Source organism: Marmota marmota, unplaced genomic scaffold (genome assembly GCF_001458135.2).
Source record: "Marmota marmota marmota unplaced genomic scaffold, marMar, whole genome shotgun sequence".
NCBI classification, from domain to species: Eukaryota; Metazoa; Chordata; class Mammalia; order Rodentia; family Sciuridae; genus Marmota; species Marmota marmota.
Genome location: NW_025999949.1, coordinates 28,341,777 through 28,413,865, shown reverse-complemented (window position 1 = coordinate 28,413,865; position 72,089 = coordinate 28,341,777).

Sequence of the window (72,089 nt, the reverse complement as noted above, 5' to 3'; positions counted from 1 at the left end):
GAAGTGTCATGTATTTCCTTCATTCTTTTGCCTGCATAGGAAATATCTGCAACTGCCAAAGCAATTTGGTTTTTCATTTACAGGAACTGCAGGTATCATTTCCAAATATTGTTCAGAATAAAACCTAATTGAAAATGTAATCAAACTGAAAAATTGCTTGACAAGCCAGGGTCACATTCATAAAAGGACATTTTTTTGTCCCTCAACCATCATGGGGTCTGTGCTGGCACGTAAGGGAACTCTTGCATGTTTGTCCCATTATTCACTGTCCCTGCTATGAGGGAGCTCCCTCAATCTGGCTGCACTATATTTGCTTAAAGGTCACCTGTCAGAGAAGCAGAAAGCAATCCCTTGCTGGGAAGGCACCCAAATCAGTCGGTTTTGTTTCACTGTAAAATTCCTGCTTTCCAAGTTTGAGCAGCCTGTCAGACAACAGAGGTTCCCCTGCTTTAGAAGAGGGGTCCTCCTGTGTCATTGGTTGTGCAAGGACTTTAATTACAATATTAATTTAATCCTTGCAGTTCTAGAGGCCAGAAGTGCTACATAAGCATTACCAGACTCTTCTCCCACATATCCTTGAAGTTGGGCTATGCAAAGGGGCCATGGCATTTCCTCCAGCAGAAATCTAGAAGTCTGGGATGCTAATACTGGGAAGGCTCATGGCAACCGAGTCATTTTCAGTGAAGTAACTTCATACTGTAGGCCTGACAGAGACAGGGAAAAAACATAGTTCTGTACCCTTCAGAATGGTCATGGGGTGAAAGGTCCCCCCCACCCTCACATACACCAAAATTCAAATATTGAAGGCCTAACCCCTTGTTACTCAGAATATGACTTCATTTAAAGATAGGGTCTTTAAAGTGGTAACTTAGTTAAATGAGGTCCTTGGGGTGAGCTATAGTCAATACGACTGTGTCCTCATAAGAAGAGGAAGTCAGAACACAGGCACAGAGACAGAAAACCACATGAAGATGTGGAGAGAGACTGCCTTCTGAAAGCCATGGAGAGAAGAAACCAAGTTTGCCAACACCTTGATCTTGGACTTTTAGCTTCCAGAATTGTGAGAAAATAAGTTAAGTTGCCCCATTGGTAGTACTTGGTAATGGCAGCTCTAGCAAACTAACACACAGAACTAGGCTATGCATCCTGTCTCTTATGTGTAACATTGAGCAAACCACCTGATTTTTGTGTCTCATTTCTCCACAGGAACAGCATGGTCACTAATACACCTTGTTCTGCTTCACAAGTTGTTAAACAGAATCAAGATTGTGAGAGAATCTTATATGCATTTCAGCCAGCCTAAGTAGCCAAGAAGCAAATGGTTTTATGATTTCTAAGTCAAAAGTGTTGAGGCTATTTTGTTTCTATGCCATGTTTAAATAGTTGATTGTGTCATCTGAGAGGGTTAAGATGAAATGGATTCTGATATCATGTGAGAATTCAGTGGGAAGTGTGTGATTGAGTTGAAATGGACATACTATGGATTTAGGATGTAGTGAGTAGCAAGTATTCTCTTTATTTGTTGGCTGATGTTGAAGATCTTTTCCTCTATGGTAGCTTCCATCATTAAATAAGTTGACATTTCCTTTTTAATTATTGTAGATAGTATTATCTCAAACATATTTAGGCACTTATTTTTCAATTTTTACTATTATTATTTGTATTTGTTTTCTATGCTGCAGTAACAAATTAAATTAACATGATCTTGGTAGCTTAAAGCAATATTAACTTAATTACTTGCAGTTCTAGAGACCAGAAGTGCAATATCAGCATCACTAGCTACAGGTCAAGGTGTCTTCAGGGCTGGCTCCTGCTGGATGGTGTGGGGAAGGACCAGTTTCCTTCCCTTTCCTAGCTTCAGAAGGCTGCCCACATTCCTCATGTCAAATCACTCCAGGCTGTTCCCTCTGCTGTCACATCTCCTAGCACGTCCTTTGATCTTCTGACTTATAGGACCTTGTGGTTATGTTTAGCTACCTAGACCATCCAGGGTGACATCCCCTTCTCAAACTCTAACTCTAACATACCTTCAAAGTCCCCTTCTCCATATAAAGAAACACTTTCGAGTCTTGAGTGTTAAGGTGTGATATTGTGTGTGTGTGTATGTATGTGTGTGTGTGTGTAGAGGGGGTGTGGAGCCTCACTCAGTATGGAGCCATGTGGGATAATGTAAAGAACTGGAGCTTTACCTCATTTCTGGCTCCACAGTCTTGGGAAGATCACTTAACCTCTCTGTTTCTTCAAATCTCAGATGAGTGTAGCACTCCCTGCCTCACAGGGTTGCTGTGACAATTTGGTTTTGTATCTGGGGACACAGGAACACAGCAGGTACACTGTAGGCTCTTAGTAAATGGGAGATATTTAGTTTCATCTTTGCTCTGGTTTTGTTGTTCCAAATTTATAGACTCTTATTTTTTTCCCTTTCTTTGACAGAGTCACCTCAGACTCAGTTCTCTCTTGCTGGTTAGCTAGTCCCTCCCAAGGATCTAGGTCCCAAGCACACATTACCGGTGTGCAGGCTGAGACATGTCCTTAGCCTCAAGGACACCTGGCCTGCTTATCTCTTCCTCACATTTTGGAGGTCGAAACAGCCCATGGCCAACACACAGAGCCGTCTTTCCTCCCTGCTACCCAGAGCAGGGGCTGGTGGGGTTGCTTCATGACTCTTCCTCATAATTGAAAATTTGATACCTGTGCTTGGAATCTACTTCCTAGGGCCAATTCTGCCTGAAGTCACAGTGTCTAATCAGCCGGAGGCCCCTGCATCCTCTGCCGTGGTACAAGGTCTTCCCCAGTTTGGCCGTGTGTGATGCCATCATACCCTAGCCTGAGTTGCCCTTTGCCTTGGTTCTTTCCTACTCTGCTGAACTACACAGTCTCTGTCCTCTTCTGGTGCTATGGTTTGCCAAACTCTTGCCAGCCTGACTCCTAGAAATTGAGGTCTGTTCTAAAACTCAATTCAGGAGGCCGGAGAGACCACCTGCCTTGATAAATGACAGTGTTCCCTGATACCAGCTACTTGCTTGAGATTCTCAAGTGTTGGATTCTCTTGTGTTTATGTTTATGGTCTTTCTGTTGGATAGCATGCATGCACCCACCTACCCACTGTTTATTGTGTTCCTATCATAGTCCCAGTTGACACAGAGATAATCAAGGAGATCATAACTGCAGTGGAGGGAAGAAACAAGTAAGCAAGGGTTACACAATACAGAGTAAAGCTTATTCCATCAACATATAAAAGAAGTTCAATGGAACCCCAGGGGAGGGGGTACTGAATTTTGAGGTTAGAAGTTAGAGAAGTCTGCACAGAGGAGGTGACACAGAGAAAGCCTTAGCTCTGACTTATTGGAGGCTGAGATGGAGTTTGCTAAGTGGACAAGGACAGTTATTGCTGCTGACAACTTATCAAGCCAGCAACCTGCCTCCCAATTCTGACTGGTTCAGTTTTCAACTATCCCAAATAATAGCTGCTGTAAACTGACTCGTGTCCTCCCTAACTTCATATGTGGGAGCCATAAACCCCAGTGCGACTGTAGTTGAAGATAGTGCCCATCGGGGGATAATTAAAGCTAAATGAAGTTGGAAGTGTGGCTCCTAATCCTAATTTAAGCTGGTGCCCTAAATAGAAGAAAAAGACACCAGTAGTCTCTCCACCATGTGAGAACACAGCGAGAAACTGGCCCTCTGCAAGCCAGAAAGAGAGCTCTTGCCAGTAAACAAATTGGGCAGCACCTTCATCTTGAGTTTCTTATTTATTTCCAAATTGTGAGGAAATAAATTTTTGTGAAGCCTCCTGGTCTGTGCTATTTTGTCATTGCAACCCTAGCTGACTGAAACTGTAGCTGAAGGAAATTTGTGCTTTTGTCTTCCCAGCAGGTGCGATGGAGGTGACAGAGAGCTATTTACTGAATGAAAACAGACCAGTGCTTTATCTATATGGTCTCACTTGATCATCAGGACACTGTAATGGAGTATTATCCTTATTTTATAGATGTACCAGCTGAGGCTTGGATGGGATCAGTGACTTGTTTCAGGTCCTCCACTAGGGCTGTCATTTGAAAGCAGCTCTGTCCTGTGTAAAGTGTATCTGCATATTAGATAGGGTTTGTTTCTAAAAGGCATAAACCTTCCCATTCAGACAGACTCAGCTCCTACTCTGGGTCCATCCTCAGGACTGTGTGCTGGTAGGGTCCTGGATTTCAAGATCAGTCTCTGTCAACTGCTCAGCTTTTACTGAGCATCCCCAGTCAGCCACAGAGCATCTGTGGAGGTTCTCTCCTCTCATCATCTGTACTTACGAGTGCACCCCATCAATCTCAAGAAAAGAAAACACACTGACCCAAACAACTCACCTACCTGAGCCTGCTGTTTAGTAACTGAATGGGTCTACCTGATGGTGATGAAAGTCCCCTCTCTTTTGGGTACATTGTTACATCCCAGGAAGAATAAAATAACAGACACATTAATTTTTGAACTGTTATAAATGAAACCTGATCAAAGTCGTAAAAGTATCTTTAGAGGAGAAGTATGCCTGATTTCGTTCTCAGCACACGTGTATTGAGCACCTGCTGTGTGCCATGATAGGGTCTAGGGATTCAGGGAAGAAGAAGGGACCGTCTCTGGTGGAGAAAGAGCTGCTGTCTAGATAAATTCATGTGCTTCTGGGTGTAGCTCTGTGAGAACTGTGTGGCTATGGGCAAGGCCCTGGATCTGTTGAGCCTCAGTGCGCTGATCTTTTGTTTGTGCAAAACAGCATCTGGGAACACACCCAAGCACTGTGCCTAGCACTTGGGAAGTGCCCATGCACCTGTATGTCCTGGGGTCTTTACACCCATCATTTCTGAGGGAAGTGGAACACAAGCAGCCTTTGGTACCCATGGGTTCCTCTTCCATGAATTCATCCAACTGCAGATCAAAATGTATTATACTGAACATCTGCAGACTTTCTTGTTGTTATTATTTCCTGGGCAATATAGTAGAACAGCTATTTACAGAGCATATACATTTTGCAGATGTGTATAAGTAATCTGGAGATGACTTAATGATTAGTAAGGGTTGTATAGGTTATATAAAAAGGCCCCATTGCTTATAAAAGGAACTTGAGCATTGCAGATTTGGGTATTCACGGGGTATCCTAGAACCCATTCTTCAGGGATACGAAGAAACAACTACACTCAGTTTTATTTTTCTCAATGGTTTTAATTAAATTTCAGAAAAGTCTCTAACTTAGTTTGGCTCATCAAGCCCATTTCTGTCTGGTTAACTTGGGTGACCTGGTCATTTAGGTCAGGTGACCCCAGAGGAAATTCCCAAAGGTAGAAGTGATCTCAAATGGGCACAAATAGTGGTTGTCACCAGAGTCCCCAGCCCACTTTGTGACCACTTGTTTAGTCACACTCTGTCCACCAGGTCATTCTAGTACCAGCTTTGAGTCACTGTACATTCCTGTCCTCCTGCACATTCCATTCAGACCAGCCTCTTCTGTTTCAGTGCAGTGCTCTTGCAGGAAACCCTGCCACATCCCAACTCTCAGGAAACCTCTCCTCAGTTGCTCTTACCTCCTGGGCATGACCAAATTCAACATAGCTTTCTTTAAGAATGGGGATGCAGATGCATTCCGTTAATTAAGAAGATCCAGGTAAATGATGTAAGATCTGGGGGAGTAAATGTTACTAATTTAGCACGAAAAGACAGAAGGATAAACTGTGCTCCTTTTACAACCCTAGGGATGCTAATTAGCAATCTACAGCTAATTCCCTCATTTCTGTTTTCTTTCGTGGAGAAAAACAAACTGATTTGAACAGGAGGCTGGAAAAGGTAGGTGCGCTCCTGCGGGAGCTGCTGGCTGGTGAGTGGGATGGGCGTTGAGGAGATGGAAGAGAAAGGGTGGGGCTGGGCAGAAGACAATCAGAGCTGAAGGAATATTACCTACTTGGAAGAGGAAGCAGGTCTGCCCCGTGATTTTTTTAGAGAGGCAAATTGCAAGTCTATGAGGAAGCCATGTCTGGTTGTCTGAGCTCTCTAATTGGGCATAAAAAATGACATTGTAAATATTGAACTCTTAATTTTTAAGAGGTCTCCAAGCAGAATTTGGGTGTAAACCTGTCAGAAAGGCTATGCAGGAGAACTTTACAGAATGTGAGAAATAAAGTGTTTTAAAGTCCCTTGATATTAAAAAGTCCTGAGATTCAACATTCAAACTACAATGTTCAGAAATGGAAGGGAATTATTCCTGGGAATGAACTTGGAGGATCATAGGACAGTTCATCCTCATGTGACAGAAGAGAGAGTTGCACCATGGCTACCAAAAATAAGGTAAATCTTCATTTCATGATATAAGCTCAGCAGCTTTCAGAATTTTCCTGCTATTTTTTTCCAAAATTTGTACCATTAAAAATCATTTCCATTTAAGACTCAGGTCAATAATGCAACTGGAAATTCCCAAAGCAATAGACCTTGGGAAGATAATTCTGTCTAACTTGACTTCAACTTCCTTATCTGCATATAGGAAGATGAATGGTGTCCTCTGAGATCTGCTCCAACTCTCATGCAGTTTCATGATTCCATAGACACCAAGAACTTTTCAGATCAATCAGACTTGGTGTGGGTGCTGCCTGAGGTCTGTGTGGGTAACAGAGGGGTCTTGATAGGTGGTAGTGTTGCAGCAATGGGTTTCCAAGGTGTCCTTGTTGAAGCAAGGAATACAAATGGGAGACTACAACAAATTCTTGCACTTCTGCAAGGGATAAGCATGCTTGATTGCCTTCTTAGTATTTAGTTAAATATCTCATTTTTAGTGGGCACGTAATAAGTGATTGCTGGACTGAACCCTATTGAATTTTCCTGTTAAGTTTGGTCAAACCAAATAATTCAAACCAAATAATTAACCAGAGCATGGTGTGCACCTTTGTGCTTTCCGGATTTCTATGTTTCTTTCTCCATAATTCTGGTTTGGGCTCTTGGCTTGTTCTAGGCAACCTGAAGTCCAGGGGAGATAGTAAGAGGACTTGACAGGCAAGTTCAGAGATGTTAAAGACAGGAAACAGCATCTAATTGAGGCCACGTGGACTCAGGAACTGGAAAGCAAGACAGAGAGCTCTGCCTCTTTTCAGTGTCATGTGATTTGACATTCTTCTGTGGTGTTGTTCTATTCTGCTTCTCTGCATCTTTCTCTGCTAACTCATTAGTATGAAATGGCCAAGCACCTACTTTCAAGTATACATGACCTATTAATTGAAGCACTCCTCACCTTCTGATGCAATCTTAAGGGGTCCTGGTTACAGTCTTCAAAAGGACATCAATTGATCTCACTCAAGGCATTGGTTTAAGCCAGTGTCTATGATCCAGTCACTTTTGCTCACAGGGCCAGATTTGCATACCACATTTTTCCTGTCCCAGGGCTGTGACATTGACATCACAATCTAGAAGGGTGATTTGAGTGACTCAGGGTTCCTTGTAGATAACTTGACCATGTTATTCCCTCTGCCTGGGATCTCTCTCCCCCTCATCAATGAACTCCTATTCACCTTCCAAAGCCCATTGCAAATAATATTCCCTTTCAAATTTTAGCTCATATGGGCAGAATTATTTTCTTTCCTGTTTGCTCCCATATGTTCTTCATACTTTAGTGAAATATCCACCCATTTATTCTTTCATGCATCCCATATGTATGTATAAAACACTTCCCATATTCCAGGCTAGATAAGAGGGGGCATCTTGACCTGAAGGATCTCAGATCTTGGAAGAAAATGAACAAATCAATACAAGCAGAACACTCAGAGCAGAGCCTTGCAAAGAGGATACTCTCAGTAAATGTTATTTTTTTTTGTAGTAATTCATACATTATGGCATAGCAATCAAGGCCATAGTTTCTGAGGATAGATTGCCTGTCTTTACCACTTCTGTAATCTTGGGCAAGTGATTTTTTTCTTCAGTATCTTAATATCCCCATTGGTAAATGGTTATAAAGAACAAGTGAGTTTAATATCCAAGACATGGAAACAATCCAAATGTTCATCAATGGATGAATGGTTAAAGAAAAAATGTGGTTTATACATACAATGGAATATTATACAGCCATTACAAAAAAGGAAATCCTGTGACATGCTAAAACATGAGCCTGGAGACATTATATTAAGTGAAATAGATCAGTTACTGAAGGACAAATACTGTATTTTTTCACTCATGTGAAATATCAAACATAGTCAATAGCATAGAAGTACAAAGTAGAAAGGTGGTTGTCAAGGGCTGCGATGGAGAGGAGAAATTAGTGTTTAACAAGTACAGAGTTTCAGTTTTGGAAGATGAAAATTCTAGAGATCTGTTGTATAACAATGAATACATACGTGTATATATGTATGTATGTATGAAACACTTTTGAACTGCACACTTAAAATGGCCAAGATGGCAAAATCATACTATTGTTTTTACCATCCTAAAAAATGTTGAAAGGAAAACAAATATTGCTTTTTTAAAAAAAAAATTTTATACTTTTATTTAATTTTATGTGGTGCTGGGGATTGAACCCAATGCCTCACGCATGCTAGGCAAGTGCTCTACCACTGAGCCACAACCCCAGCTCAACAAACATTGCTTTTAATAGCTATATGTGACTGGAACTATTTGGCAACAAAATTTCCAAAAGCTTATTTGATAGAGTTTATGCAAGTAGTTTAGAATAGTACCTGGCATGTGCTAAGCATAACAATTAGTTATTACTATACTAATAATTAAATATCATGCGATAAGGGGTATTATAAGGGCAAGTTCAGAGAAGGCTTAGTGGAAAATTCACAGTGCATTAGTGAGGTAATTACAGGAGGCTTTGTGACTGTGAGTAATTTAAACAATCAAAAAAATACATCAACTTTGCTTTGAGAGTGGCATTCTCTCTCTCTCTCTCTCTCTCTCTCTCTATATATATATATATATATATATATATATACACACACACACACACAAACATATGTACACAAATATATATGCATATATATATTTATTATGTATATATGTTCTTTAATTCTTGCAGTCAACATTCAAGGGAGGTCTTGCTTTCTATAAGACTATAAATTCCTTTTAGTTGGGGGTCTATATATTTCTTTTTCAGCATTGAATGTTTAATGCATTGCACAAGAATCAATATTTATTGAACCAGTAAATTTTACAAATGCACCAACTTAGGCCCAGAAAGGCCGATGGGCTATTTTCCCAGTGAATGGCAGAGTCAGAAACAAACACAGCCCTATCCAACCACAGACTGTAATTTCCACCCACCCTGTGGCTTCCAGGAGGCCCTTTCAGACTTCTACAGCAACTGGGCGAAGGGATGATTCTCCCACTGCAGAAACAACGTGCATCCCAGAGATCATTCCTAAACTGGACAGTCTTGGGTTCCGACCTGGCTGCCCCGCTCAGTGAAGCTGTGAACCCTGGCCCGTTGCCTCGCATCTCTGGACTCCTGTGTGCTGCAGAACAGCGAGAGAATGTTTCAGAGAAAAGCAGCAGCATGAGTGCAGGGTTTGGTCAGTGGTGAGAGTCCTGGTTTCTTGGACAGGTGGTTTCTGTTGTGGGAAAGGGCAAAGAGAACAGGAGTCAGAAAGGGCAAGCAGCTGCCCCCAACCTCCTGGCCCAGCATAGGTGCATTCAGACTGCATCAAGATTTTTTTTTTTCCTTCTTTTCTCTCTTTTCTCCTGCCCTCACATCCCCAACAGTTGTGAAATCAAGTACTTTTTATGAGTTAGGCTACTGAGGACAGGGATGTCTGAATAGTACATTACAGTTGTGTAGTATATTTTAGAATCTCCTGTTTTTACATTTTTTTAATTCTTATTTTTTGTGTTTGTTTTCTGTACTCTCTATTGTCTCCCCACCTACTTGCCTCCCCCAAATCACTTTCTCTCTTTTCTCCTGCTACTAGTCAACTTTGTTAGATTCCTCTTTCAAGCTTCCTAAAACCGAATAACTCAATATCCTCCCCTCCTAATCCTTGACATCTCATCCTACACCTCACCCCTGGTTCTCTCTTTGTTCACAATCAGAAACTGTAGACCCTTTTGCAAACCTACTGTTTATATTGTAGATAATAATTGAATTCATCATTTCTGTATATTGTGACAAAACCATAAACATCTTAATAGCAGCTATTCGGTTTAAGGTTGTATAATGTTTGTGTTAGGATCTGTTAATATTGTTCTCCCCCTAAAAGTAGAGGTATAGGAACCATTCAGGGACACTATAAGCCTATAGGATAAAACTGTAATGCCTGAGATTCACAGTGCTAGAAGGGAAGACACACTAACAACACACACACACAAAAAAAAGAGAAAAAAGTGCCCCAAACAAACCAAGACACTACATTATTAGGATCCATAGCCAGCACAGCATAAGAAATGACAGAGAAGGAGTTCAGGATGTACATAATTAAAATGTTCTGTGAATAAAGGATGATATGAGAGAGCAAATACTGAAAGAAAATGATCATTTTGATAAAGAGCTGCATAAGCAAATACATGAAGCCACAGTCTACTTCATTAAGGAGATGGAAGTTCTGAAAAAAATAAACAAAACTCCATGAAATTAAAGAAATAATAAACCAAATTAAAAACTCAATAGAAAGCATCACCAACAGATTAGATCACTTGGAAGACAGAACCTCAGACAATGAAGATTAAATATATAATCTTGAAAAGAATGTTGATCAGGCAGTGAAGATGGTAAGAAACCATGAGCAGAACATTTAAGAATTATGGAATAACATAAAATTTAAGAATTATTGGAATACAGGAAGGCATAGAGTTCAAAAACCAAAGGAATGAACAATCTATTCAATGAAATAATATCAGAAAATTTTCCAAACATGAAGAATTAATTGGAAAATCAAATACAACAGGCTTACAGTACACCAAATGTACAAAATCACAATAGACACACACCAAGGCACATTATAATGAAAATGCCTAGCATACAAAATAAGAAGAGAATTTTAAAAGCTGTGAGAGAAAGGAATCAGGTTACATATAGGGGAAAGCAATTAGGATCTCTGCATATTTCTCAACCCAGACCCTGAAAGCTAGAAGATCCTGGCACAACATATACCAAGTTCTTGAAGAAAATGGATACCAACCAAGAATCTTATATCCCACAAAATTAAGCTTTAGATTTTATAATGAAATAAAAACCTTCCATGATAAACAAAAGTTAAAAGAATTTATGACCAGAAAGCCTGCATTATAGAACATCCTCAGCAAAATATTCCATGAGAAGGAAATGAAACAGAACAATGAAAATAAGCAAAGAGAGGTATTGCACTAAAGAAAAAAACAATCAAAGGAGAAACCAAGTCAAGTTAAATACAAAAATTAAAAAAAATGGCTGGGAATACAAATCATGTCTCAGTAATAACCCTTAATGTTAATGGCCTAAACTAACCAATCAAAAGACATAGAATGTATTAAATAAAAATAAAATCTTTTTCTTTAATAAGAATATGCTGCCTTCAAGGGACTCACTCATCTCATAGGAAAAGACATCCACAGACTGAAGGTGAAAGGCTGGGAAAAACATATCACTCACATGGAATGCAGAAACAAGCAGGGGTTTCCATCCTCATATCAAACAAAGTAGACTCAAAGCCAAAGTTAATCCAAAGGGATAAAGAAGGATATTACATACTGCTTAAGGGAACGATAGACCAACAAGACTTAACAATTATAAACATATATGCCCCAAACAATGGAGCATCTATGATCATCAAACAAACTTTTCTCAAGAGTCAACTAGACCACAACACAATATTCTGGGTGTCTTTAATACACCTCTTTCATCACTGCATCAATCTTCCAAACAAAAGCTAAATAAAGACACTATAGAACTCAATAATACAATCAATAACTTAGACTTAACTGACATATATAGAATATTTCTTCCATCAATGAGTGAATAAACTTTCTTCTCAGCAGCACATGGATCCTTCTGTAAAATATTATGCCACAAAGCAACTCTTAGAAAATACAAAAATGTAGAGATACTACCCTGCATTCTATCATATCATAATGGAATGAAATTAAAAATCAATGATAAAAAATAAAAACTACTTCTACACCTAGAGACTAAATAATATGCTATTGAATGAACAATGGTTTGCAGAAGACATCAAAGAGGAGATCAAAAAATTCTTAGAGGTAAATTAGAATACTGATTCAACATATCAATATCTATGGTACTTGCTATGAAGGCAAGTACCAAGAGGAAAATTCATTGCATAGAGTTCAATCTTGAAAAAAAGAAAAAGTTGACAAATAAATGACCTAACATTCCATCTCAAAGCCCTAGAAAAAGAAGAACAAATCAACACCAAAAGCAGAAGACAGGAAATAATTAAAATCAGAACTGAAATAAATGAAATTGAAATAAAAGAAACAATTGACAAAATTGACAAAATAAAAAGTTGTTTCTTTGATAAAATAAATAAAATTGATAAACCCTTAGCCATGTTAATGAAGAGAAGGAGAGAGAAAACTCAAATTACTAACATCCAGGATGAAAAAGGAAACATCATGATGGACAATATAGAAAAACAGAAGATAATTAGACATTATTTTGAAAACTTGACTCCAATAAAATAGAAAATAGATATCAAAGGCATTGAAAAGTATCCAGAGTCATATGATTCGCCCAAACTGAATCAGGATGATATACACAAGTCAAACAGATCAATTTCAAGCAGTGAAATAAAAGATGCCATCAGAAGCCTACCAAAAAAGAAAGCTCAGGACCAGATAGGGACACAGCTGAGTTCCACAAGACCTTCAAAGAAGAACAAATACCAATACTCCTCAAATTATTCCATGTAGTAGAATAAGAGGAAACACTTTAAAACTCATTCTATGAGGCCAATATCCCCCTGATTCTAAAACATCAAAGAAAGAAAACTTCAGACCAATATCTCTAATGGCATAGATGCAAAATTTCTCAATAAAATTCTGGCAAATTGAATAAAAAACATATTAAAAAGATAGTGCACCACAATCAAGTGGGGTTCATCCCAGGGATGCAAGGTTGGTTCAACATATAGAAATCAATAAATGTAATTCATCACATCAATAGACTTAAAGATAAGAATAATAGGATCATCTCAATAGATGCAAAAAAAGCATTGGACAAAATACAACACCGCTTCATGTTCAAAACACCAGAAAAACCAGGGAGAACAGGAACATATATTTTACAATGTAAAAGCTATCTATGCCAAGCCCCAGGCCAACATCATTTTTTTTTTTTTTTTGTTACCAGGGATTGATCTCAGGGGCACTTGACAACTGAGCCACAACCATAGCCCCATTTTTTTTTAAATTTAAAGATAGGGTCTCACTGAGTTGCTGAGCACCTCACTTTTGCTGAGTCTGGCTTTGAACTTGTGATACTCCTGCCTCAACCTCCCAAACTGCTGGGATTACAGGGGTATGTCACCACGCCCAGCTTCCAACATCATTCTAAATGGAGAAAAATTGAAAGCATTCCCTCTAAAAACTGGAACAAGACTGGGATGCCCTCTTTTACCTCTTCTATTTAACATAGTTCTTGAAACTCTAGCCAGAGCATTTAGACAGATGAACGAAAATAAAGGGATACTGATAGGAAAAGAAGAACTCAAACTACCACTATTTGCCGATGACATGATTCTATGGTAGCTAGAGGATCCAAAATAATTCCATTAGAAAATTTCTAGAACTAATAAAATGAATTCAGGAAGATATCAGGATATAAAATCAACACCCATAAATGCAAGGCATTTCTGTAGATCAGTGTAGGAAAACTACCCCATTTACAATAAAAATAAAATACTTGGGAAACAACTTAATGAAAGAGGTGAAAGACCTCTACAATAAAAACTACAGAACACTAGCAAAAGAAATTAAAGGAGATATTAGAAGATGGAAAGATCTCCCTTGTTCTTGGATAGGCAGAATTAATATTATCAAAATGAGCACACTACCAAAAGCATTATATAGATTTAATGCAATTCCAATCAAAATCCCAATGGCATTTCTCATAGAAATAGAAAAGGCAGTCATGAAATTTATCTGGAAAATAATAGATCCAGAATAGCCAAAGCATTCCCTAGCAAGAATAGTGAGGCAGGAGCATCACTATACCAGATCTTAAACTATGCTACAGAGCAATAGTAACAAAACGCCTGGTATTGGCATGAAAATAGACTTGTAGACCAATGGTGTACTCAATAGAGGACACAGAGACAAACCCACTTAAATACAGTTATCAAATACTAGACAAAGGTGCCAAAAACATACATAGCAGAAAAGATAGCCTCGTCAACAAATGGTGTGGGGAGAACTGGTAATCCATATGCAGCAAATGAAATTAAGCCTCTATGACTCACTATGCGCAAAACTCAACTCAAAATGGATTAAGGACCTAGGAATTATACCAGAGACCCTGTGCCTAATAGAAGATAAAGTAGGCCTAAATCTTCATCATGTCAACTTATGCCCCAACCTCCTTCATAAGACTCCTATAGCACAAGAAATAAAACCAAGTGTTAATAAATTCAATAGATTTAAACTGAAAAGGTCCTTCTCAGCAAAAGAAACAATAATGTGAAGAGAGAACCTACGTATTGGGAGCAAATTTTTGCCACACACACATCAGATAGAGCACTAATCTGTAGGATACAAGTTTTAAAAAAACTTAACACCAAAAAAAGCCAAAATCCCAATCAATAAATGGGCTAAGAAACTGAACAAACACTTCTCAGAAGATGATATACAATCAGTCAACAAGTACATGAAAAAATGTTCAAATCTCTAGGAATTAGAGAAATGAAAATCAATACTACTCTAATATTTTATCTCACTTCAGTCAGAATGGCAGCTATTAAGAATACAGACAACGATAAGTGTTGTCAAGGATGTGGGAAAAAAGACACACTTTATTGCTATTGGGACTACCAATTGGTGCAATCAATCTGAAAAGCAGTAAGGAGATTCCTTGAAAAACTTGGAATGCAACCACCAAATGACCCATCTATCCCACTCCTCAGTTTATAACCAAAGGACTTAAAAACAGTGTACTACAGTGATGCAGCCATATTCATGTTTATAGCAGCACAATTCACAATAGCTAGTTTGTGAAACATAGATGTTCTTCAATAGATGATTGGATAAAGAAACTGTAGTATATATACATAATGGAATATTACTCAGCATTAAAAGAGAATAAAATCATGGCATTTGCAGGTAAATGGATGGAGTTAGAGAATATCATCCTAAGTGAAGTCAGCCAATCCCCAAAAAACAAATGCTGAATGTTTTCTCTGATATAAGGAGGCTGACTCATTGGCAGTACAAGGGGAGCATGGGAGGAATGGAGGAACTTTAGATAGGGCAAAAGAGAGGGAGGGGCATGGGGGCAGGAAAGATAATAGAATGAGATGGACATCATCATCCTAACTACATGTGTGAAGACAAGAATGATGTGACTACTTTGTGTACAACCAGTCATGAAAAATTGTGCTCTATATGTGTACTATGAATTGGAATGCATTCTGCTGTCATGTATAACAAATTAGATGAAATAAATAAATTCTAAAAAGATAGGGGACCTTAGAATTCAGAGGAGGATGTCTTGAAGTCCCTGCATGTTCCTTTCCTTCATTTCTCTGCATGAGGGCTCTTCTCTTTGCCACATAAAGGACAAAAGAACAGTGTATCTCAGGAAGACACCTAGGAGTTTTGCTTCCACCACGCTGCAGGTGTGAGAGCTCATCACACTGTGTTACTTCCAGGTTTTGTCCTCTTGCTGGCACTGACACATGCATCACTGCTGGTCCCAGGTGCGCCATGGCACTCAAGCTGATGGGCAGATTGATGGAAGCCAAGAGAACAATCCTGCTTTGTCTTCATGTTTTTGACAAAGCTGCAAAATTGCTAGCAAATCGGGAGCAGGGCTGCTTGTGGATGTTCCTAAGGAGGGGCCTGCACCTTTTCAGACCCACAGAAAGCCCAGTGCTCCCTTCCAACATGGGAACCTACAGACCTGCTTGTCCTGCCCCTGTTGGCATGAATATCCTTACTGAGCACTTCTACCAACTGAGCACTATCATAGGCATTTCATCTCATCCTGACAGCGGTGCTACAAATTTGACACTAATATTCCCATTTTATACAAAAAAATAAGCAGCACCTCCAAGAGGTTAGGGTGCTGGTCAGTGGGCAGCTGGAATCATGAACCAGGTCTGTTTATCTGCAAAGCACAGCTGTTCACCACAACGGGCTATCTCTTCAAAAGACTAATCGATCACTGCTGGGCACAGAACTGTGTGTCATCTTCACATAACAGTGTGCTGTCACTGGCGTGAACTAATTCAGGCTTGGAGAGTTGCATGTATTCACATCCCAGATGCGTGGACTCCTTCGGTCCTTTAGCATACATTTAATAAAACCCGCCGTGCTCTATCTGTGGGCTTCCTGGTTGCAACCTGGATGACACACACATTCTCCATTCATGGAGCTTGCATCCTGCTGAGGGAGTGCAGAAAGTGTCACATAGTGACCAGCTATGCTGAAGACATGACCTGAAGGAGAAGTACCGAGTGTCTTGAGGTTACTCTGAAGGTGTCCAGGAAAGACTCCTGGAGACAGGGACTTGGCATGGTCAGGAAGAGAGAAAGCAGACATTCCTACCCTACCCAAATTCACATATTGAAGCCCTAACCCCTGATAAGATGGTATCCACAGATGAGGTCTTGGGGAGGGTGGGGTCCACATGATGGGAACAGTTGTACTTATAAAGAGAGGAGGAAAGACCTGAAGTCTACCATATGGAGAGACAGTAAAAAGGGAGCCCATAGAATACAGAGAGTCCCTTGATAGCCTCCGAACTTACCTGCAGTTTGACTGTGGGCATTATAGCCTTGAAACCAAGAAGGAAAGGTCTGTCTGTGTAAGCCACCTGTCTGTGGTATTTAGCTATGTCAAGACAGCAGGACAGGAACCTGGTCCCTGGGGTAGGTACAGGCTCTGTTCCTCCCACATGCCACATTCTGCCCGGGAGGAATGTAGGAGTTATTAGCAGTTCAGTTGTCCACAGTCCCTCAAACATTCTGCCTGGCCAGGGCAGATCTTCTAAGAGTTGGTTAAGAACAAGTCCAGGGAAAGTTATTTGTTTTCACTGAGGAGAAAGCAATAGACATGTAGCCATTAACGGAAATGGTTTTGGACATTAAGTCAATTTCTGTGGGAAATGGAATCAGGATGAACTGGCACCTTTGGATGTATCTGACGCTCAAATCTCTTTCATGTTCTCAATGCCATTTTTCCAGGAACTGTTTCTCAGTGTGTAACCTTCTATTGCCAGAAAAATGAAACCCTTTTGGCCTTGGGGAGAGGCAGAGATCAAGAAGGATGGGGAGAGCAGGAGCAGAAGTACTTTCCCAGTGTGAAAGGTTTTTATAGATGCACACCACACTAGAACTGGAAGGGACTTGATATTTAGCTAATTCCAACTTCCTCATCTGATAAGTGAGGAAACAGAGGTCCAAAAGACGGAAGTGACCAGCTCAAGGGCAAGCCCTCGCTGGTGGCAGGGCTGGGAAGATAACCCTAATCTGTCCACTCTAGGTATTTCAAGTACAAAATGGCTTACTGAAGGGAACTAATGCATATGAAATTACGGGAGGAGCAAAGGTTGGGAAAAGCTACTGAAATAATTTCTGCAGAACTGCAGAAAACTGCTACTAATGGTTATATTTGCTTGCCATATGAAAGCAAGAGATTTTGGAGATTTCTGTTGAATCTCTCATCTGCTGAAGTCCATGTGGGTCTCTGCTTGAGGCAGAGAAGTCACAGCCTTTGTCTCCAACTCTTCCAAGCCTCTCTTGGCAAAATCTAAAGCATAACTCTGGAGCTAATCATTCTGGGAAATATAGTTCCCAGGCTTGTAGACCCTGTGAAGTAGGGAAAACTTGGAAAGGCCACCCCTGGACCTATGGACTCTTACTTGATCTGAAAGCCCTTGGTCCCCTGGGAAGGTGCCACTCCAGGTGCTGGCTCTAGAACCACTTGCTCTGCCATAAATAGGACAGAGAGACCACGAAGACACTTGCTAATTTGAAGTTATTGTGTACATACTAGCTTGAGACCTCTGCTACCTCACATGGTGAAGAAAGTACAAGGGAAAAAATAAATGAGACCTGTCCAGAATGGTGCTCATGGAAGTGACAGTCTCCACTTCAGTTCCACCTTCTGAAGCTCAGACAAATGCATTTGATCCAGATGGTATTCAAGTCTGAAAAGGAGTTTGGATAATGTAGTGCATACATTTCTAGATTCTGCCACCCAGGAAGACAACCCACAAGGAAACCGAGTGCCGATCCACCATATTCACCACTGGGAAACCGAGTGCCTCCTCTCCTGTTCACTTGGGAGGCTCTTCCCCAGAGAAGCACCTCTGCCCACTCCATGTGTTGCTTCCTCTTATCTGTGGGAGTGAGCATGTAACATCTCACTGTGAACATGGCGCAGCTTTTTCTGCATTCTTCTTTGGATTCTGCTCACTGCCCGTGAGGGTGCACTGTTCTCTTCTCCTGGCCACATAGTCAACTTCTTCTGAAGGCCCTGCATCTGAGCAGGTGGCCTGATGGGCCTAGATGGACAGACCTCTCCTCTTCAGGGGTCAAGTTTCAGCAAGCCAACTTGACGACACAGCTAAGCCATGGGCTCTAAGCAGCTTTGTCTCCAATGAAGTGCACATTTTGACCTACAAATGCCTAAATCTGTTCAATGCTATCAATCTCAAATTTAGGCAGTGGACAGTGGGTATTACATAGTAACTCATTAAATTCCCATTATAATCAGAGCATTAGCAGATAACAAACAAAAAGAATAGGATTGAGTACAGTCCAACTCAGAGGTAATTAAACTCTAGTCTGAAAAATGCAAAGAAAATGGTTCATCTAAATATTAAAAAGAAATTAATGTTCAAGGTATGTCATAATGTAGTTTAAAATTACTGTTTGGTGGGTATATAAGTTCATATATTTGGGAAAAAAAATTATGTGGGTTAGCCCAGTAATTCTATATCTATGTACTTCTAAGGGGAAAAAAAAATCTGTTAACCATTTCAATGCCACTTATTATTGTGAAAAATTAAGATTGCCTCAAACTTCCAAAATAGGGCATTATTAAATAATTATAGTACCTAGATTGTTATGCTTCCATTATGATATATATATATATATATATATATATATATATATATATATATATATATATATATATATNGTCTTTCAGTTATAAAAATATGTGTGTATATATATATATATATATATATATATATATAATTTGTCATATAGAAATAATTATGGCATATAATTGAGTAAAGAATATTATATAGTAGTACACAATTATCTTACTTTTATAAGAATAGAAATATATGTGTGTATATATATATATATGAATACATGTATGTATAGCCACATATATACATGGATATATAGATGTATGTATGTGAAAAAATGCAGTTGGGACACATGGTTTTCAAGTTCCTCACAATAATAGGAGGGTTGGGGCAAAAGAGATGGGAGAATGAAACGTACCCATCCTTTTCTTCTTCTTTCTGGCATTTTGCATTCTTTCTGGTTTCTGATAAAATTGCAGTATGTGAGAAGAGATTTTCTTATCTTGATGGCTCTTTTATAACTAGAAATTATGATTATTTTACCATTTATTATACAAACAACATTAGGGCCACATTAACAAAAAATGAAAATCTTGGCTGACAATTCTGCCACCCTAATAAGTCAGCTTCCTTTTATCCTTGTTCCCTGACTGTTCTAATCCATATGCAAGCAGTATCTGTTCCCATAACAATGTTCTTAACAATGTTCTTACACCACAGACACAATTTTGTCTTTTATTTTAGCCATTCTATAGTTAAAGCACTTTCCCTGTGGCTCTAGGGTTCCTTCATCTGACTGTGTCTGGATCGCTTGGGCTCCTCCCTTCAGCCTTTGGTAGCACTGGACAGTGTGGACACTTCCAGGCCAACCCTGACCACAGCTCTCCATGTCTGGGGCCTGATCTGATGCCCCATCAGGAGAGAGCTCCTGATTAAATGGTACTACAGTGAGGTTGTCTCAGGCTCATTGTCTGAAGCTTCTCAGAATCTGGCTTAGACAATGAGCCTGAGACAATGTCTTACATGGATGTGTTAATCATCTTTCCATCACTTTGACCAAAATTCCTGCAAAAGCAATTTAGAGGCTGTAAGATTTGCATTGGCTCACATTTTCAGAGGTCTCAGTCCATGGTTGGCCAGCTCCATTACTTTGGCCCCAAGGTGAGGCAGAAAGAACATTTTGGTGGAAGAGCTTAGAACAGAGAGAGACGGGGTGGGAAACTGAGGGGAAGAAACACCCTTCCAGAACACAGCCCCCATGGCTTGCTTCCTCCAGTTGGACTCCATCTCCTTCAGTTTCTACCACCTCCCAAAAATCTATTCAAATAATTAATCTCAAATGGATCAATCCATCAATAAGGTTAGAGCCCTCATAATTTCCTAAAAGCATCACCTCTGACATTGCTGCATTGGGAAGCTATCCTTCAACACATGAGACTCGAGGGACATTCCAGCTGCAAACCATAACAACTAATGAGCTCTAAGGAGTGGAAAGGAAACCATGAGCATCCAGCACTCCTGTTCCTAGCCATGTGCTTCGTCGTGAGGTGACATTGCCAGCAGCTTTCCTAACAGCCCTGGGCAGCTGAGTGCAGGGTTACCCAAGGGGATCTGGGTGCCAAACCATCTTGTGTGGCAGTGCCATCTCTCTCATTTACCTGCTGTGATATGATTAGAGGATGCTTCCATGCTGTGGCTGTAACAGCTTTTTTTTTAAACTGCAGAACAGGGATAACAAGAGTAGCTAGCTCTTATAGTTGTTGTGAAGATCAAATGAGATGCAACATGCAGGAAACTCAGACCTGTGCCTGAGCTCTAGGTGGAGCCTGATTCATGTTGATTACTCTATTGCTACTATTGACAAGTCCAGGGTGAGTGTTGTTAACCCTCAATTTACAGATGAAGAAGGTGCAAGTCAAAGAACTTGAGTGAGCTAAGTTTGCTCACTCAAGTAAGTAATATGGTATTTATTGTGTATTATTTTTTTTTTACATACGCCATTTATTGAGATGCCATAATAACATGCTGTGGGATGAGTGTCTTAAACAATAAACATTTTATTTTTTAACAGTCCTGAGTTCTGGAAGCCTAGGATCAGGTTTCAGGTGGATCTGATTTCTGATGAGGAGTCTCTTTCTGGCTCTTCTTGTTGTTTTCTCATGAGTCCTCACGTCCCATTTCCTGGTGAGGGTGGAGAGACAATGTTTGTCTCTTTCTTCTTCACCAGTCATGCAGATTAGGACCCACCTAATTGTATCCTCAAAACCTCATCTCCACATACAGTTCTACTGGAGATTAGGGCTTCAATCTCTGAACTTTGGAGGAATACAGTTCAGCTCACAGCACCAGTTTTACTTTTTCACACACCCTGTGATTTATTTATATATTTTAGGGATGAGAATAGAAACCCTGAGAAGTAACTTGATCAAAATCATACAGTCCAAGTGGCATAACCAGATTTAAAATCCAGAACTGACTTCCAAGCCCCATGTATTTATTATTACTCTGTATTTATGCCAAAATGCATTCCCCTTTGTCAATATGAATTTTACCTTTGTCATTTAATTTTTCTACAAATTTATTTTAAGAAATTAGCAATACACAAATGGCAGGCATCCTGTTAATTCTTACTTACCACATATTGATTGGTTGGTTGTTTTGTTTCAAATTAGATAGTCAATATTATCAGATTTATACTGGAGATGCTCACCATCTAGAGGAAGAGACAGATGGGCAAATAAACAAGATGGTCCAGTGTGAAAACTGCTTTGACAGTGGTCCAGTCTTCAAGGGAGTTCACAGTAGTGCATCTGCCCTGGATGGGGATGGGGCAATGAGAGGTTGATCCCTACATTTTACTTTGGACACAGAAATCAGATGAAGAATGGGAAGGGAAGAAGTTATTCCAAGTGAGAATAATAGCATGCAAAGGAACACTGCTAGGAGTCAGACACAGCTACAACATCAGGTACCTGTCAGGCAGGGTCGACACCTCCCATGCCCAAACTCATTTCCCTGACAGGTCTTACCTATGCTGCAGTCCTTTAACATTATGCAGTCACACAGGCAGCAATAACAACCATAAAAATAGACAATACTTTCAGAGTCCTTACTTATGTGTCTAAATATTTCATAAATTTTCTTCCTTAATTCTTATAACAATTTCATGGGTAGGTCCTCTTATCATTTCCATTTTAATCAGCTGACTTAACTGAGGCAAGAGTGCAATAGAATGCTTTCCACACTGACTTCTTCATCTGAAACTGCTAAATGCAGATGTGACTTTGTTAGTGTGTTTCATGGAAATCATCAATCCTGGGATACCTACATAAAAATTAGAATTACCAAATGCATTTCAATACTGTGAAATGATTGACACATGTACCAAGCCAGTGTTCACATGTGGGGAAGCAGCCGTCTCTTTATTTATAGGCTGTTTTTTTTCTTACAAGCATTTGAGGGAGCTGACTCTGTTTTGGGCCAGACTGGCAAATCCATCTGTGCTGTGAGCGCTGGGAGGAGCAAGGTCCTTTATCATGTAGCTGCTGCATCAAGTTCTTCCTCTTCCTCTGCTTTGCAGCATAATCTTTTGCAAAAAAAGGCCAAGATGAAGATTCAGATTTAAATGTAGATGAATCAACAGATGTGGATATTTTTAAATCAATTACTGAGGCATCCATGCAGAAGCAGGCACATGAGATATAGATGTTCCTGCACCAAATTTGATTTACTCCTGAAATCGTTCCTTCATCGCAGCTCAGGCTGCATTCTGATGTATTCCACACAAGCCAATGAGCAACCAGGGCATCCCTAGATGTTAGCAACTTTGCAGATAATTTACAAGGCATATCACTGCCATCGACTTTACTAAAAATTACCACAGAGCACTGACTTCCCAAGTAGGCCTGGAGGCAGGAAGGACTTCTCAGACTTTCCTTGGTGGTTAATCAAATAAATATCATCTGTCCCTATCTCCCTTTCCCACTTTTCAACAAGGGCAGTTTTTTATGGGAATAGACACACTGGGACCATGGTGACCAAAAAACCCCCAAAAAACAGCTTGCAGCTCTAGGAAGGGGTGATCTGCAGTTAGACAGCTTTTATCTCTGCGGCTCTCAGTGAAATGCTATGCAGGATTACCTACTGCTTTGTGGCAGGGTTCAAAATCCTGTGTGATAGAGATGGTTCAACAGTAGGACAGGCATTCCGTCTAACTCATTGATGCATGATCATTGGGCTCCTCAGTTGCACAAGGTACTGCAGACACAACTATGAATAAGAGACAATGTCACTACCCTTTCAGAATTTGGGGAGAAGCTATAATTCAACAAGGTATTATCTGTGTGGTGAGATTATGAAAAGCACAGCTTACTCTTCCTACCTTCCTGTGTTTAATCCAATGTTACTTGAAACGTGGTCCCTGGACCGGCAGCAGGGATCTCACCTAGGAAGTCAGTGAACTTTTTAGAAGGTACATCCCAGACCTCCTGCAAACCACTGATGCAGAAACTCTGGGGGTGGGGTTCAGCAAATGGTGGCCCTGATGCATACTCAGGTATGAGAACCACAGTTCAACCCAATCAAGTAGAAACCCAGAGTAGCTGGTTGAAGAAAAGCATTAGTATGGAAAAAAGAAAGTGTCCAGTAATCCCCATAGAATAGTGAACTGTGTTGAAAAGGTGAACTTGAGGCCAAAGTCCAGTCTCTATTTCTCCCTGACATCCAGACCTTCGAGCCTGAATGTGGGGAGATGAGCCTGCTAATTCAGGTGCCTCCCAGACAGCTGATGCAGCATCATTGAACTAACTTATAAACTCAGAAGTGCAGGGAACTTTAGGTCTTCACTGTCTATTAAAGAAGGAAGTGAGCAGACCAGCTCAGGCCTGGAGAATGAAAGCAAAGAGGATGTTTTTCTCACATCCATGACTCAAGCAGTGAAAGAGAGCCAGAGGGAGCCCACATTATATATTATATGGCAACTTGAAAAAAAATTTTTTATTAACTTGAAATAATTATTGTCAAATGTAAATTATATTTTAAATATAAGGTTTTTTTTACCTTCTTAATAATAGCCATTCTAACTGGGGTGAGACAATATTCCATTATGGTTTTAATTGCAATTCCCTGATGACTAATGATCTCGAGCACTTTTTCATATGTGTTGGCTATTCAACGGTGACTTCCAATGCATTAGCCTCATCCTCAATAGAATGCAATGGGCTCAGATTTTCACCAATTAGCTTAGCTGCTCCTTTTCCTGTATGGTAGAAGGAGAGCAGAAATCTCAATTCCTAAGGAAATAAGAGATGAAGTGAGAATTATGGAGCTCCCAAACCAGGGGAAATAAAAGAAGCCACAAAATGAAGGGTGGTGTTCTAGGGGAAAATACTGCCAGGAACATCCTTGAGCTACACAGGAGATATTTGTTGATATGACTCTATTAGTCCCCACCAAATTTACTCTTTTAGTTTTTTGAAAGCTTGTCTCTATTTCTCTGCCTTTATTGTTCGACTACCTTTCTTCCTTTCTCACATTTTCTTTCTCTTAAACCATTGTCTTTTTGTCAAGCTGCTGTCATTGACTGAGGTTTATGTAACTTTGAGAACCTGGAGGATCCCATGGGAGCTGGGGTAGGAACCCAGGGAAGAGGCTATGGCCCTGCAGGGGAGGAGCAGGGAGGATGGGACCAAGCCTGCTGTGCACACACCTGGCCGGAGCCTTGAAAATGAAGGAGCAGCTTGCCATTGAGGTTTGCTGACAAATCTAAGATGTAGCCTTGACTTTCCTCAGGGGGTTGTCCCTGGAAGATGAGGAAGGAACAAGGGGAAAGGACATGCACCTTGAGAGGACAGAGAAGCAGGCTCACCAGGGACAGGGGTCTGAAAGCTGCGTCAGCATGCAAGAAAGTCACAGAAAACTGGTTGCCACCCCTGGAGGCTTCCATGGGGAAGCCATGATGCTCTTAGAACTGGATGACAAGTCTTTCCTATCTTTTGTGTAAGGAATGCTTTTTCCTAGTCCTGGTTTCTCCTCCTACCCGGGCACCAATGTCTTCCACGTCCACAGCACAGGTCTACCTCGCCAGCCCCGTAGCTGCTCACTCTGACACCTGCTGTCCAAATTGAGCTTCGTTTCTAATCACGTTTCTCCTGCGCTTCTTCTCACGGGTGGATGTAACACGATGCAGTAAATAAATAAACGCTAGACAGGAGAAGAGAACAAAGACTCCTGCTGAGGTCCCTGCACACCATGCCGCACAGATTTATCTAAGCAATGGTTAGGGCTCTTTCAGGAGCACAAAACATAGTGCTCCTCTTCCCCTGCTTGAGTCCTTACCAATTGCTGAATGAGATAAATAGGAAAGAGGTAGCGAAACGAAACACAGTTTTATTAATGACAAAGATGCAGTTGGAGAATGTTGCCTAGTTTAGCAGCTAAAATGAGCATGCTGTGTTCAGAGGAGATACTTACTAAGATGAGGAATGAGGGCAAGGCCAGGGGTATTTAAGGACAAGTCTTCCACAGAGAAGAAGAGCTGGTTTCCACACAGCAACATTCTCGCCCCTCTGCGTTTTCATCTGCCCTTTCCTCTCAAATGAACAGTGTAAAAAGAGGGTGAGAATTCAAGTAAAAGGACAAATAGTTGCAAGAGCCCTAGTCAGGGAAGAATTCATCTGATGTGAGGGTTTGGAGAAAGGATGGACAGAAGAGAGGACTGGATAAGGTGCATCTTGAAAGAGGAGCTTCTGTTAAGCATGGAGAAGAAAGACAGCATCTTCAGCAGGAGTGCAGGTGCAAGAAGGAGGTTGTGAGGCCGTTGACCTAGTCTAGATGTCCAGTGTACTTGAACATGGGATGTGCTGGTAAACTGGAGGAGGGTCTCTTCTGATTAGGCAAGGCATAAAGGGAGATGTGTGTTTGGGAGGAAGGAAGAATGGAGACATCTCTTAGGCATTGTCTTGGCGGGGCACAAAATTGAGTCTTTGGAGAAAGTTCAGTCTCTGCATGGTTGTGCTGCTCTGGGCAGTTGCTGTAGCTGAGCTCTTGGCCTCTGCAGTTTGGGTAAGGAGTGCCTTATTCTTTTTCAAAGCACTGTGTCACTTCACGGGGTGGTGGTGAGAGTTTCTGTTGAAATCCTTCACTGGCACTTGTGTTTTCTAAAGAGATGGACAAAATGGTAGATCAGAAATGGGAATCCTTTGAACTTGTAAAAACACAGTTAAGTTTCATCTTTTAGGGTCAAAGGAGAGGGAGGCTTTCTTTTCTCCAGAAATTCTTTACAAAAGCCACTTTGCAAGGCCTGGAGTGCTGGGTACCCACAACAAGGCCACTTGTGACTTTGCCTGGGAAGAGAAAGTGCCACCATCAGCTCTCTATTGTTTTCAGAAATGAGTGCTTTCTCTGCCATTTCCTGTCAGGGGCTTTATTTCCCCAGAGGCTGCAGAAGGCAGAACTTTCTCCAGGAGAACTGGGGAGATGTACATCTGCTTGTCACTGAAGAGATGGCAACACTGGCTGGAGGGAAACACCCAAGGAGTAGCCAAGTGTGCCAGGTACGGTGCCAGACTACTAGGCACTTTTTAAAAATATGATGAGCCATACCAGGACCACTCTATCATACAGATGAGAAAACTGAGCAGCAGGGCTGTTTAATTTCTGACACCAAGGCTTGTGCTCTTCCCAGGAAGCACACCTGTTCCCCAAGAGAGTGTTGAACCAGAAATTAGGTCCAACATTAGTTTTTGCTTACTTTCTTCATAAACTGAATGTCTACATCCCTTCTGTCCAACTGAGCCAGTGGCTCACCATTTCCAGGTCCTTGGCAGAGCTGAGGAACATAAAGTATGACTTCAAAGAAATCAGTCTACCACACATCACTTTTGATCCACTCTTAGATAGTTACTAACTGTTCACTGTGTCCTTGGCCTTATACCATGTCACTATAGAGGGAACAGATACAATTGGGCCTGAATTCTGCTTTCAAGTTGCTTATGCAGCAAAAAAGGAAGGTAAAGTCATGTTGTAGATTCCTTTATTCCCAGGGAGAAATGATGAAATGAGAAAGGGACCTTGACAATGTTACGGGAGTCTTCAGGAGGGAGATATGGCTTCTAGCTGGCAGAACCTGGGCTGCAATAACATTTTAACAGATTCTTAGGTTACCTGTGTACTTTCCTTATTCAGGCAATTGAGCAAAATAACCAGCCACAAAGTGGATAAATAAGTTAGATATTCTTTCTCCCCTTGTCCCCTCCTTTCTGTAGCTGCCCCCCACGCCTGCTAACTAAATTGACCAGTTGTCTAACTTAACCAACTAGTTGATTCCATCAAAATAATCAGCCTTGTTTGGGTGCCAGTGCTTCAACATATTCTTCAGTGGCGAATGAGAAATTAACCTGGCTCAGCATCTTCTCTTAACTCTCCACACTGAGAGTTCTTACTTCAACAATTCATTAAAATCTGGCGTCTGTGCCAAGATCTCCCTTGCTTCCTTCCCCCTCTTCCCTTCATTAAAACAGAGCTATTATGCAATGCTATTCGTCTGCCCAGGGCTCATTCTAAAAATGTTCTGCAAATGCTGCTGCTGTTGCTGATTGGCACCAGGAGACAGCAGGAGATGGCAACAGCCGGCAGGGGCTCCTCTCCTGAGACCACTTTGGCAAAATGCTTTGTCCTGGATGGGCCATGGGTCATGCAGAGCCTCAGCCACACGGTAGAGCTGGGATCAAAGTGGGAAGGGACAAGAAAATGGGGAAGGAGGGTAAAGTGCCATGCATGAGTCAATAATCGTGGACTATTAGAGCTACTGAGAAGCGTGGCTCTGATCTAACATGCTCATGGCACTGGTAAACACGTGAGGTTCCAGCAGAGTGGCTTGACTTACTCAAGATCACCCAGCTAGTGGTGAGAATGCCATTTAGCACCAAGCTTTCTTTTGCATGTCCCTCTGTGTCCTGACTCCTCGGTGCAGAGGTGGGACACAAGCAGACACAGTGAGGCCCAGACAGTCTTTTCACAGGTGGAATCTCTCTCTGCCTGCCTTCTGTCTGATTGCATGCACAGGGTTCAGAGCCTGGAAGCAAATGCTGTGAGGATAGGGAAAGGGCTGAGGTTCTTGGCTTTGAGAAGATACCAAAGGAGACAGAATGAAGCAGCAGCTCAGAGTGGGAGGAGTTGCCACCTTGAACTTCCTCATGCTTAAAGTCAGCACTTTCCAAACTGAGCACTGATACAGCTCACCCAGCAGAACAGCCCCTCAAACTGAACTCTCCTCAGTACCATTGCTCCAAACACTATAAACTTCCCAATCCTCCCAACTCCCCAACCCCCATTCAGACCTACAGATTCCCAGAAATGCACACCTGACACACAAAATAACCTTGTGGAGCTGTCTAAGGTCTGGGTATGGTCAACTCTCTTTCCTTTGCCCCGGGTGTGAGGCCTGTTCAAACCAAGGACTCTTATCCCTCCTCACTATGTCCTCTGTGGGCTCCTGGGCAAGACTGGGACAGGAGGTGCCCCCTGCTTTTCAGGGGCTCCAGTAGACCAGTGGGGGCCCTCTGGAGCCCTCTGCTAGACTAGCTCTGCCCCCTATGGCTCAGTGAGGAGATCCATTCTGAGGACCCTCTTACTTTCTTGGATGCCCACTTGGGGAGTGAGCACAGTGCCAGGAAGGGATGCAAGTCTCTCTGAAATCTTATTACATTTTTTCCTCTGTGTGTGTGTGTGTGTGTGTGTTAACCCGATAATAATGAAAATCATTGCAACATTCATTTTAAAAAAACCACCATAGCTTCCACTGGACACAGGATTGCTGGGGCAAGTATATTAACAGAGAGGCCATTTAGGAGGACATTGCAACACTCTAAGCAAGATGGTGGCTTGGCTGGTTCTAAGGAACCACAATGCCAATGTGCACGAGGTGGATGGATAAGGAAAGAGAGAAAAATTTAGATTTCTTTTCTCTCTCTCTCTTTTTTTTTAACTTGAGTAACTGCATAAGTGCTGGTTCCATTGCCTGAGATGGGAAAACCTAAGGTTTTGGTAAGATCAGAAAATCTAAATTCTTTCCAGCTTTTATGTCCTTGACCCTCAGTAGAAGCCAATAGCAGGTGCAATGTAGACAGCATTTTGCGATGTTCTTGGGTGAGCAGCTGTAGCAGTGAGGTGAGGGCCCAGAGGCGAGGATCTGGGCATCTGGGCCAGCTTTGGAGCAGACTTGCTGAGCCAGTACAGGCAGAAATGAGACACTTGCTGAGACTTGGCTGCCTGGTCTAGAATCACGTCTCACATTGTGCCCTTTACCACCTGAAGGGTACACAGGGATTAATTATCTTCTGTTAAGAGGCACTTTTCAAGCCTTGGAAAGATTTGGGCTAAAGAGCCATCCATTTATGCAGTGATTCAGGGTTCACTATGTTTTCACACACATTGTACCTTTTGCTTCTCACTGCAGTTCAGAAGTAGGTTCAGTTGTTCCCATAGCATTGATAGAGCCACTCTTTACTTAAGTAATATGCCTAAGAGTAGTCATGGCTTATGAAAAAGTTAAAAAAGTAAGAGTAATAAGGCCAGCTGTAAGAGCTGTTATTTGTTATTTTGGGAGGGAGTTGAGTGTCAGCAGTGGAAACAGGGCTAGTACTTGCTTTCAAAGTTTTCAGAGAGGCAAGGATTAGCAAACACCTTAGTGGAAGGGAAAGATGCAGCTTGTCACAACAAGCTTGATAAACAGCTCATGTTCTGTTGCCCTCTGGTGTCTGGCTCTTCCATCTCTGTGGTGTTCCTCTTTGTCCACTTTGAGAATGCCTATTTCTCCTTTGAAACCCAGTTCAGATGTTACAGTTGACATGGTCTTACTTCAAATTTGTTTTCTTCCAGAAATTCCCATTCCCAGATGGACAGGCTTAAGATGTTAGATTCACACTACTGTACTCTCCACAGCCTCAGCTAATCAGAACTGAGGACACCTGGCCCAGGAAGAATCAATCTATTGTCTAGCTAGTGAAAAATCTTTCCCTCTAAGAATTAGAATCAAGGGGATCCAGAGACTATCATTAGTGGGTAATGGACATTAGATATGAATAGTCTTATAGAGGCAGAGACAAATTTGTTATGGAGATCAGGAAACAAGAATAAGAAAATAAAGTCATTTATTCAAGAATGTTTATTGAGATTCTGCAGGTTGGTTCAGTCAGCATCACCTAAGGCCCTTCCAGCATGCATTTTTTTTCTGGCGAGCCTAGGCAGCAAAGCACCAAGTTTTCAGACTCCCTAAATTCTGCCAGGCAGATGACACAGTCTGGAAGGGAAATGGGGGATATGAACTCTGGGAGGTGTCAGTCAGAGGTGGAGAGACCCATCTTGTGGTGAATGTGGTGGTGAGATGTTCGGTTCCCTCGGATGTGGGGACTGATCGACTTCCTGGTCTCTAGAGCCACAGAGGCTAAGTCGTTGCCAGCTCATATATGAGAGTATCCAACAAAAAACTCCATCATTTCTTCAGGCTAGGTTGTTCCTATTAGAACGGCATCAATGTCTTAATCTTAGGATTTCTATAAGCTATTTCATGCCCTAGCCTAAATTTCTTTCTGCTTTTACTAGATAAAATGAATTCTACTGTTTTCTAACATGCAACCTATCGTAAGAATTAATATTAAGCATGATTTTAAGCAACAGACCTTCACAGACAAGGGAATCTAGTATTTCTAGGAATCTGACCAGGTTGTACTTGAAGACAAAGTGAGGACAGTCAACATCAGATGTTGGAACCAAGGTACTTAATTGTGCTTAGTCAAAACAGGCAGTTAAATTACCCTCTGTGGTATAACCTTAAATAAGGGAAAGCTTTGCTAGACTTAGAGGCTTTTGCTTTTTCGATCTTGTGTTGCAAGATCTTGCTAGAAAGAATGTGATCTATGCAACATTAGCATTACCTGAGACTTTATTAGAAATGCAAAATTTCAGGGCCTACCTACCTTTCCCTAAATGAGGTCTGCATTTAACAAGACCCACAGTTGATTCCTCAGGAGGAGCTGTGGACTGACTAGTTTATGTTACTCTGTAGAACATGCAGAAAAAAAGTTGGCAAGATCAGGCAGGGATGAAGTTTAAACAATTTAGGCTGCTCTTTTTAAGGAAAGGATCTAAAATTCTAAAGACAAAATTAGGTATGCAAATATATGTATATTTAGAAGAAGCACATGCAAGCAAACAGGCCTAAAGCTTGAGTTTCATTAGCATCACAAAAAATTTGCCTCTGGCTTAGAGTTTTAAATTTTCCGCTGGTGGACTTTTGTGATGGCTCTAAGACACTCTTTTATTGCTTTTAGTCACAGGACTGGTGTAAGCAAAGATCAAATGCAGAGTCTGATCCTGTGGCTTGCTCTAGTAGGACTGATACTGAGAAAGAGTGGGACTTTGAAGATCCTAAAATGAAATCAGCCACAGAAATTGTCAAATGCTACAAACAGGACTTCCTTGCACCCTCCCCAGGTCCTCCTGGGCTAGTTGTGAAACATTTTTCACCAAAGCAGCCATCTTCCCATTAGGTTACAGATTTTGCAGGGCAGACTCTTGAGTTCCATTCATCTCTGTGTTCTGTATTTCAAAAAGATACAGAATGCATGACCTTGCCATGACAGAAACAGTGTGATTGCTCCTTTCCATCTTCCATTCTTAGTTATAATATGGGGAAAGGTTTCGTCATTGGTGTAATTTCTAGGCATTTTTTATAAAATGGGCAACTTACTGAGACTCTGGAATGGTCAAGGGATATCAGACTTTTCTTAAAGGGAAGTCACAAGTCTTTCATGTACCTGTACAGGTGAGCTCTTCCCTTCAGTTGCAGCATACTGGAGAGGAGGAAAGTGCAGTGAGGATGTGCTGAGGTCAGCTTTGGCCTTCTGGCTGGGTGATGCTCTGAGAAGACATAGCAGAAAATGACCTAGAGGTGGGAAGACAAGGAGCAGAGTTCTGGTTAGTGCTCCCCACTTGTCCCTCTGCACAGTGGCTTTTTCTTTTGGGATATGCGACTGGACTCAGAAGATGGCCTGAGCATTGCTATGGTGCACTGCAACTTTAAAGAGCATGAGATCCATAAATGAGTAAAACACTGTGGTGCTGATTTGACTGGTCTTTTTTCAGACGGCTCCCAGTCAAATAAATGAAAACCTGTTGTGTGATCAGTGTTCTGATCCCAGCAGCCACAGGGAACCCAGGAGGAGTCGATGGAGGAATCACACTGCCAGCCTTGCAAAAGGGGCCAGGGGAAGCTATCTGCAAGAATGAGGCTCAAAGACTAATGGGAGCCAGTTTGCTGCTGGTCGCAGCCCCATGACAAGTGGTCTTCCCAGACGGGGTTCAGTACTGCAAAGGCTTACAAGCAAATGAGGGCCAGACCCCTTTGGCCTGTGTGTGGCTTTGTACTCTTAGGGTACTTGGTGAGTAGTGGGAAGTGGCCTCCCACAGGGATGATTCAATATCTTGAGATTTCTCATTTCTTTCTTCCAATTGATTGAGCTGAGGTCCAGATAATTTTAGAAACTTTCTTGACGTCACACAGCTAGTAGGTATGGGGCAGGGTCAGCTGTCACCGTGTAGGGAAGTCCAAACTTGTCCTCTGAAGGTTCAATACTGGAGTCTGCTGAAATAAACGGACAATAATTTCACAGGAGAAAGGCACAGCACATTTATTTGGTAATAGTTTTAGCTGCAAAAGGCACTTTCAGATGGAAGACCCAAGACCCCGGCTGAATGAATAATTTTTGTGCTTAGGTTTGAGGAAGTGTGTCTAGCCATGCAGAGACATGGTAAGACCAGAAGGATCTCAGCTCCTAGGAATAGACTGAGTCGGGAGACCTGCGAGGCCTGTCTGCCCAGATCCTTCCTGGCTTCCAATTGTGGCCTTTCTTCCCCCAGGGTGTAGGAGAGGATCCCCTGGAATGAGGGTCTTAACTTCTCCATGGTCAGCTCCTAGCAGTGGGGAAGTTTAGAGTCATAGTTTTAGTTTTTATGGTGGCTTTGGGGAAAAGGGACTTCTCACAGAAGGAGACTTTTTAAGGACAGCTGATAAGGGCCACCAGCCAGAAAGGGGAGAGGGCAAGGAAACTCCCAGTAGAGGGAAACTGGAAAGGGGGCTCTGTTTTGCTACTGACAAGGCCATTCAATCCAGCTGGCACATTGGAATCCCTTGCGGAACTTTTCAACAGTACCAATGTCGGGGCCCCCCTTCAGAGGTTCCTACTGGTCACTGGAGTTTTAAAATGGTAACGCTCTGGGCTTGAGAACGCTGGACTAATGTGCAATCAGATAAAGGGTAGACCCAATCCTAGTGCCGAGAGGGGGGACAGTGCACATTCCAACATGCATGACAGGTATGTGGAGGACACGTGTGGCAGCCTCTGGCTGTCTTCTGTGGCCCATAGGAAGACCTTCCCAGAAGCCTTATCTCCTTTATCATGAGGCATGAAGGCCTGGCATCTGAAGCTGAGCGTATCAGGTTTTATACCTATACTATGTAAGTGAATTAAAGGTGGCCCTGGTGCATTGGCCCTTGTATTGTTTATTTCCTCACTGCAGATTAGGACTATGAGCTTAAAGTGCCAAATTCAAGTTCTTACACATCCAGTTGCTATAAATAATTCATCCTGAATAAGCATACATAATTTTATTCATTTAGAGGCTGCTTGTTTTTTCCTCCCACTCCCTGTGAAACGGGACCCAACAGCTCTATACAAATTGTGGCTATAAAAGACACTAACCCATTGCTGGCCTTCATAGCTCTCTGGCCCAGACCTCCCTACCTCACTATGGGACGACCTCAGCTGGAGAGTAGGTCATCTTTCCAGTGCCCTTCCTTGTTTGGTGTTCCTTACCGTCTTCTCCTTCTGCCTGGTGACCCTCGCCAGCAGTCTTTTATGTCTCCTGCAATGGGGACATCCCCTCTCATGAAGATCTGTCTAAGCCCAGCCTAATCAAGCTTCTTGTGCAACAGAGACATCTCAAGGTCCCATCTTCCCCTAGCGAGACCTCAAGCCTCAAACCCACCAGGTTCAAGGAGTAGAATTAGCTGAATAAGCAGTTAAGATAGTTAGACACCAAGGACCCTTGTCATCTACCTGTCCTCATAGCAGAGCTATCATTTCTGTTTGTTATAGGCCTGGTGACATGTCTATAGAGTTCTCTGAGAGATGGCTCAGGGCTTCTCTTTCAAAGAGCTAGAAGAGGTAGGGTGATGGAGAGTCCTAGAGGGGGCAGAGGCATATTATAGGAAGAATAATGGGCTCAAAGGGGCCTAGCTGCTCATCCTTGTTCTACCAATTTCTAGCTTTCAGATCTAAGCAAATTCAATTCACCTTTAAAGATACCAGTGTCCGTGAGGACTTGTTTGGTCACAAGTGTCAAAAAATTCATACTGGTTTAAACTGTAAAGGGAATTTATCAGTTCATAAAACATGTAAACCCAGAGATGAGTCTGGCTTAAGGTGAGGCTTGATTCAGTTGCCTTCACTCCTTGGCTCTGTGCGCTGTGGGGTCAGAGTCACTCCTTCACTCTAAGGTTCCTGTAGGGTCCAGACACTCATCCTCTTTCCTCCCAGTAGGGCAGCCTCACTCTCTCCATCCCAGAACAAGCCCCATTGTGTCTGATTGGCTCTCTCTGGGCCATGTGATTATCTCTAAATCCAGGACTGAGGCGGCACATCTGATGCTCCCATTGGCCAGGCCTAAGTCCTGGGCACCAAAGGCAGGGGTTGAAGGTTGAAGACAGGAATGATTCTTTACCTAGAAAATCAGGATGCCGTCACCAGAAGAAGGGAAACTGAGTATGTGGAAAACAATCATCACATCATTTATTAAAAATACCCTACTGTTTGCTATGTGTTTCTCTTCATATGTAAACAGAAGTAGTAATCCTGGTCTTGAATCAGGGCAGTATGACTTATTTTCATGTCTCTTGACAATCATAGCTTTATGCAAAGTTGAAAAATATCTAAATGTTTGATAATTTTGAAAAGAATGGAAAATAATTATTTGCTCCAAAATTTGTGTTCAACATTATATATAAGTAAAAATTATAGAATGCATAACATATAACTATAAACATATGATACATATGTGCTGTGACTGAAGTTTCATGTTCCCCCAAATCCCTGTGTTTCAACCCTCATCCCCAAAGCCATGGCATGAGGAGATGAGGCCTTGGAGAGTTCAAGAAGGTGACATCTTCGCACCAGAAATCATGCTGTTACAGGAAGAGACAGGAGCTTTCCAGGCAGGAGAGAGCTCTTTGCTTCTCCCTCCTGCTCCCCCACTATCTGTCCCATGAGGACATCTATCAGCAAGAGGGCATCTATCTGCAAACCAGGAGGAGCACCCTCTCCAGAAATCACACTAGCGCTGAGCTCTCTGTTTCACATATCAGTCTCTAGGACTAAGAAATAAATTTCTGTTGGTTAAGCCATCCAGCTTAAGACATTTTGTTACAGCGACTTATGCAAAAACTACACACACACACACACACACCTACATTTATAACAATGTAGCAGCATACAACTTATTTATTTATGAAGGCAGAAATTTGGAAATAATCATCTATCCAAGAACAGGAAAATGATTAAATAAATTTGATGTTTTTAAAAGGAATAGAATCTAGGGAATCAGATTAGGCTGTAAGTTAATGGAAGTTACAGGAATGCATTTTCATTGTGATTGTGATGATGTAAAAACTTGTAAAAATCCATCAGTAGTCACTTGGAATAAATATATTAACATACAGTTGCCTCAGGGCAGGGTGTGGCTGAGAGGGAGAGAATAAGATGGAATGCTATAAAATTTTCTTCTTTTTCTTCCTTTTTGTGGTCATGTGTAATTTCTAGTGGTTGCACTGGTTCCAATTTTACAATGGAAACAAGCTTTGATAAGCTTGGTGTAGACTAAACATCCCTGCTCTGACCTACACTTTTTATTTTTCTTATTTTTTGGTGAGGGACAAATGTAATGACACTGAAAACATATTTTGTTCACCGTAAAATGCCAGGAAAATACAACAGGTGAGCTTCCACTTGGTTTCCGCACAGTTTTGCTAGGAATATGGAAAAGCAAACTTGTCGTGACTGTGGTTCTATTTTTGCTGGCTCCTTGTTCAGGGCTTCTGTTACGCTTGTTTGATGTTTGTTTTTGTTGTGAGGAGAGGAAATAGCATTTGACATCTTTTAAAATTCTGCTCAAATAGGACGATGATGAAAGCACTTAAACACTTGCTGTCAAAACAATTCCTCCTTGGGGCTGCGGCTGCTGCTCGGTGGCAGGGCACTTGCCCAGCACACGTGAGGCCCTGGTTCCACCGCAGCCCCACACATTTCCATTATTCATCAACCACAGCTCAAACAAAACTATTTACACTTACTATGTACAGAGAATGTGAATGGGAAGTGGGTAAGACAGGGTCTGGGCCTTCTGGAACATTCAGCCAAGTGGGAAAGACTCAGCACCAGAAGAAGGGAGCCAACGCTTCCTGTCTGCAAGCTCTGCTGGCCACTGGGCTGTGCGCGGTGTTCACTCCTCACAAGAGCTCTCTTGGGTATTATTATTGCCATAATATAGATGAGCAGATGAATTTATTTGTTCAAGTTCACAAATCTAGAAAACAGAGATGGTGGGATTCAAAATATGTTTTCTACATATTTTGACAAGACTTTACTGCATATTGCCTTATATCCATGAGAAGTCCAGTGTGTTAAGTGACTTGGACTTTTGGTAGTAAATTCAAGTCACAGAGCATGGGGAAACAAGGCTTCAAATCCTCAGCATCCAACTGAACTCCACTAAGAGTTGCTTTGCAATCACCCCTCTGCTGATCTGCTTGCCTCCCTGGTTATGGTAGGAGTCTGTGCGTCTGAGGCCGCCTTCGCCTCTCCAGGGCGCTCATGACCTACATTTTCCACAAGCAGAGTCTTGGGCTCAGGAATGCAGAAAGAGGGTCCCCTCCTTTCCCCTTTCCCTTCTCCACCTTCTTCCCTGGCCACCTCTTTCTTGTCCCCTTGACCATCGGGGGTCTTGTTCTCATTTCCATTTGCCCTTCCTTGCTATACCATTTTATGGTAATTAGAAGGATTTTTGTGAAGACTCTGTCTTGCTGGAGAGAGGAGATTCAGATGATGCAATCCACTTTCTCTTTCTCCTCTTTCTCTTTTTGCTTTCTACCTGAGTTTTATGTTTGACCAAAGGCCTTCATGATCAGTTCTTTTCCTTGGTTCAGCATCTAACTTCTCGAAACTATCTGGCCAACCCCCAGTTTTCTATATCTGTCCTTTCTTACATATACATATATATAAGAACACATATCTATCTGTGTATGTTATAGATATTTATGAAGCAGGACATCCATAGACATATGGAAATACAGTTCTATTATTTGTAGGGAGAGAGAGAGTTAATAAACAGAAAACTGTATATGGCAGTCCCTAAGAGTGGATCTGGTTATGGTGCCATGCTTTAGGCATTTTAATAAGATCATTTGTAACAACCCCATCCCCAACATTGCTCTTCCGCACCCCTCTGACCACCCCCACCCGGAACGAAGATGGCTGCCAGAAAACCCCATTTCATTTGGAGCTAGCTCCGTGACCTGAAAATGAGACACCTTTTCTTTCAGCTCCAAATAAAACAATCCCAAGGAATTATTCTGATGAGCTTTTCTCAAGCTACATGCTCACCACTGGACCAAAACCTGTGATCAGAGAGCTGAGCGCGATGAGTGGCTCAGCCAAGTTCCTAAGCCCTTCCTCCCACCTTCCCAGTCCCCAGGGAGTTAGAGGGCTTAATTGCAATCACAAGGCAAGAAGGCTGGCGGAGGGGAAGGGTGTAGTAAGCCAAAGCAAGCAGGGCTGCTGAAAGTGGGACAAAATCAACTGATGTCCAATGCAACAGAACTGGGTTTGTGTGATCCTAGGACACAGCAAGCTGCATATTGTCTCACAGAGGGCCATGTGATGGGAGGCCCCAAGGGACCTCCTTTTAATGAAAAGTGAGATAAAAATGCTTTGCTCCTTCTAGTCTTTCACTTATACACCCTCTAAATATTTACAAAACAAAATAAAATCTCCTCAAATCACATCATTTTAAATGGAGAATTGTTCTAACTAGTGTGGTATTCTTCAAATTGTTGAACCCAGTGTCCTTAGATTTGGGGGAAACTTAAGTTTTCTGAGTTTCCTGAAGTTCAGGTTTCACCCACTTCCCTAGAAGCCACAGCAGTGGCCTTTCCAGGGGCTTGTATGCTCGAACTTTTAAGGAAAGACATTTGGTACGATGCCTGCGGCTTGCCTGTCCTTCTTACCATGAGAGTTGCTGAGGCTCCTGCGTTGCTGGAAGCACTCTTATTTTCGGGATTCCTTAAGAAAAAGAAAGGCCTCCTGAGATTGAAATTCTGCTGGCCTGGGAGGCTTCCAGGGGCTGCCTGGATGCAGGCCTGCGTTCTCTGTCTTTTTTATGAGTTGGATGATCTCTCTTTGAGCTCCTCCATGTCTTTCCATGTCTCTGCTTTGTTCTCTTCTTACTTGTGTAAACACAAGTCAGTTCTCTCAATAGCCTTTCTGACAAATCGCAGAGGGAGCTTGAATAATTGTCTTTGCATATACAATCAATCAACAAATATATGAAAAAAATTCTCATCATCTTTAGCAATCAGAGAAATGCAAATTAAAGCTACTCTAAGATATCATCTCACTCTAGTAAGAGTAGCAGCCATTATGAAGACAAACAACAACAAGTGCTGACAAGGATGTGGGGAACAAGGCACACTCATACGCTGCTGGTGGGATTGCAAATTGGTGCAGCCAATTTGGAAAGCAGTATGGAGATTCCTTGGAAAACTGGGAATGGAACCACCATTTGACCCAGCTATTTCTCTTCTCAGGCTATACCCAAAGGACCTAAAAACAGCATATTACAGGGACACAGCCACATCAATGTTTATAACGCACAATTCACAATAGCTAAACTGTGGAGCCAAGCTAGATGCCCTTCAGTGGATGACTAGATAAAAAAAAAAAAAAAAAAGTGGCATTTATACACAATGGAATATTACTCAGCAATAAAAAAGAGTAAGATCATGGCATTTGCAGGGAAATGGATGCCATTAGACAGATTATGCTAAGTGAAGTTAGCCAATCCCCCAAAAAACAAATGCTGAATATCTTCTCTGATATAAGGGGGGTGACTCAAACTGGGGTTGGGAGGGAGAGCAAGGGAGGAAGATTACCTCTAGATAGGGAATGGGGTGGGAGGGAAAGGGAGGGAGAAGGGGAATAGCATGGAAGGTGAAAGGAGACCCTCATCACTATACAAAATACATGTATGAAGATGTAAAAAAAAAGAATAACTCTTGAGATTTATGGCTGGGAAGCATATTTATTGATATGGGGAAGCTCATAGGAGGAGAAGTCAGGTGAGGTAAGGTCAAAGAAATCAAGAGGCTTCCAACCTGTTGAATTTGGATAGTATTAGAGATGTCAGCTTAGAATCTGGGTTATAGATCTGAAGTTCAGACTGAAGATATGCATCTGGGATGACATCCATAGTATTTAGTCCTGAGACTGCATGGGATTGCCTAAGGAATGAATGTAGAAAGGGAAGAAAAAAGGCCTGAGAACTGAACCCTGGGATACTCTAAAACTTGGGAGTTAGAACGATGATGGGGAAACCAGCAAAAGAGACTGAAGAGCAGTAGCCAAGAGGAGGGGATAATGGAAAACGATTGGACAGAACAGGGGGTAGTGGAGGGGCGTGGGAAGGACATTAACTGGTCATGAGTTTCCCAGTCTTCTATCTGTATACACGACCAAGGTGACTCCACATTGTGTATGGTCACAAGAGTGGGGACCTTATAGAGTAAGTCATACTTTATGTATGTATATTCTGCCCAAACACATTTTACTGTCATGTATAACTAGAAAAATAAATAAATAAGCAGTAGCCAATAATCAGGAGAAATTATTGAGAGAGTGGTATCCTGGAAGGCAAATAACAAGGTTCAAGAAGTAAAGCAATCATTGATGAGTGCAAGGCTGATCACAGGTCCAGAAAGATGAGTAAGGACAGAGCCCTGGGCTTGACCACAGGGAGGTCAGTTACCACTGGTAACTTGCCACAGACTGTGTGGAGAAATGTAAGGGAAATGACTTGAGTGTGTTCTAGAGATGTAGGAGAGAAAGTGAAATTGACAAAAATGAAACTCTTTCCAACATTCTAGCTGTCTAAGGAAACAGAAAAAGGGCTATCACCGGAGGCGGAATGATCTCAAGGACTTTTTTTTTTTTTTTTAAAGATGGGAGTTACTATCTCACATTAGTTTTCTAAGAAATGGTATGACTAAAAGGGGAAAGAGGAGAAGGGAAAAAACAAAGGACAACTGTTAGACTAAGGCAGATGAAATAGAATCCAATTAATAAAAGAGTTTATATATTAGATAGAAGTAGATACAAATAATTTATTATGCAATTATTTATGATAGTCAAAACCATGAAAATTGATGAAAAGTTTATTTGTAGGTACTTGATACATGCCTAAGTATGGGTGTTAAGTACAACAAACTAAAACAAGTAATTAAAATTTAAGGTGAAAATTCTATATTTATCTACATGATATTATATCTGAAATAAAAGCAAGACAAACAAACAAACAAACAAACAAAAATTGTCTTTGCTAATTATTCTTTCATTCTTCCAATCTTTTATTCCAGGTTCCCTGGAGGATCAATGAGCTGCCTATGGGGAGGGTCTCTTAGGTCAGATTTCCTTCTCCATTCAGTAGAAACCCCTCTGAACAAACACACTGGTGGTTCTCCTTCCCTGAGCAGGGAGCTAACATTGTGCCAGTACTGTGAGAGAGAGGGGGTGGGCACTGTAAGTGGTCCATTTAGCACACTGAGATAAGGGGGGCTTTGGGAGCATACCCTGAGAACATACCAGCTCAAAGGCAGGAGACTGCCTCTTTGTCCTTTGTGACTTACATTTCTATATAAAAATGTGTCTTTCTCATAATTTCATTTTCCCTTAGTTTTTTCTTTTGTGTTTGGCTTCTTGACACTATGGAAAGGCACCGTAAATGCTGTAGATGGACAGAAGACACCAAATTACAGGAAAAAAACTGGTTCAAATATGTTTACAACCTCACATTTAGACAACACATTTAAACAGTCAGATGATGGGTTGGTGTTCTTCTCTTTGTAGCTGAAACCTGATGGCCTAGAAAGGGGAACTGCCCTACCCAAGGTCATAGTCAATAAGTGGCAAAATTTGGAGTTCCATTCAGGACTATGGGCACCTGGGGTCCTTTGAACCTCATGCCATAGCATGTGTGGAGGGCTGGATGACACTGCCGAGGGAAGAGTCTTGGCCTGGGCTGTTTGCATTTGGCAGACTCTCCTCGCCTTCTCTGTTGACTCAGATTTGGGACAAGTCTCCTCTGGCTTTCCCTCAGCCCTGGCTGAGGCCAGCTGCAGGTCCCTACTGTGAGGTGGCCATGAGGAGCAGGTGGGCAAAGCATTTTCATTTCATAGGCCATTAGCTCTTGGCACAGTAGCTTTTCCAGTACCTCTGCCTTCCCAGGTCTGGCGTTACCTGTTATGGTGGAGGAGGAGGCTACGGACTGGGAGTCTGGAGGCATAAGAGCCTATTAATGAAAGTGATTTTAGCTGGTAGAAACTTTCCATGGCTACAGAGATTCTCACCCAGGGAGGCCCTATCCTGATTTGATTTTTTTCTCTGCCCCAAACCCTTGTTTATGTGCTGTTCTCCAAGGTCAGAAAGACACAGAGAGACAGAAGACCAAGGAACAGAAAGGGAGGCAGAGAAATTTTTGGAGTAAAGAGAAACAGAATCTGAAACACAGAGACCCTGCAGGATGAGAGGAGGGAAGAGAAAGTGAGAGAACAGAGGGACAGAGGGAAACAGAGGAAAGCATAATGATTTCATGACAAGCAGGAAAAAGGAAAGAGATGCAGATGGACGATTCAGAAGATGCCACAAAATAGAATGTAAATACTCTAACCAAACCCTCTGGTGGCGCCAATGAGATAAATTTCCTCAAATTGACATATAGAGCTAAGCTGCAAAGCCAGTAGCAGAAATCAGAATGCTTAGTGTTTTTTCTCTCAGTAAAGCGCTTAGTTTGTAATACAAAGATATACAATATGTATTGAGTGAATAAAATGAAACCGAGATGGTCAGGGGACCCCAACTATGTCAAATGAGCCATGCCAAGTTGGTGATAATCTGGAAGAGAGACGCCTGAGAGGACATGCTTTGACTTCATATATTTGCAAGACTGTCACTTGCAGTGACTAGATTTGATAATGTGTGTTTCAGGGAGTAAGCCAGGGCCAGTGGTAGAAGATACAGGTAGATGGATTTGGGATCCATGCATTTAGAGAACATCCCTCTAAGATGTTCTCTAATTTAGATATCTAGAGGTTTCTAGAACTGGAAAACCAGTTGACAGGGGTGTGAGAGCTAGAATTGCAGCATGAGAATGGTACCAAGGTGATGGTTCTTCTAATCTGACCTCTGACCCCTTCACAACTATGGCTAAAATGCAGATTCCCAAGACCCACACAATATCTGTCAAACAGAATCTTAAAATTTAGAAACTTTTTGAGAGGGAGAAGTTAGGTTCCAAAACAGGATTTTTATTTTTCAGAACCTCGGTATTTGGATTGATGGAGAGAAGGTATAAATGGGGTGATGTGAATATGACGGTTAGCACTATCTGTCTAGTTTGATTCTGGTACCAACAAATAGAAATTCCCCAGATGGGGTGGCTTGCTATGAGGCCTGGATTTGAATCCTGGATCCTTCATTTGCTATTTATGTAAACTCAGGTAAATTCTTCAACCATCCTGATCCTTTTTATTTCCTTCTCTAAACTGGGGATAGTATTGTTGATAAGGCCATGTCCATTTTTCCCACGTTTATTCATCTATCAAAAATTTTTAGCACCTATGTTATGCCAGGCCATTCCATCTAGATTACAGGTTCTATTGCCAGGTTCCTTTGCTTTATCATAGGGTGCATTTCGAGGTCAGATGTAATAATGTTTGTGTATTTTTGAAGTCACAGCCACTCAAAATAGTGAGAACGACAGATTGTTCAGCAAAGTTTTATAGCCTGTTTCTTTGGGAAATTGGCTCTGTTTGCTGAAACTCAGAGGTGAGCACTTGATTCGAGTTTGATTAACCCTCTGATCTCATTTTCTGGGACAAAGTGAATGCATTAGGGATGGGCAGGCAGTCCAAGAAAGCTTAATCTGATGTACTCTGTGTGATTATTATAAGAACATTAGGAGAAAGGTGTCCTCATTAGCTGGAGGTTCCAAGCTGGGAGGAGGGAAGTCTGGGCTGTGGTACCATCTTTTGCCGTAGGAGAAAGCTGGGCTATAGACTGTGTTGGAGGAGAAGGTCCTGGTCTCCACTCTGCTAGTTCCCATAAGGATGTAATTTTCCCTGCATATACGCTTGGCCCTTCTCCATTTTCCTTGCTGTTGCAGGGAGGCTGGGCAACATGTCCTGGGCTGGGGAGGGAGGCCAACTGGGTACAGAAAGCCATGCCTTGTGCTTCACTCCTCAAGGACAGGCGGGGCAATTAGAGACTTCCTCTTTCCTGCCCTTCTTCCTCTGGAAGTTAGTTTCCAATAGGAGACAGAAAAGTCCTTCTGATGCTGTCTTGCCCAGGTGAATAAATATGCCAACTTCTAAGATGCACAGTCCTGTTTACCCTCCATACTAATTTAATTTTTTACCAGCCTTTCTTGGTAATAAACATAACATGTGAGTCCCCCATAAGGCATTTTGTTTGCTTTAATTCTTCATTTGTTCAGAATCTTAGAATAGGAAGAAAGTTGCTATTATTTGGGGTTATCCACCAGAGACCCCTGGAGAATGAAGACATACAGGAGCAAATAGAAATGAGACAATAAAGCAAGAAATGTTCCTGTAAAATGAGGCTCTTGTTCCTGGGACTTGGTCTTATATTTTACAAGCCACATGTCTATTGCAATTTCTCTTTGCCTATCTGAGAGCAGTTTCTGACAATAGTTGCAGTAAGTTAGCTGCTTTCCTCTTTTTGAACTAATCGTTGCTATAGTTCCAGACTGGACTGTTCTCCTATGTGTAGAGTAGTACCTCACTGTTTTTTTAACTTGCTGTTCCCTAGTGGCATTTTATGTTAAGCATCTCTTTAGATGCTTATTTGTCATCTGTATGTCTTTTGTTGAGGCGTCTGTTCAAGCCTCTTCCCATATTTTAATTGGATTGTTTTCTTATTGTTGAATGTTGAAGAGTTCTTTGTATATTTTTGGATACCAGCCCTTTATCTAACGTGGTTTGCAAATATTTTTTGTTTTCCTACTCTGTGACTTGTTTTTGCATTTACAATGTCTGATTCATTGCAGACATTTATAATTTTAGTGAAATCTAGTTCATCACTTATTTCTTTCATGGACTATGACTTTGGGGTTTTAGCTAAAAAGTTATTGTCAAGTCTGAGGTCACCTAGATTTTCTCCTAACTATAAAACAAGAAGATAACTATAGCTAACTAACTATAGAACTATTTTACATTCAGGCTTATGACTCATTTGAAGTTAACTTCTGTGAAGGTGTAAGGTCAGTGTTAAGGATGATTTTGAAGAGGAGGAGGGGAAGAGGATGGTGATAATTATGGTGATGATGTTGCAGGCTGATGTCCAGTTGTTGCTCCAGCTGCTCTTGTTGAAAAGATTTTCCTTTCTGCATGGCATCCCTTTGTTGATTTGAATCACCAGTTGATTTTATTTGTGTGGGTTTATTTTGGGGCACTCCCTTCTGTTCCATTGATCTATTTGTCTGTTATTTTGCAGTCCCATGCTGTCTTGATTACTGTTGCTTTAGAGTAAGTCTTAGAGTTGGATACTGTCAGTTCTCTGACTTTGGTTTTCCCCTCCAACATCGTGCTGCCTATTTTGGGTCTTTTGTCTTTCCATATAAAATTTAGAATCAGTTTGTCAATATTCACAGAAGAGCTTGCTGGGAGTTTTGATTGATATTGCACTAAATCTATACATCAATTTGGGAAGAAATAACATCTTAAGTTTGAGTCATTTATTAAGATGAAATAACTCTGCATTTACTTAGAACTTCGATTTTTTTTAATCTAAAGTTTATAGTTTTCCTGATAAAGTTCTTGTATATATTTTGCTTAGATTTATACCTAAATATTTTATTTTTTTATGGGAACGTAAATGATATTGTGCTCATAATTTCAAACTCCTATTTGTTCATTGTTAGTATATGGAAAAACAACTGATCTTTTATTATCAAACTTATATCCTACAGCCTTGCTATATTTGCTTATTAGTTTCAGAAATTTTGTGGCTATTGATTTTTTTGTTATAGTCTACATGCATAATCTTACCATGTATATACAAATAGAATTTCATTTATTCTTTCCCTCTCTGTGTACCTTTCACTCCCTTTTCGTATACATTAGCTAGGGATTCCATTACGACGTTGAATAGACTTGATGAGGGGAATGTCTTTGCCTACTTACAGATCTCAGTGGCACCTTTAAATATGATTAAGTGTTTTGGTAGATATTCTTTGTCAAGTTGAGGAAATTTTTCTCTGTTCTTAATTTGTCAGTGGTTTTTGTGTTGAATAGGTGTTGAATCTTGTTGAATGATTTTTATGTATCTGTTGATACAGTCCACAGATGATCTTTTGCCCATTGATATCATAAAGTTTATATTGGTATTTGAATGTTGAATCAGTCTTGCATATTTGGAACAAATCTTACTTGGTTGTAGTATATAATTCTTTTTATATATTGTTGGATTTGATTTACTAATATCTTGCTGAGGATTTCTGTGTCTATCTATGTTCATGAAGACATTGGCTTGTAGTTTGCTTTTCTTACAATGTTTTTGTCTAGATTTGTGATTAGAGCAGTGCTGGCCTCATAGGTTTAGGTTAGGTTTGATTTTCTCTCCTGGAAGGGACTGTAGAGAATCAGTATAATTCATAAACAGCTTTCCTAAGTGCTTGTGCCTCAATAGTTTTAGCCACCAAGGTCTGCCCTGTGACTTTCCTCATTCCCTTCTTTAACTGGAGAAAATGACTCTCCTTATGTGGTTCTTCCATGTCCCCTCATTACTCTCCCTCCCAAATTCTTTGAGACTACACTTAAAAAAAATTATACATTCTCTTCCCCTCTCCTTTGACTCCTTTAGCATTTAAACACGTTCAAGTCTCTTCCTTTAAAAATTTAGCAGCAAGTCTCTTCCAATCACATCCTTATGCAGCTTTTTCTGCCTCCTGTCTCTCTTCTTTCCTTCATTGTCTATGGGACTCCTGCTCTCCAATCTTATATCTAGCACTAATTTATAAGTTATGGATTAAAATAACTTGTGTTTCCTTATATTTACATATTTAATCTTTTTCCTAGCTACTTTGTTAGAAACTATGATCTTGAGGGCAAGGATCATGAAGCATTTTCTACCATTATATTCCCAATGTCAAGCATAGATAGTATCTTCTATGGATTAAGCATTAAACACATATTGGTGGGAGTGGCCATGGGGTTAGAAATGATGATGGAATGTGATGGACATCATTATCCAAAGCATGTGTATGAAGACATGAATCGGTGTGAACATACTTTGTATACAACCAGAGATATGAAAAATTTGTGCTTCATATGTGTAACATGAATTATAATGCATTCCACTGTCATATATAAATAAAAAATTAATAATAAAAAACATATCAGGGGCAGTAATAGATGGTGGAATGAGATGAACATCATTACCCTAGGTACATGTATATATGCACATATCAGGTGTGACTCTACATCATGTACAACCAGAGAAATGAAAAGTTGAGCTCCATTTGTGTACAATGAAATGAAATGCTTTCTGCTGTCATGTATAACTAATTAGAACAAATTTTAAAAATTTCAAAAAACATATTGGCAATGGAATGCCTAAATGAATAAATAAATAAGTTGGGCTGGCAGCCATGGACACACTGTGGACAATTTAGAGTTAGCTCCGTTGCAGTCGACTGGACTGTTAATGAACATGTGGCCACATTGATGTATTACAGCTAAGCAATTGAATTATTTCCAAGTTTCCACTAATGAAGAACAAAGCAGTAGGGGCACTGCATTTGAACATTTTTCTTTTCTATTTCTTTGGTATAGATCACTAGAATGAAACACTCCAGTCAGGAGGAAGTCTATAGCAATTTTAAACTGTTGTTACAAAAACTTAAAGCTTTATCAGAGAGATTGGCCCATTTTTTTCATAGACAATTGGAACTTTGTCTCTCAGGAAGGATCAGCCTAGAGGAGCCACAGTCAGTGCCTTCAAGAACATGAAGATTTATGTGCAGGACCCTGAGAATATTTCTGTCTTTGCTAGCTTCAAGAGTTTAAAGAGGCCTTAAATCAAAGCATTAGGCATTTCTTTTGAAAAATAATACTGGCTTGACTGTAAAGAAAGTGATATATTATTAGATTTATAATTTGAAATCCCTAGAGAGGTTAAATGATGGAATAGAGGATCACCAGACATTCTATACAGGAAAGGAGGTAAGCCAGATGTATTGCTAAGGTCTCTGAGAGCCTGGCAGAATAGTGGAAATGGCTGTCATTATTGTCACATACCTGTTCTCGACACTGTGTTGAGCGCTTCTTGTAGTGAAGGTGATGTCTCCACCGCTTACAAAAGAGCAAGCAGAGGCACAAAGAGGTTGAACAACTTCCTCAGTGTACTTTGTGACAAAGTGAATTGAGATTAGAACTCAGATCTGGTTAAGTCCAAAGCCATTGCTACAGCCCCTCAATAAATAGATTACTGTGATCATCAGATAAAAGTTACATTCAAATTAATTTGCATCTAATGATAGGAATATTCATTATTTTACTGTGAGGAGCCAAGATATTCCTAAACAAGAGAGCAAAGAAACAGAGCCCAGATTCCCTCTCTTGTGAAGGAGGGGTTTGGACGAAACCTGGGTTATTGGGTGACCTCTCTTTTTAGCCACCTGTTTGCCTTTTCCAGTGGAGAGGGACTGGCTTCTCTGAGTGGTCAGCACCTGGAGATCATGGGGATGCACTTCACGAATGGCTGGGGCCCCTGCTCTGAAAGCCTCTGTCCATCTGTTCTATTCCATTGGGGGTCGTTAGTCAGTACCCTTGACCTAATATTTGGCTCACCGACTTCATTTCAGCTCTGAGGACTCTGTTCCCTGTCTCACTCTCCTGCAGGCACACACATGAGCGCTTGCAAACCAAAGTCTGATTTACGAATAAGCAGTAGAGTGCCTCCCTGGCTTAGTTATAGGCATACTTCTCTTTCTCCAATCCAGCTTTTGTTAAGAACTTGCAAGTAGAGGATCATGGAGGTGGAGTGATTTGCTCAAGGTCACAGAGCTGGAAAGCAGTGGGGTCAGAATTTGAACTTAGAGATATTAGAATGCCAGAGCTCCAATGAGAGAGGCCCATACTGTGCTGTTTTTGTTTATGGATTAGGAAGCAGGGGTCCAGGTTGGGAAAGCTACCTCCAGGACACTTTATTTAGCTGGGGGCAGAGCAGGACTCCTGATCACCTGGGCCAGAGTTCTTTCCTTGACACCTTGCAGGTCTTCTCAGGTTATTTTCTTGCATTGTTCAGCTTTTATTATTTTGATTCCAAGTAGGGTTCAACCACCAGGAAACTAAGAGTCATTTTTCAGTGTCTCACATCTATTTATGTTTTCAGGGATGGAGAGTTAAAAAGAAAGTCAGCAAGTCTGGAAAATGAAACATTCTGCCCTTATCTCCTGGGAGGTCTCAGCCAAGTAGTAACTCAAATCACTCTTTGTACTGTGTGGTCATAAATCCCTCCAAATTGAGCTGGCGTTACAATTAATGGGATAGCAGGGTCTGCTCTTAGCCACAGAAGATCAACCAACGAGACCCCAGAAAAGCCTCCCTCCCTTTGTCTCTGATACTAACTTATGGGGAGATGACTTCCTACCTTGCAAAGCCCCACGCTCCTTGCCCCTGTACGCAGCATGGTGTTTTGACTTGACTTTACATTCTTTACATTTTCCTGATGTCGTGAGTCATATAGAAACAGGCATCCTGCATGTGATGGAGGGAGCCCAGGCTTGGCAGGCCAGCTCTCCCTGGCCTTGCAACTAACCTACTGTGTAATCAGAACTGAGGAATGTCATTGCCTGAAGGCTTGGGCTCCTCAAACATAAAAATGAAAGTACAGCACTGCAAGCTGTTTTCTGGGCATTAGAGCATCTTCCTCTTGGATCCAGCCCTACTATACTATTTGCATAACCTGTGGACTCAAGGCCCATCCATGTTCCATCTCCCCTGTGAATCCCATAATGTGTGCCTGGGCTTCATGAAGAGATTTGACCCAAATCATTACATGACAGTGTGGTGGGGCTGTAAAGATGAATTTGTTTTCTAGGGCTGCTCTAAGTGGGGTGGCTTGAAAACCAGAATTTATTTCTGGAGACCAGAAGTCCAAAATCAGCATATTGGGAGGGCAGCATTCTCTCTGAAATCTCTAGGTGAAGATCCTTCCTTGTTGCTGCTTGGCTTTGGAGGTAACCAGCAATCCTTAGTGTTCTTTGGCTTGTCAAGGTATCACTCCAATCTCTGTCTCTTGTCATATGACCTTGTCACTGTGTGTCGCTTCTGTGTGCCAATCCTCTCTTATAAGAACACCACTCATTGAATTTAGGGTCACTAGAACACAGTATGATCTCATTTTAACTTTATTATATTGGCAAAGACCCTACTTCCAAATAAGGTCACATTCTCAGGTAGCAGAGGTTAGGACTTGTGTGTATTTTTTTTTGGGGGGGGCAACACTTTTTAAAACACAGTAGATACGAAACCAACACTTCTGGTCCAACATTCTATCAGGCCAGGAAAGATGGAAGGGGTGTCAAACACTAAACAACATGCCAGGAGCTATTTTCAGATAAAGAGCACTTAAGAGCAACAAATAAAATACTTGATATTTACAGGGTGCTGCTTCACATGAGTGTTTTTAGGCATCAGTTTTTTTTGATTCTCAAAAACATAATGAGGTAAGTAAGACAGGTTTTATTCTACGCATTTTACAGAGAAAGAAGTTGAGGTACAGGTTTATCATGGAATCTATGAAGCACCTTTATTTATGGAGCAGCTGATGGAGAAAGGGAGAAGGAGGAGGAAGATAGGGGTTGAAAGAAAAATTATAAACTAACATAAGAGAGAGTTCCTGTATGGACTAATGATGGCAAGCCCTGAAGACGGGTAACTCCAACTCTGTGGTCTTGAGTGCCGCTTCCCCAAATAAACAACATTGTAAACCTATAATGCCTTATCTTAAGTCACTAATAAGTAAAGACTAGATTAGGATCTAAGATTTTTAGGCTGGTCCTATATGCCACAGATTATTCTGTAATTCAAACATAAATCAATGACATAGCTAGATTGGATTTGCAAGTATTTCTTTTATGAGATGCAGTTTCAGATAATTAGATTGGTTTTTGCTAGAGGCCTCATCATCTCATAGCCACCCTGATAAACACAGCTTCTGCACACATCTGCTTGTGATGCAGCTGGACTCTTCTTAATCAGTGAAAGCAGATCCCGAGGGCTATGTAATTACCCACTAGTTTAAGGAGGCCAAGAACAGTGTTGCCACACAGAGCTTGCACATCTCCAGAGAATTCTTCCGTGTCTGGGGGATGCTGGCCCTCAGCCAGTGCACTCAGTACCTCTCCTCCACAGGTACCTCTGCAGAAAAGGTGAGACCCATACTTGAAAGGCCTGTTTGCAAAGTTGGACTTTACCTGACATCTTGGAGTTTATCTGATAGTTTCTTATACTATGTAAACTGACCAGTACAGGAAAGGAAGGGGATGGAGAGGGAGGGAGGAGGGAAGGGCTTGGTGAGGTACTAGGAAATGGTATCTACCAAACTATGTTATGTCTATGTATAAATATACCATGATGAATCCTGTTACTATATCTGTTATATATTATATATACAGATATATAATTATTATGCCCTCTTCGAAATAATGATAATAATAATGATAATAATAATAATAATAATAATACAGAGATCATTAGAGCAAAGTAAGTGGACAAGGAGGAGAGAGGAGGAGATAGAAAGGGAAGGTACCAGGGAATGAGATTTTATCAAATTATGTTATGTGCATATATATGGTATAATGAATCCCACTATTATGTATAATTATAATGTACTAATATTTTTAAAAATTTCCATAAGTGATAAGAGTGTATCTTCAATTTGTATAAACAGTGTGGTTTATGCTGAGCACCTGTTTCTTTCTGGGAGTCCATAATTTTGGCACATGCTACACAGTGGCTGGCTCGTGATTATCTCTCGGTGAAAACCTTTGGCACTGTGTCTCTAATGAGCTTCTCTGGTAAAACACAGTTTGCATTTGTCATTGCAGTGTTCCTGGAGAAGTTAAGCATATCCTATGTGACTCTACCAGGAGAAGACTGGGAAGGCTGGACCTGCTTTCCCCTTTGGAAAGAGGTACAGCTTTTTCCTCTGCTGATCATGCTTCGTATCCTTTCACTGTAACAAATCTTAGTTATGAATACAACTGTATGCTGGGTCTTGTGAGTCCCTCTAGTCATAACCGAACCTGGTCATCTTGGGACAACAATAGCAGGTCCTTCCACCCTCAGAACTTCTCATGACAAAAAAAGGGTTCTCTAAACCCTATGGTGATTTCTTCTCTCCAATGCTCCATCTTTCTAGAAGACTTTTGAGAAGAAGATGCTCAGGCTGGATTTCCATTACTACAAATGGTGTCTGATTACTGCTGGCTTTCTCTCTCCTCACTGAGCATGCATGCAGGGTATGGTCATTTCATTTCATTTTTTTCTGACCTAATGTTTTTTTTCTGACAAAAGGAAGCTACTTTTAAACTTCTGGCAGAAAAGCCAAATCTGAAAACATTTGGTGAACAAAATTATTGGAGAAACATTATCTGTAGAAATGTCTCCTCTCTACTATGCTCAACACCACCTCTACATCCTCCATCTTCCATGACTATTGACACTACTATCATTGCAATCGGTACCATCACCATTACCACAGTCACTACAAACTCCAGCTCCGCACAAGCCCCACCATTGCCACAGGTGCAGAGGTCTCTATTAGTTTCATCATTCCTTCCACTATCTTGTTATTCTGACCTCCACCATCTTGCCACCAGACTGGGTCAGAGTCCATGTTGTCACAGCCCAGGCAATTTCCTGATCAATCAATCATCAATCAATCAATCAATCATTATTTAGTAATTGAATAACCACAACCACCCTTATGAACAAAATCATCAGCAGGAAACCATTAGAACCCCCCAGATAAATAACAGGTTTTATTATTTTCAGTAAAAAATCAGAATGCTTGATGCTAATCTAAGCTACACAAAATTTTGTATGTTATAGTAGATGAAGACTGGCCACCATTATTATGGGGGAGTAGAAATATACTAGAAGAAATAAGAAGAAATGACAGCTACTTATATGATATAAATTGGGCCCCAGTCAGCTTAGTGTTCCGACGCCTGGTCATTGAAGACATTGGTCTGGGATGTGGTGAAAAGTCTCACAGCAGCTGGCAGACAATTTAAACCAACAAAAATACTTGTTTTTTTTTTTTGTGTGTGAAAACTGATATTTGTGGAATAAACTTTAGCAGAACTTGTTGTTAAGAAGTGTTTTAACCATCGGCCTGGGGAATAAATGTGTTGGTAGGAATGAGGAGGAAGTTCTGACCAATACACACTTTCCCAGGCAAAGAAGATATACTGGCTCTAGTTGTTTCACTACTTGGTTGTGGCCCACTCCAGAATCTGTGGAACTTTTTTTGCCCTGAGATAGAGGAGAGTACAGAATCTAGGAAATTTTCAGTACTTTTCAATATTCACTAGTATAGGAGATTCAGCCTTATCTACTTCAAAAGATTGCTTATAAAAAGTATCATGTAGCTTCCCACACTGTTCAGTTTCCCTCATATTCTGCACTTTTAAATGAATAGCAGATCATTGAAGAAATAAGGGGAGAAATTAAGTTTTCTAATATCAAACAAAAATAGAGATACAACATTCCAAAATCTTTGACATACAAAGTATGCAAAAGTAGTACTAAGAGGGAAATATATATATATATATATATATATATATATATATAATTACCTACCTTTAAAAAAACAGAGCCCTCAAATAAATAACCAAAGACCTAGAAAAACAAGAATGAATCAGACCCAACATCAGTAGAAGGAAAGATATAATAAAGATCAGAAAAGAAAGAAATTAAATAGAGACTAAAGAACAATACAAGAATCAATGAAGTCATGAGTTGGGTCTTTGGAAACATAAACAAAATTGACAAACCCTTATCCTCACTGACCAAAAAAAAAAGAGACACCTAAATAAATAAGATTGGAGATGAAAAAAAAGTACATTATAGCAGATATCACTGAAATCCAGAGGATCATTGGGGAAAATAATGAAAAATTATATGTCAATAAATTGAAAAATCAAAAGAAATGGGCAAATTTCTACATATGGATGGTCTTCCAAAATTTGACTGAGAGGCTATAAAATACCTAAAAGGCATAATAGAAAGCAGTAACATTTTTTTTTATCAAAGAAAGCAGAGAAAAGGACTAAACAAGTTCACTGCTGAATTTGTATCAGACTTTTATGGAACTATTACCAATGATCCTCAAATTATTCTATAAAATAGGAAGGGAAGGAGTTCTATCAAACTCTTCTATGAATCACCCTATTACACGAGCCAGATAATGACACAACAAAAAAGAAAACTATAGATCAAGGATGAATCAACATATGCTAATCAATATACATAATCAGCTCCTAAATAGAATCAAGGATAAAAATCACATGATTATCTTATCTGTCTAGACACAGATAAGACAGCCTCTTCAACACAGGATTCTATTAGAAAACTTAACATCTCTTCATAAAAAATGATTGGAAGAAACTGCATACAGAAGTATCATATCTCAACATAATAAAAGCTGTAGATGATAAACCCATAGCCAACATCACACCAAATGAGGAAAACCTAAAAGCATTTCCCGTATAATCTGAATTAAATCAAGCTACCTACTCTCACCACTTATATTCAAAATAGGACTTGAAATTTTAGCCAGAGAAATCAACAAAGTGTAAGAAATAAAAGAAATATATATAAGAGAGGAGGAAGTGAAATTATTGCTGTTTTCAGATGATATGATTCTATGCTGGGAAGACCATAAAGATACCACCCAAAGACTCAGATTTGAAAACCACATTCAGCAAAGTTGCTGGATACAGAAATCAATGAACAAAAATCTGTAGGTTTTCTACATACCAATGATGAAATTGCTAAGAAAGAAATCAGGAAAATGATCTCATCTCCAATGTCCTCAAATAAAAATGAAACCCCTAGGAATAAACCTAATAAAGGAAGTGAAAGACTTCTACAATTAAAATTATAAAACATTGAAGAAAGTGAAAAAGACACTAGGAGATGGAATGATGTCCCATGTTCACAGATGGGGAGAATTAATGTTGTAACCATGGCCATACTGCCTGAAGTGAACTTCACAGAATCAATGCCATCCCCATCCAAATACCAGTAGCCTTCTTCATGGAAGTAGAAGAAAGAACTCTAAAATTCACATGGAAGCTCCAAAAAGAGGAATGTTGAAGGCATCATAAAACCTGGATTCAAAATATACTCCAAGGCTATAGTTATATAAACATGATACTATTGGCATAAAAACAGAACATAGGAATTAAATAGTGGGTGCAGAAATAAACCCATCCATCTACAGCCAAACTGATTCTCTACAAAGGTGCCAAAGACATATTTGGAGATAAGACAGCCTCTTCAACACATGATTCTGGGAAAACTTGATATTCATTTTCAGAAGATTGAAAGTAGATTGCTAGCACCCTGTAGAAAAATCCATTCAAAATGGATCAAAGACCTTAAGGTAAGACCTGAAATTTTGAAACAACTAGAGGGAAACATATTGGATGGCACAGGAGGCACTGGGTTTGATCCTTAGCACCACATAAAAAATAGATTAAAAAATAAAGATATAAATAAATTAATTAATTAAAAAAACCAACTTCTGAACAGCAAAGGAAACATTAAAAGGTTGAAGAGAACATCTACAGAATATGAGAAAATCTTTGCCAGCCATGTGTTTGACAAAGGATTAGTATATAGAACACAAAAGCATCTCAAAAAAAAAATCTACCAACAAAAGAACAAGTATTTAATCAATAAATGGGCAAATTATCTGAACAGACACTTTTCAAAAGAAGAAATACAAGTGGCCAACAAGTGTACGAAAGAATGTCCCTCATCTTTAGCCATCAGGGAAAAGCAATCAAAACTTCACTAAAATTCCACCTTACCTCAGTCAGAATGGCCGATTTCAAAAATAACAAATGTGGACAAAATAATACTTAAATGCTGCTGTTTGGAATGTAAATTAATATAGTCATGATGGAAAACAGTGAGGAGGTTCCTTATAAAACTAAATATAGATCTCTAAAACCATCCATGTATACCACTCCTGGTCATATACCCCAAGGAAATGAAGTGTTTATACAAAAGAGAGACTTGCAAACCAATCTTTCAAACCATCCAGGTATACCACTCCTGGTCCTATACCCCAAGGAAATGGAGTGTTTATACAAGAGAGAGACTTGCAAACCCATGTTTATCATGACACTATTCCCAGTAGCCAACATATAGAATCAGCCTGCCAACAGATGAATGAATAAAAAGGATGGTCTATATACATAATGGAGTTTTATTCAGCCATAAAGAAGGATGAAATCATACCCTGCATAGGAAAACGGTTGGAACTGGAGGACATTATGTTAAGAGAAATAAACCAGACATAGAGGATTTATTTTTCTTCCATGAAACAGGAGACTGTTCTGAGAAAGAGGGGGAAGACGTGGTTCACAAGGTCGTCCATGTTTATTACTCTGCCATTTCCCAGGCTCTAGTCCTAGGGACATGATTGATGCTGGCTCCTCCTCCATAGACACGAAGGTCAGGTGGTTTTGTTTTAAAGGAGATGACCACATCTCTTTGTCACATGACCATACCTAGCTGCAAGGAGGGAGGGAGATGTAGATTCTGCTGGGCAGTCTGCTTTCCAGGTAAAACTCAGGACATTCCATCACTAAAAGGATGAAAAACGGATGAACACTGGAAATACTGAGAGAGCCTGCCATACTAGGCTTGTTTTCTCCCATATTTTTCACTTGTCATCTATCTGCTGTCACTTTGATTGCATAAACCTTTGAGCACCACCTGCAGATCTGCCTTCTCCATCTGAGTTCCTCCATCTCTATGTCTACCTGACCTAGCATTTTCCAAACTGTCTCAGAACTCACATGTTGACTGCCTCCTTCTCTGTCTACTTTATGAACATGTTGAATATAGAAATGTTACCTTATTCTTCTTTATATTCTTATTCCTATCACAAAGTGTGGCCCAGTTAACTGGTCTATATGACAGAAAATGAAATTAGCTGAGGAACATCATTGAACAGAATACTGCTGAAGGACTTCAGATAAAATGTTTGTCCAACCTGAACTGGAATTCAGGTTTTTATCATTGTAAATCCTGTGTCTTTCATCACAGGGGATTTCTTTTTGGATACACGGGTATACCAGGTCCCAGGAAGCTTTGGTGATCTAGCCAAAGCCAAAGGGTGGAACTCAGGTTCCCACATAAAACAGCATTTCTCATTGCTTCAGGGCAGTGTTTACAAGTATGAAATTTGTGATCAATGAGTGCTGGACCATGCTCATTAGCTTTGTATCCTTAGGTAGGGTATGTAAATCATCTGAGCCTGAATTTTACTTTCTATACAGTAAGGATAATATTTTCAACTTATTGTTGAAATGAGATGTGCGTATGTTGTTGAATCCTACAGAATGTACCCATGCAAGTGTTAGCCAATAAACACATTATTCTTTTCTGAGAGCTTAAATTCAACTTTAAGCCCTCTTAAAATAGTAAAATTTATCTTTTGGAGAACACTAAGAGCCAGGGTATTTATTTGCTCCATTATAACAGCCTGTCCTCTGTTATGCTTTGAGGACAGGCTGTGATTCTTGCAACACTCATATTTCCTGATGAAGAAATTGATCCTTAGTTGTATTTTGAAATATAATTCCCCTTTCCTGGATACAGTGGGGATTGTGGTAGCTAGCTGTGCTAATCTGATTCTTGTTCTTAGGAGTTCATACTGAAAATTAATAAACAACTGGGAAAAGGGCAGATTGACATATAGACAAGTAGACACCAAAAAAAGCTGAGATAAGCTATTGTGCCAAGGAGTAAAGAGCCTCATGATTCATTTTAATTGTACTATAAAATAAAATACTTTCTGAAAATCCCTGGATTGCATATGATCTGTTTTCATTTTGGTAAATTTTAAAAATGATAGGCCTCATTTTTCTAGGAACCAGCAGGAATATGAGACTGGATTGGCCAAGGCTACCTTTTATATAAGGTAAGGGCAGGCATATGTCCCATGTGTTTTGGAGTTGGACTTGCTCTTTTAAATATAGAAGCTGAGAAAGCACTATTAATTTTAGCACATCTTGTCTGGAGAAAATTCCAAGACTCACAGAGCACAAAGATACTTTAAAAGGCTTGCTTATTCCTACTTCCTACAGAAATGATGGTTAAGTGGATGGTATGTAATTCAGCTTTTTTGTTGTTGTTGTGAACAAAATACCTGACAAGAACAACTTAGAGGAAAAGTTTATTTTGGCTCTGATTTTTAGAGGATCAGTCCATGATCAGCTGAGTCCATTGCTTTGGGTCTGAGGTTAGACAGAACATTGTGTGGAAGGGTACTGAGGAATAAAGCTTCTTAGCTCATGGCAGCCAGGAGGTAGCAAGAGGGGTGAGGTGTACACAAGCAAATACATAAGGAGCCACAGACAAAATATATTGCCCCAAAGGCATGCCCCCAGTGATGCTCTTTCTTTAGTCATGCACTACCTGCCTATTGTTACCACCCATTAATCCATTCAATGTACAAACCAATCAAATTGATTAATTCACTGATGAGGTCTCTGAAACTTCTTGCATCATCACATGAATTTTTCAGAGGATTTCACATATCTAAACCATAACATTCTGCACCTGATCCCTCAAAGCTCATGTCCATATCTCAATGTGAAATTTACTTAGCCATCTCCAAAAGGCTTAAGAGCTCCAGCATTACCCAAAAGACCAAGTCCAAAGTCCAAGGTAAACTCTTGGCAATGGGCCTCTATAAATATCAAAAGCAAATTATAGATATCCAATGTACAATGGAGCAGAGTAAATATGTCCATTCCAAAAAAGAGGAATTCGGGCATAGAAAAAAGAGATGAAACCCAGCAGGACAGACAAGTCCTGGAGCTCCATATTCAGCATCAAGTACTTAGCGATGAGATATGATTTCCAAAGGACTTAGTCAGGCCTGCCCCATGACTGCCAGTTGCAACCCACATGGCCTCTCTTCTAGCCTGGATTTGTCCACAACCAGCAGCTTTCCTTGGCAGATATTCCACCTCACTAGGGTCGCTTAATCCTGGGGATCTCCACTGCATCTGCAGCTTCCTTCTGACAGCTTCATGCATTTCTTTCTCTGAGACTGCCTAAAGGAATGCTGACCTTGCTAACACTTTGCTTGGCCTCCAGTCTTTCCTTTGAAATCTCAGTAGAATGTCTTTGGCCCCTTAATTCCGGCATGCCATGCATTCCTGCAGAACCAGCACCACTTAAATAATGCCAAAATCTACCGCCAGCTTGAGCAGCAGCAGTAGTCAAGACCTTGGACCACAGATGCACTGATCTCAGAGTACCTGGATGGCTGAGTATAGAGAAAGAATCCTGAAGGGATGGAGGTCCAAGATGGAGAGCTAGAGAGAGGCTGCATTCTGTGTCGCTCCAGGACCTGGGATTCAAATAGTGGGAATATTGTTTCTCTGCAAGTTATTACATGACCCCCAACAGCTGCTCCCATGCAGGAATCACAGCCGCTGTGCCCACGCAGGTGTCCAGGCCTCAGTGTCAGTGTAGGATTCCTGGCCACTGGCCCATGCAGGACTTCCGGCCACCATCAGGTCCACTAGCATCAGCACCTATGCAGGACTCCTGGCTGCCCACCTGCACTCAGAATCCTGGTCGCTGCTCCCATGCAGGACTGCTGGCCACTGCCCATGCACAGGATCTCTGGCTGCCTCTCTCTCCCATGTGGACCCCCATCTACCAACATGGGGCTCCCCTGGTTGCCTCCAGCATGGGTCACTACCACCACAGCCATAGTCCCCTACATGCAGTAGCCCGAACCTTGGGACACCACACAGGGTCTGGAGACAGCCTCCTGCCACAGAGCTGCATCTCTGAACACACTGCCCAACACCACCCGCCTGGCCCCATCCACCCTGACACCCCATCGCTGAAAGCAGCCACCTCCATCTTGGGACACCTTTGTCTCCATCTTTAGTCGGGGTAACTCCCATCTTGGGACAATGGCTGGGGCTTAGAAGCAATATCAAGGTACCTATAGTTCTCAACTTCACCCTCCCTGGCAGCCGCTAACCTGGCACAGTGCTTGCAGCTGTGTGGCTGGTCCATAACTCGCAAAAACCTGGTCCTGAACTGCCCAATACAAAACAGCTCTCCATAGCAGGTGCACTGCCCACAGAGTGCAGCCCACAAGACCTCTGGAGAGAGAAGTTCCTGACTGGGATGTAGAAAGGGAGGGGGTGAGTAAGGTACAGTTTAGAAACTAAATTAGAGACCAGGAATTGTGAGGTCTACAGGCGATATAAGGAGATAAGACCAGGCAGCCCCTTACACAAGTGGGAAACCGAAGGAGATCCTTGGGGTGCAGTCTCTCATTGAGGAAGGGCGAGTGCTATAGTCCACCTCCAGGAGCTCTGCCACCAAGACCAACCCTCCCACCCTAATAACCTTCACCATCCTGGTGGAGATACCAGCAAACAACAGACAACCCCACCTATTGGATGAGAAGGGAAGAGGAAAGATACTGATCTCCAAACAAAACCATCTTTGTATCTTCTGTCAAGAATTTTTCTTTTTTCTCTCTCTCTCCCTTCTCCCATCCTCACACTCCCAACATTTGTAAAACCAAGTACTTTTCATGAATTAGATTATAAATAACAGGGATGAGTGAATAGTATATTACAGTCGTAGTTGTGTTGTATCTTTTTAATCTCCTATTTTTATATTTTTCTTAATATTTATGTTTGTTTTTGTACTCTATTGTCTCCCCACTTACTTGTCTTCCCAAAATCACTTTCTCTCTCTTCTCCTGATAGTAACCTCTTTCATGCTTCCTAAGATCTGATAATCCTATATCTTCACCTCCTATCCTATATCTTATCCAAACCTGGTTCTCCCTTTGTTCACAATCAGAAACTGTAGACCCTTTTGCAAATCTACTGTTCATATTTTAGATAATAATTGAACTCACCATTTCTATATATTGTGACAAAACCATAAACATCTTAATAGCATCTATTTGGATTAAGGCTGCACATTGTTTGTATAAGGATGTGTTAATATTGTTCTCCCCCTTAAAGGAGAGTTATTAGAACCCTGCAAGGACACTATAAGCCTATATGGTAAATACTTCAATGCCTCAGATCCACAGTGCTAGAAGGGAAGACACATGAATAACATGAAAAAAAGGGAATAAAGTGCCCCCAAACAAACCAAGATACTACATTATTAGAATCCATGGCCAGCACAACAGAAGAAATTACAGAGAAGGAGTTTAGGATACATATAATTAAAATGTTCTGTGAATTAAAGAATGATATAAGAGAGCAAATACAGGTAGCTAAACATCATTTTGATAAAGAACTGTGTAAGCAAATACAGGAAGCAAAAGATTAATTCAATAAGGAGATAGAGGATCTGAAACAAACAAACAAACAGAAATCCTTCAAATGAAAGAAACAATAAACCAAATTAAAAACTCAATAGGAAGCACCACCAACAGATTAGATCCCTTGGAAGACAGAACCTTAGACAATGAAGAAAAAATATATAATCTTGAAAAGAATCTCAACTACATAGTGAAAATGGTAAGAAACCATGAATAGAACTTTCAAGAATTATGGGATAACATAAAAAGAAAAAGTTTAATAATTATTGGAATAGAGGAAGGCATAGAGTTACAAACCAAAGGAATAAACAATCTATTCAATGAAATCATATCAGAAAATTTTCCAAACATGAAGAATTAATTGGAAAATCAAATACAACAGGCTTACAGTACACCAAATGTACAAAATCACAACAGACTTACACCAAGGCACATTATAAAGAAATGTCTAGCATAAAGAATAAAGAGAGAATTTTAAAAGCCATAAGAGAAAGGAATCAGATTACATATAGGGGAAAAGCAATTAGGATCTCTGCAGATTTTTCAACCCAGACCCTGAAAGCTAGAAGATCCTGGAACAATATATACCAAGCTCTGGAAGAAAATGGATGCCAAACAAGAATTTTATATTCCACAAAATTAAGCTTTAGGTTTGACAACAAAATAAAAACCTTCCATGATAAACAAATGTTAAAAAAATTATGTACAAGAAAGCCTGCTTTATAGAACATCCTCAGCAAAATATTCCATGAGAAGGAAATAAAAAAAATAATGAAAATAAGCAGAGGGAGGTACTACAATAAAAAAAAAAACAATCAAAGGAGAAACCACGTCAAGTTAAATACCAAAAATTAAAAAAAAATGACTAGGAATGCAAATCATGTCTCAATAATAGCCCTGAATGTTAATAGCCTAAACTCACCAATCAAAATACATAAATTGCAGATTGGATTAAAAAAGACCCAACAATATACTGCTTTTAAGATACTCATTACATAGGAAAAGAAATCCACAGACTGAAGATGACACTACTCACATGGACTGTGGAAACAAGTGGGGGTTTCTATTCTCATATCAAATAAAGTATAATTCAAACCAAAGTCAATCAAAAGGGATAAAGAAGGACATTTCATACTGCTCAAGAGAACCATACATCAACAAGACATAACAATTATAAATATATATGCTCCAAACAATGGAACATCTACATTCATGATACAAACCCTTCTCAAGTTCAAGAGTCAAACAGACCACAACACAATAATTCTGGGTGATTTTAAAACATTTCTTTCATCACTGGATAGATTTTCCAAACAATTTCTAAAAAAAGAAACTATAGTACTCAATAATACAATCAATAACTTAGACTTAACAGATATGTATAGAATATTTCATCCATCAACAAATGAATGCACTTTCTTCTCAGCAACACATGGATACTTCTCTAAAATAAAACATATATCATGCCACAAAGCAACTCTTAGCAAACATGAGATACTACCGTGCATGCTATAAGATCATAATGGGATAAAATTAGAAATCAATGATAAAATAAAAAATAGAATCTAATTCAACACCTGGAGATTAAATAATGTGCTATTAAATGAATAATGGTTTGCAGAAGACATCAGAGAGGAGATTTAAAAATGCTTAGATGTAAATGAGAACACTGATACAACATATCAAAATCTCTGGGACACTATGAAGGCAGTACTAAGAGGAAAGTTCTTTGCATGGAGTTCATTCTTTAAAATAAGAAAAGGTCAACAAATAAAAAACCTAATATTCTATCTCAAAGCCCTAGGAAAAGAAGAACAAATCAACACCAAAAGCAATAAAAAACAGGAAATAATTAAAATCAGAGCTGAAATCAATGAAATTGAAACAAAAGAAACAATTGAAAAAATCGACAAAACAAAAAGTTAGTTCTTTGAAAAATAAATAAAACTGACAAAGTCTTAGCCATGCTAACAAAGAGAAGGAGAGAGAAAACTCAAATTACTAACATCCAGGATGAAAAAGGAAATATCATGATGGACACCAGAAATGCAGAAAATAATTAGGCATTATTTTGAAAATTTGTACTTCAATAAAATAGAAATTATCAAAGGTGTTGACAAATTTCTAGAGTCATATGATTTGCCCAAACTAAATCAGGATGATATACACAAGTTAAATGGATCAATTTTAAGCAGTGAAATAAAAAACGCCATCAGAAGCCTACCAACCAAGAAAGACCAGGACCAGATGGGGATACACAGCTGAGGTCCACAAGACCTTCAAAGAAGAATGAGTACCAGTACTCCTTAAATTATTCCATGTAACAGAGTAAGAGGAAACACTTTCAAACTCATCCTATGAGGCCAATATCCCCCCTGATTCCAAAACCAGACAAAGATACATCAAAGAATGAAAACTTCAGACCAATATCTCTAATGAGTATAGAATTATAAAATTCTTAATAAAATCCTGGCAAATTGAATAAAAATCATATTAAAAAGATAGTGCACCACAATCAAGTGGGGTTCATCTCTGGGATGCAAGGTTGGTTCAACATACAGAAATCAATAAATGTAATTCATTATTACATCAATAGACTTAAAGATAAGAATCATATGATTATCTCAATAGATGCAGAAAAAGCATTTGACAAAATTCATGTTCCAAACACTAGAAAAGTTAGGGATAACAGGAACATATCTCAACATTGTAAAAGCTATCTATCCTAATCCCCTGGCCAAAATTATTATTTTCTTTCTTTCTTTTTTTTTTTTTTTTTTGGTACAGAGGATTGAACGCAGAGGCACTCGACCACTGAGCCACATACCCAGCCCCATTTTGAATTTTTTAAGTTTAAAGACAGGGTCTCCCTGAGTTGCTGAGCACCTCACTTTTGCGGAGACTGGCTTTGAACTATGATCCTCCTGCCTCACCCTCCCAAGCCACTGGGATTACAAGAGTGTGCCACCATGCCCTGCTGCCAACATCATTCTAAATGGAGAAAAATTGAAAGCATTGCATCTAAACTCTGGAACAAGACAGGGATACCCTCTTTCACCACTTCTATTTAATATAGTTCTTGAAATTCTAGCCAGAGCAATTAGACATATAAAATAAATTAAATGGATATGGATAGGAAAAGAAGAACTCAAGTTATTACTATTTGCTGATGATATGATTCTATACCTAGAATATCCAAAAAATGCCACTAGAAAATTTCTAGACCTAATAAATGAATTCAGCAAAGTAGCCTGATATAAAATCACTACCCATACATCAAGGCACTACCCATAAGTGAGAAATCCTCTGAAAGAGAAATTAGAAAAACTGCCCCATTTAAAAAAGCCTCAAAAAAAAAAAAAACTTGGGAATCGACTTAATGAAATAGGTGGAAGACCTTTACAATGAAAATTGCAGAACTCTAAAGAAAGAAATTAAAGATCTTAGAAGATGGAAAGATCTTCTGTGTTCTTGAATAGGAAGAATTAATATTGTCAAAGTGACTATACTACCAAAAGCACTATACAGATTTAATGCAATTCCAATCAAAATCCCAATGATATTCCTCATAGAAACAGAAATAACAGTCATGAAATTCATGTAGAAAAACAAGAGACCCAGAATTGCTAAAACAATCCTTAGCAAGAAGAGTAAATCAGGTAGTAGTATCACTAAACCAGACCTTAAACTATACTATAGAGCAATAGTAACAAAAATGGCATGTATTGGTACCAAAATAGACTTGTAGACCAATGGTACAGAATAGAGGACTCAGAGACAAACCCACTTAAATACCATTATCTCATATTATACAAAGGTGCCAAAAACATATATTGAAGAAAAGATAGCCTTTTCAACAAATGGAGCTGGGAGACCTGGAAATCCATATAGATCAAAGTGAAATTAAGCCCTATCTCTCACCATGTACAAAACTCAACTCAAAGTGTATCAAAGACCTAGGAATTAGACCTGAGACCCCGAGCCTAGTAGAAGAAAAAGTAGGCCCAAATCTCCATCACGTTTGCTTAGGCCCCAACTTCCTTAATAAGACTCCAATAGCACAAGAAATAAATTCAAGAATCAATAAATGGGATGGATTCAAACTAAAAAGCTTCTTCTTAGCCTAAGAAACAATCAGTGAGGTGATTAGAGAGCCTATCGAATGGGAACAAATTTTTACTACACATACATCAGAGAGAGCACTAATCTCAAGTATATATAAAAACTCAAAAAAATTGTAACACCAAAAACCCCAAATAACCCAATCAATAAAAGAGCCTAGGAACTGAACAGACACTTCTCAGAAGATGATATACAGTCAACAAATGTATGAAAAAATGTTCAACATCTCTAGTAATCAGGGAAAGGCAAATCAAACCTACTCTAATATTTCATCTCACTCCAGTCAGAATGGCAGCTATTAAGAAGACAAACAACAATAAGTATTGTCGAGGATGTGGGGGGAAAGGCACACTAATACATTGCCGTTGGGAGTGCAAATTGGTGCAATCAATCTGGAAAGCAGTATGGAGACTCCTTGGAATACTTGGAATGGAACCACCACTTGATCCAGCTATCCCACTCCTTGGTTTATACCCAAAGGACTTAAAAACAGCATACTACTACAGTGATGCAGCCACATCAATGTTTATAGCAGCACAATTTACAATATCTAAATTGTGGAACCAACCTAGATGCCCTTCAGTAGATGAATAGATAAAGAAAATGTGGTATGTATACACAATGCAATACTACTCAGCATTAAAAGAAAATAAAATGATGGCATTTACAAATAAATTGATGGAGTTAGAGAATATTATGTTACGTGAAGTAAACCAACCTAAAAAAAATGAATGTTTTATCTGATGTGTGGATGCTGATCCATAATGGGGATGGACAGGGTGGAGAGCATGGGAGAAATGGAGGAACTTTAGATAGGGCAAAGGGGAGGGAGGGAAGGTGAGGAGGTATGGGGGCAAGAAAGATGGTGGAATGAGATGGATATCATTACCATAAGTTCATGTATGAAGACACAAATGGTGTGACTCTACTTTGGGTACAGAGACATGAAAAATTGTGCTCTAATATGAATTGAAATGCATTCTGCTTTCATGTAAAACAAATTAGAATAAATGAGGAGAAAAATCATAATTGATACAGGCCACAGATGTGCTTGGAAAGAAATATGACAAAAACACAGATTTCCTAATTTCAGAGTTTTCCAACATGTACTTCTAATAAAGTCACATTTAATTACCTTCCTAAACTTAGCATAAATAAAAATTAAGAAAATATTTAAATGGAGAAAAATCCTGAAGGAACAAATTTCTAGGCACTCTGTGCAAACAGGGTGCTCATATGATCTCTTAAAGGAGCTTCCATTTTTATATCCTTGAACCTGTAATATGTGTTGGTATTGGTGGTGCCTGAAGTGCCTTCAAGCATCTTCCTTATTGTTTTTATTCAAAGTATTTAGCTTCTATTTGGTGGCATAAATCTCTTTAGCAACCATAACTTCCTTAGCCTCTTTTTAATGTTTGTTCTCTGGCCCAACTGTGAGTTTTTTTCAAATATTTCTTCCCTGTTTTCTGCTCCTGATTATGATAGCAAGTCTGGTTAAAGACTGCCAAAAATACCCATGGCAAAGTCTGAATGATATAATGCCTTGAATTTTCTTTTTTTTTCTGGTTAATTAGTCCATCACTTTTAAGTTCAGAGTCACAGAAAATCTCAGGACAAGGGAGCTAAGTGTACAAAAGTTCTTTGCCAGAATGTAATACCAATTGCCCTCTAGTACAGCTTACATTCTTATTTACCTTCTGATCTTGTGAAATCCCAACAGAATTTCTCATTAAGCTTTGCTTACAACATTCTAAGAGTTCTCTTGCTTTTATCTCCAAATTTTCCCAAACTCCTGCTTCAAACCAGTTCCAAATGCTTCTGAAACACATGCTCAGGTTCGTCACAATGACCCCACTTTTCAGTACTAATTTCTGTGTTAGTTTTTCATTACTGTGACTAAAATACCTGACAAAAACAACTAGAAGAGCCAAAGTTTATTTTGGGTTTATGGTTTCAGAAGCCTCTGTTCATGGTTGATCACCTTCACTTCTCTAGTTGCAAAGGAAGAGAGCACATTATGGTTCAAGGGTGCAGCAGAGGAAAGGTGCTCAGCTCATGGCAGCTGGGGTGGTGGAGGGACACACACAGGAGGATCCAGGGACAAAACATGAGCTCTCAAGCCATTCCCCCAAGGATTCACTTCCAGCCATACCCCACCTGCCTATGGTTACCTCCCAGTAATCCATTCAAATTATTAATTCATAAAATGAATTAATCCACTGATGAGGTTACAGCGCTCATAAACTAATCATTTCATCTCTGAGCAACCCTACATTGTGACATGAGGTTTTCAGAGGGCACTTCATAGCCAAACCATGACAGATTTGGTTAGATGTGAAATCCCTTTGGTCAGAGAAGCATTTGGTCAAGTTTTTAGTGGTTTCATTTCTGGTAGAAAATGCTAATTATTTATGTGGAAAGAATTTTTGTGAGCAACCAAGAATAAAATAAAGAGAAATGAGAGTTGTTTGGTCAGAATAAATACCTGGCATCACTGGGGACAAATGGAAATTGTCCTCTTACAGTAATTGGGAATGACAGTGGGGGAGCTTTGTTTTCATTGTGAACAGAGAGTGTTTAGAATAAATCTGCTTAGGACTGTGTCCCAGCTTTGCAACTTAACCTCAGGGCCTATGGAAAATTACTTAATTTCTCTCAGCATCAGTATTCTCATAAATAAAATGGAAATATGTGGGACTAAGCACTTCAGAGGTGATGGAAGTAAAGTACTTAGCAAGTATCAAGCACAAGCATTATATAAATCTCTACTTAAGTTGTTTTATCATTGGCATTTTTATTATTTTTTTCTTAATTGAAAATCATACCAAATAAGCCTCACTGGAAATCTACCAGGGGCTGTCTCTCTCTCTACTCTCTTTCTTTCCATCTCATCGTGTTTCTCACTCTCTGTTCCCCAGTTCCCCTTTACTTTCTTTCTATGCCCTGGGTTTGGATTTATCTGGAGTCAACCATTTCTTGGTATGGAAAATGTTCAGGACCATGGCCAGCACCATGGTCAGCAGCATTCTTTTTCCATTCAATCCTCAATTCCTAAAATAGCTTCAGGCTGCCATGATCTGGAAAAAAAGAACATAAGATTACCTCTGAGAGTTGAATTGGGAAATCAATATGTAATTAATGAGAGAAAACTAAAGGAAAGATTTTTTTTTACATGGATTGAATGCCTCTCAGGCCCAAAGATCTTGACTTTAACCTAATTTAAAGTATTCATACAAAATTAGAGAGACAATATGTCCCAGAAATATAGTTATTTAGTCACACAAAGAAATAGCAAAGGAAGAATTAAGGAAGGAAATGCAAGAATTTCTCAGCAAACTCTTATCAGTAAAGATGGAGTCTTGGACCTGGAATTAACTCAGAAATGATGGTGTTCTTATTGTGAAAAGGGATATGCCAGGGTCTTCATGCCATTAAGCACCCAACCACATAAAATGTTTCTTGTTCCCCAGAAGATGTCATTTGACTTTGCATCTAGCTAGCTTATGAAAAGAAACTGTGTTATCTACTCAGAATATGTAATTTTTGTAGTAAGTTAATTTTACCACACTGGCTTTAGAGTTTGAGGAGAGAACAGCACACATTCTCTATGTTTCTGAGGAACTCATTTTCAATGAAAGAAGTTTATCAGTGAAAGGTATTTGGGGATCATTTACTGAACTCCTACATAGTTAATTTCAAAACTGAAAAGTTAGGTTGTTGGTCAAATAGAAACCTGTTTAGAGATCTGTGCCCAACATTTTTCAAGTCACACAATTTAATATCCCTGTTTAAGGATTGAGATTTATTATTTCAGTTTAGCCAAGACTGGTCTAAACATTCTATTATATGTTCTATCGCTTCAACATTTTGTGGTAGCTCAAGTAAAAAAAAAAATAGCTCAAAAATTTTTTTGAGCTTTTTCTACTTTGTTTTCTGACAGTGTTATGTAGGGCTTCAATATCACGACAAATATTCCTGCACATCCATCCTCTTCAGCCTCTCATTGGTCACCAAAGGGTCTAGCCTGCTTAGTGAAAACCTTTATGGACGTGGCATAAGCAGGGTGCAAGCCTTCTTGCCGTGGGAGAACTTGACCAAAGCATGGTTCTTATTAGATGCTTTCCTGTGTTTTCCCATTTCTCAAGCCAGTCGGGTGTCTCTCTGGAATGTATGTCTCCTTGGTACGAGAGTGTTGAGGTTATTGAGGAGCTCCTCCTGACTCTCCATGCCCCAGTAGAAACCGCAGTCATCTCCACAATTTCCAGTGTCTTCCATGAAAACCTGAGATGGAGCTGGCTCCAGGTCCAGGCCCTCCTCATCTCCATCGCTTCTTCACGCTCTCCTCTGCTGTGGTCAAAGACACTTCAACTGTGTGACGTGATCCCTTGTCTTTTTTTGACTCAGTTTTACTACCCAATTACAAAATAGTACCATAGAAAGCATTCAGACAACAGCCAGGCATCATTGTTTTCTATATGGTCATCAAATGACTTGTTGAGGGGCTGTAATCGTCTCATTTCATCACCATGTCTAACTACCAACTACAAACATTTGCAGGCATGCCTACTTTACAGATCTCAGTGATAGTGAGATTGCCAAGTTCATATTAAAGAGCAATGGGCAATAGCCTCATTTTTGTAATTTTAATGTTCATTTCTTTTTTTATTGATCTAAAACATCTCCTGCTGATTAAAAGCCCACAGAAAGGTATCAATTATAGATATATATCCATATCCATAGGATTGACAGAATTAGGAAAGACTTTCCTAGTAGGCTGGGTGACATTTTGCTATTGAGGAATAGGCGGCAAGGGAATGAGTTTTAGCTTTTGGTCATTTACTAGTAATGCCTAAATGATTCAAGTTTGTTTTTCTGAAACTCTGGAGGTCCGCAGTACATCCATTTCTTCCTTCTTCCCTCTCTGCCTCTCTTTCTGTCCTTTTCCCTGACTCCCTCCCTTCGACCTGCCTTTGCTCCTTCCTTTCTTTCTGTGTGGGATTGGGGATTGAACCCAGGCCTTGAGCATGGTAGGCAACTGATCAATCACTCAGCTGCGCCCCCACCTCTCAGAGTGCACTCATTTCTGCTCTTAACTTCACAAATCCCAATTTGGCAAAGGCAGACATGTAACAGCATTGTGATTATGGTGGAAATTACTGTGGGAGTTAGGAAATGGCTCCTTCATTATTTTGATGACAATCCGGAGGGGATCCAGAAAATATATTACTTCATATACTTTGATCTATGTGTGATTTGAGATGTCTCAATTCATTTCTAATGTTTTGATCTAAATGACATTTTGATTTGGACTTATTTAAGTCTGTGCCGAGGGAGTAAGGAAGGAGAAAAAGAAACTAGCACTCTGCAAGACATTGGCACTCAGTGAGGAATGGGCAAGGAAAGGGCCGTGTCCTCATAGATTCAATCCTCAGTCGTCCACTGGGAGAGACCTCGAGGGAGCCTTCACTCCTTTGCCTGCTTCTCTCTTCTCCCACACTAGTCCTATGATTCCTGTTTGTGTTTTGGTACACTATTTTTAGGGAAAAAGTATAGGCATGTTTGTTGGTACACTCCATTATTATAGTATTTAAAAATTTGAATTATGTATGAGTTGAAGTATAGCAAAAAATTACCAGTGTTTAATATTAATATTTTATGAAAACAAAGGTATGTTTGCTTAGCAACTATTCTCACCACCTCCTTCCCCATTTTAAGACCTCTTGAGATATCTTTCCATTTGAATTTTCATTTTCCAGGTTCTGAAGGCTATTGAAATGGTCTTAATGCTTTTTAGTCACTTGTATTTCCCCAGGAACTACTTGGCCCCCATCTAGCAGATATTCTTGATGAAGTTGTTTTAAATGACAGTTTGGTGGGACTTTGTTTAAAAAAGCTTGATTCTGGGAGGAATTTGGAGGGGAGGAGAAAGCAGAATTTTGAATGAGGCTAGCTCCCAGATCCCTCTTTGGAGTCTGGCCAACTCCAGGTGTACGTTCCCTCTATTCTCATCACTGGTTTCCATCCAGGGAAAACCTCCATCCTCTTCTAGGATGACTTATTTTGACCAGTAGCCACTTTTACACAGAGATCCTCAAACCAAAGCATAGAGATCCTCAGCTGGGTGGGCTCCCTCTCAGCCTTTGAGGAGAGCATTCAGCAAATGATAGCAGCTGCACTCCCACTTTTAATGGAACCATGGTAAATGCATAATTACCTACTAGGCTTTGAACTTATGATCTCAGTTAATCTTCATAATGCCTCTCTGTAAGCCTTTTCTTATGACCCATCCTTTGACAGATGTGGGAATCAACAGAGAAAAGGTTAGAGGAGCCTAGCTGGGGATTCCACAGCTAGCAAGAACCAGGGGTAGGACTTGAACTCAGCTTTGTCTTGTCTCAAAGCTTTTGCTCTTTCCACAGTGCTGCCTGGAGGGACTTACTTCCAGCAGATGACCAATGTGGAGGGCAGGGAGAACTTAACTCTCCAGTGTTCCTCTTTCTATTGGATGAGTAGGAACCTCCTGCACTCTGCCTTTTCAGGGAAGAGCTGGCAGAGGACATTTCTAGCCTTTTCTATATTCCCCAGACTGTGGAACTCCTTACAGAGGGAGAAATTTTGAGGAGGAGATTAGGTTCACAAAATACTTGTTTTGGGAGTAGAGAGTTAAGCCCAGAGGAAGAAGTCACGAGATTTTTAGGGCAAACTTTGGACACGTGTTGCTGGGTAACACGTGAAATTTC